A 60,948-nucleotide genomic window follows, 5' to 3' on the forward strand; every position below is an offset into this window, starting at 1 on the left:
AAATACAAAACCAGTATGGAGAATCAATTGAGCTAGCTGGTTATTTTTTGTCTACGTTGTTTTTTATAGAAGGAAAAAATAAAAGAAGCTAAGGATCAAGTTTAAGGATAGTGAATTTCACTACGTCAAAATGTAACTTAAGACTAAGAGAGGGGAAGAAGGAGAATCCACAATAGTTCAATCAAAACATCCACGGTATTTCAAGTTTTCTAGCAGATACACACAACAATTGACTTCTCCATGAATATGAGATAGTTCAATATTAGAGGTTGAGAGAATGAAGAATATCTTCTAAGATGGATTTGACGACAATATTGAACGTGGCACCATTTTTTACTAAGCTAACAACAGTCAAAGAGTCTATTTCAACGAGAAGTGAATGAATATATAAACTTCCAACGAACTTCGAGACAAGGTTGAGACCCCAAGCTCAGCAAAAATGGCAATAGAGGTTTCTATGCTATGAAGCTCGGAGACATAGTATAGGAACGATACATATATATGAATATACGAAATTTTTAAAATTTAGAAATGCTACAACAAAGATACATTAATAAAAAAAATTATAAGAAAACTTATATATATATAAAATACTTGAAAGAAATATGCATTGATTACTCATTTTTTATGTGTCATGTTGTTTCAGTTGAGAGCCCAGTAGTATAAAGACTAATGTGCTGAAACTTTGGTACTATTGACTTCCGGCCCTTCTGGTGCATTTCCTATACAAACACCGTTATAAAGCATGTATTGCTATATACACCACCTATATAAATCTGTTTTCCGGGTCCTAGGTCGTCGCGCACCCCTTTAACAAGACTGCATTCATATAGTTAAATTCGAACTCATAATCTCTGATGAATAATATAGTACCATTCATTCATTATTTGATGTGATTATCAAATCAAAAGTTCACAAATTTCAACAATAAATTTGCATAATATTCTATTTCTAATCATAATAAAGTAATAAAATGATCCCAGTTGACTACTGCAGCTTGTGGGGCAATGTTTGGTATTTGGTTAGCAAAGATTGTGTTCCACCGATGGATTGCGAGACTATAGTGCTTGCTGCTTAGCCTTCAAAGAAAGAAGCATGCATGGGTCGCAAGCGTTATCATATTTTTTAATGTTGCATCATACATAGGGGTAAAAACATTGAAAAAAAAAATATATATATATATATATTGAAAGAAAATTTATAAAATTAATTTTTATTTAAAAAAATATATTTGCTAATGTGTATCTTTCTGATTTGGACTCTATTAAGTTTAATATTTCTATATTAAATTCATTATTATTTAAAAATCAAATTAAAAGTACAAATGTTTTATTTAGTGTGGAAAATGATTTCCCTATTAAAATTTCAGGATAGAGTTTTATTCTTAACTAATTATAGTTCAATTTTGAATTAAAAATATAGTAATTAAAATAAAAATAACTGTTTGACCAAAAATAAAAATAACAGTACTACATGTTAGAATTTTATCCAAAATTTTAAGTCTAATTTTTGTGCGAGATTTTTCGGTGAATAGTTTGATTGATACCTCGCTGAAGGGTTGGAACAATGAGGTGATTCAACAAGTCTTTAGTCCTGATATAGCCAACATCATTCTTCGAACCCCTTGACTTGATCAGGTGGTGGAGGATAAATTGATTTGAAAAGTAGAAAAGAATAATTTGTGTTATGTAAAGAGTGTTTATAGGCTGTGTATGGAAGAGTTTGTAAGATACTTCTCATCTTCGGAGTCATGATTTTGAAGTGGTATTTGGATGTTGAAAGTGGTTAAGAGCTTAATTTGTCATATGTGTTGTGGGTGGCTCCCTACATGCGTTCGACTTAAGGATAAAAATGTGCAATGTCCTACAAACTATGTAAGTTGTGATGGTTCTAATAAGGACCTTGCCCGTATTTGCTTCAAATGTTCTTTTTACTGTGCAGGTTTGGCGTAGGAATGGACTTTGAGTCCATAAGGCGTTCATCGAAAAGAACTCAATGGTTGACACTATTTTTCGAATTGTTACATCAGCTATTACAAGAGCTTTCTCAACATTTTGTTGTTGTGCTATGGAGCATATTGAACTAGAAACCTCAAGCTCTGGCAAGATGTCTCATAATCTTGTGTTCAGGTCCTTGATCACACCTGTCACCTAATAGAGGATTGTGTTTCAGCTAATGCCACTATTTTGGCAGCTAGTCATGGTACCAACTCAACAAACTTCCTGCGATGATCAAACGATAGCTACAACAACATAAAGGCAAGGTGCATTAGGTATGCTTCGTAATCCCTATACTTCAATGATGGTTGTTACAACTCTAGTTAGGTGACAACGCCGGCAAAGAGTTTTCTTTAAATGTAATGTCGATACAACTTTCTCCAAACATTTGAATAAAACGAGCATTGTTATTTGTATCTGTGATGATGAAGGCACGTTTCTGTTGGCAAAAACTTTATCTATCACTCCTAAGTACGGTGGTCGTGGGAGAAGCACTTGGATTGTTTCATGCTTTACGATGGTTAAGTGACATGCAATTTGATAATGTTGGTCTTGCTTTGGATTCAAAGATTGCAACAAACACCTTCAATCATCATTGGGTTGATGTAACAGAATTAATCATGTGGTTTGAGTTTGCATGAGTCTTTTTTACCACTTATTTCACCAACTCTAAGGTCGAGTTCATAGAAGACACAAGCAAATGGTGAAGCTCACACCCTTGCAGAAATTGCCGCATTATCAGCTAGTTCCACTATTTATTATCATGTACCTCGTTATATAAACTCTTATTTTTAATGAAATGTTATAAACATGTTCTTTTAAAAAAAAAAATCTAATTCGCCATGATGAAGGTCGACTACGGTCTTCATTTGCAAAAAGCTGAAAAACAGGATGCTTGTATGCACGTTAGTAATTATTAAATGGGGTGATAGACATTTTGTTCCCTAAATGTGTAGCGAGTAGTCAGAATAGTCATTCAATATATCAAAATTCTAAAATAGTCCTTGTGCACTTTGTTAGTCAAAATAATCTTTCAATATCAACATTAACTCTTTTCATATAAGAACTGATATTACAATAAGTAAGTATACCGTGAGATAAATATGACAACATTAACAAAGCATTTTAACTTAAGAAACTGTTTTAGTTAACATAATGTAAAATCAAACATTATTTTAAAAATTTCATACATCACGGAACAATTGTAGCTATTCATTACATATTTAGAGATCAAAATGACTTTCGTCAACTTTCTTAGATTAGATTTTTCATTCATATTTTTTGACAAATAATTCCACAAAAGGGCATTTTATAACTTCACCAAGTTCTTCTATTGTTCCTTCAAAAACAAAAGTTCTTCTACCATTTTACACTTTCACTTTTACTACATGTACATGCACAAAGGGACCATGCAGTAAATGTCTTCAAAAAAATAAAAGTGGCTTTGGATTATAATTGATGCCAAAATTTGTAATCTGTCAGTGGGTCGGCAGTGTTTTAGAGGCTGGCCTGATTTCGGACTCAAAGCTCCCCCACCACCATGTGGCTATGTTGTATTGTATCTGGTCATTTTAATTCTTATCTTAGGACCCCATAATTACCATTAAAGCAAAAAAGGGAATAATTAGAAGAGGAAAACAGATTATTTTTTTTTAAAAGTAGCAATCAATTATATTGCAATTTGCAAATCCAAAGAGCAAAAAGTGCTAAAAAAAACTCTAAAGTAGAATATAAGAGCATCTTAATACATGGTATAATCATCACTCTTAAAGCTACTTTAGGCCCATTTCACCACATTTAATTTGGTTTACCTTCCCTACCCCATTCTCTCCCAATTTTTGCATAAAACTGCCCTACAATTCTTTCTTCTTACAGCAGCAGTAAAGCCATAATGTGCACAGCAGCATGAAATCCAACTAATCCAATCATCACCTGCAGTCAACCACAATAGAAATCAACTCCCAATCAGTAATTCATCAATCTCACTACTCATCAATATTTTTATTTTTTTTTGGAAAGTCAAATATGAGAGATTAACTAGTTATGTTAGTTTTTAAACCCTAGAAATCCTTCTTAAAACTCATTCAATGTCCAATTAGCTCACTACTCATCAAACTATTATTCATATAATCTTTGATTGTAAATCAATAAATCACATAATGATGCTTAGCACAATATATGAGATTTATTTTCTCTCTAAATGTGATTTTTACACTCAATTTTATTATTCAACTCACTTTCATATAAACCTATATAAACATAACCCTAAAGGGCCAAACAAACTACTAATCTCTAGAAAGTGCATGACAATTGACAACATAATCAATGCAGAAATGCTAAACATTAATGAGTGCATACTTTAGTAAAGCAAGAGTGAGAGAAGAGTATGGGAACCTGTCCTTGGTGACCAGAAGTAGCAAGGGGGTGTATAGTAGCAGAATCAACTTCACCAGTAGGCAGAGGAACTGCAGGGTTACTGTTAATGAAAGGCATGCCATCACCACTGCCTTTATATGGTACTAATGGAACTGTTATTGGTGAACTTGCTTCTGGTGTTGGTGCTGGACCTGGTGAAGAACCTTGGTGAGGATGAAATGGCCATGGAAATGAAGGAGAAGATTGTATATCTCCACCAGAAGAAGGACCTGGAGTAGTTGGCATTGGTGAAGAAGCTTCTGGTGCTGAAGCTTTTGTTGGAGTTACCTTTATGGCTAGCTTCTGAGAATCTTGACAGGCTTTGAGTGAGTCATTGGAGAAGGTGAAGTAGAAGAAACCAACACGAGAAGGGTGCCACTGAAAAAATGAAAGGAAATTGGTTTAAGAAAATTTGATAGTATATTTCTGAAGAACTCAAAATATGAAAAATAATTAATTTTTGAGCTGTTTTTAAAGAACCATGATGCAATTTGAAGGGTCTTACCGTATAGGAGCAGGAGGTAGTGCTAGGATCAGTGAGAAGATTGGCTTGAGTGAAATTGCAGAGATTGAAGGCTTTCTGGTTCTTGAAAATGTAGAGGTTGTAGTTTTGCTTGTGCTTGAAAGCTGAAACAGAGAAAAACAGAGTGAAAACAGAGAAGAAACAGAGTAATGTTAGCTAGCTGCAATTGTTTTATGGTGATAATACTTACTGATGGAATCACCAATGGAAACAGTAGGGTTCTTCCACTCTGAAGATCCATCAACAAGAATTGTGGTGGAGTGTGAAAGCTTGAAGAACAGTGAAAGTATAAGAAAGTAAAAGAAAATGGGAAGAGACATTGTGATGAATGTGCTTTGTTTTTTAGGGAAAATTTCAGAGAGAAAGACCAAATAAGAAGAGGTTTTGTAGCTTTTGTGTTATGTGAGTATTTATCTCTGGCCTATCACTCTGAGTAGTTATGGAATAGTACAAAAAAAATAAAAAAATAAAAGGAAAAGAATTTTGAAAACTGTGTTTTGTGTGGGGAAAAGAGAGAGAGAAAGTGGGGATGGAGACTGTTAAAGTGTCAGGAGTGTTTGGCTTTTGATAAGGAAGAGTTTGAATGGATGCCAGACATTGCTGTTGGGGATAGTGTGAAGATATTTTACTTTACACAGCAAAAGGTTGCATGATTTTGTTTCTTCAAACCTATCATCAAAAATATTACATAGCCTATATTTGATTTGGTATTTGATAAAATTGATTTTGGATAAATTGATTATGTGAAATCGATTCCAGTTATAAGTAAGTTGAAAGTAAAATTATCTATATTTAGATATATTTATGTAAAAGTGAATTAAACAATACTCAAGTGATTGAATTTAAGTGATTAATAATTTTTATCAAAAGAGGAATCATTTAGAAAAACCTAAGTTTAATTTTTAAGTGGAACAATTTTTAGTCAGACTATAGTTACCTCATGATGAACTCCGGTTAACCAAAGGGTTCTCTTCCCCTTTAACCAAAGAGTTAAAAAAAAGTTAACTGAACCATTAATTTTAGTGTTAAATCAAATTCTAAAATTAAAAACTTTAAATTTTTAGTTTTAAATAGAATCAATTCTACTTGAGAACAATGGATCTGATCTCTAAATATCTAGAATCAATTTTACATCTTCTAGAAATGAAGTCAAACATATACAAGAGAAAGAAAGTGAAGAAAAAAAATGTTAAGGAACATAATCACAAGGAAAATTTGGCCCACTGAATAATGATGATGGGATTACTATTATTCTAAAATGATTAGTCCATTGATTATATCATATGTAATGAGTAAATACACTGCTTTCATTTTTCAATTCAAAAACCTTTCTTGGTTTGTGAGAATGCCTTTCTTCTTTACCCCACTTATTTTTTAAAAAGGTTCTTGGTCATAACTTTGCACAATACAATGTTGCTCATATTTTGATGCACAAGGGAATGAACTTTTCAAGGTATCGTTTTTCTACTTGTAAGCTAACTAATGTAATTATTCAATGTGAGTCTACTAAGAAGAAAAGCATGCTGAGATGTGGGAACTCAACTACCTAGCTAGGCATTTTAATTTTAAATAAATTAGATCCTTTTCTTGGTTTAGATATAAATTAGTTATTGGATTATGTACTACATTTTTTCTTTTGTTTTCAAATTTAAATTGTCAGCACCAATTTCGTGTACGTCATGAACTTTAACTACGGATATGATGTTATGATATCCGTAGCACTTGTTGTCCATACATGGTTAGAAAGCAGTACAATGAAATAACTATAATGGCCAGAGGGAAAACCACATACGACAATTACTTGGAGAATGAAACGACAATATACAAAAAAATATTAAGATCTTGTAAAAATAATATGCTTCATTTTCATTTTAACCCTTCTTGATTGAATTTATTTTTTTTTCTTTTTTTGGGGTTAGAAGACTATATGATCCCCAGTATCTTTTCTTTTCTGCTAGCATATTGATACTCCCGGCACCCATTGTCCTTTTCACATTTCTTAAGAAATGTTGTCAGTGTAATTAATATGTTTATTTTATGTGTTAATATTACAAAATTATCCTTTGTTTGTATGTATATTAAATTTGATTTTTCATATTTCAAGACATGTTAATAGTATTAATTAGAGATATATTTAGAAAAAAAAAAATAATAAATGCATTTAATAATTTAAAAAGAGATTTATATTTAAGGATAAAAATAAAATCAAATGAAAACTTAAATATAGGGACAGATGGAGTGTCATATTTATCACCATCTTAAGATTCTTAACTATTTTTTTATAGTAATGTTAGTGCGGCATAAGTGGTAATTAGGTCATGCAAGGAGAGGCAAGCAATTAGACAAGTAGCTCGATGTCTTGACCTAAGGTAGCAGCTTTGTTAAACCCAACAACTGGTCCCACTAAATACAGATAACGAAACCACTAGGTAGAAAACGACGAGGAAGCATTACCCTTCGTCCTATGTCTATTGAATCTCAAGTGTACTTATTAACGATTGAATAATAAAAACAATGTTTAAATGTGTTATTGGTCCCTGCACTTTCATCAGATTTTGATATTGGTCCCTGCATTTTTTTTTGTTTGACATTGGTCCCTGCACTTTGTAAAAACATTGGTATTGGTATTGGTCCCTCTGTTAACTTTCTGTTACAAAAAAAACACAAAACCAACGGAGTGCCACGTGGCCCAATCATTTCACACAACATGACACCAATATTAATATTTTTACAAAGTGCAGGGACCAATACCAATATTTTTACAAAGTGCAGTGACCAATACCAATAGTTTTGTGTTTTTTTTTTAACAGAAAATTAATAGAGGGACTAATACCAATATTTTTACAAAAAAAAGTGTAGGGACCAATGCCAAAATCTGATGAAAGTGCAAGGACTAAAGACATATTTAAACCTAAAAACAATGAGTAAATAGGCAATTACCCCATGAAATTGTAAGTTTCATCAATTACCCCCCTGAAATTAACAAAACTTCAATTATCCCCTGAAATTTCACAACGTTAATCAGTTTACCCCCTCTGTCAAATTTTTCTGTTAGTGAACATGACGTTTTACAAATACCCCCTTGAAGTTTTGCACTTATGTGCAAAATGCCCCCAAACTAAAAAATTTATATTATTTTTTTCTTAAAGACAAACAATTAACGATTAATATTAAAGCTAACTATTAATTTTGAAGTTTGGGAAAACTACATGCATATATACATCAAAATAGGGAAAAATGTGTATTTTTAAAGTGACAATAATGGTTATTTCTAATAAACAAATTATTATTTTTAGGGGTTTATAGACAAATTAATAATCAGTTTTAAATTTATATTTTCTCCTTCACCATGTTAGTCTTTTAAATCCTCCAACTCCTTCAACAATTTGCTCAAACCATTTAAACTACACAACCCCCAATATTTTCATATGATTTGTTTTTGTTTACACACTTTATAGAAAACTTCATTCTAACTTCTTGTTTGTGCTTCAGGCACGGACAATCATTCATCGTATACAATCTAACTCACACCACAAAACTATTAAACCGACATATCATATATAGCATATATTAAGTAATATTCATATAAAAAAGACATAAATCATCAGCAAATGAAATATGTGATCGGTATGTATAGAGAAACACTTATTGAGAAATGTCAAACACTTAGACATATATTTCTTTAACTTTGAAATTAATCCACAAATCATCACATTATTGTCACTTTAAAAAATACACTTTTTCCCATTTTGAAGCCTATTTTGATGTATATATGCATGTAGTTTTTCCCAAACTCTAAAATTAATAGTTAGTTTTAATATTTAACTATTAATTGTTTGTTTTTAACAAAAAATAATATAAATTTTTAAGTTTGGAGGGCATTTTGCACATAAGTGCAAAACTTCAAGGGGGTATTTGCAAAACGTTATGTTCACTAACAGAAAAATTTGACGAAGGGGGTAAATTGATTAACGTTGTAAAATTTCAGAGGGGTAATTGAAGTTTTGTTAATTTCAGGGGGATAATTGACGAAACTTACAATTTCAGGGGGTAATTGACGAAACTTACAATTTCAGGGGGGTAATTGCTTATTTACTCTAAAAACAATTGTTAAATTTTACATAGAAAAAGTTGTTTTTTAACGTTTGAATGTTTTGATTACACAATTTTTAATATAAAATTTCCACTTTAATCTTTTTAACAAGTGATCTGGTTAACATTTCCCTTGGTATAACTAATCTCATCAACACTCTCTTTTTAACACTATTTTCAACATTCATTCTCTTAATTGACAAAATTAATATATGATTCACCACTTTAAATAGAAAACATTTCTAAAATATAGTGTAAAAAAAAAAAACATTTCTAAAATATAAAATCCACACAATAAAAAAGTAAGTGTTCGAGAAAACATGGAAAAGATAGTGTTGTTCACTACTCATTTATGATTTACGTTAGTGTAATAAGAAACCACACTCCCTCAAGATATATTAGGTTAAAAAATTACAGTAAATCTTTGAAAGTAGTGTGTTTTAAATTTTTATAGTTTTAGCATTCCTTGAATGCAAAAGTTAAATAGTTCAGCGCGAAAACAAAGTTGTATCTAATTATGCCTTTGGTCTGTCGAAATTTTGCTGCTAAGGCAATATATTTACTGCAGCATATAACATTTTGAACATTCTTTGTTTCTCTAACACCTATTCTACCTTCCTCATGCAAACTATTTCACAACCTTAACATCCTCAACAAGACTACAAGAGCACCACCAGTGGTCAAAGTAAGATAAATTCCTCAAAAAGACGAGGACTATTAGTAATAGTACAGCTAAATTTACCAAGGCATCTCCACATATCAGTGATGGTTAAGAAGTTATCTTTCACAAGCACAGAAGTTTCAAGACGGAATGCCACTGACAGATCAAATAAACAATTTCTGTATATACTTTTTTTTCCTAAATAATAGCATCTCTCTAAACCATGACTACATTATATAGTCGTCTACAATCCCCTTTGCTCTCTATTAGCACATTTGCAGTCTGCACAGGGGTGAGACCAGAATGCCTACTTTGTATCTAAACTAAATGGTCCAACTTCATAATTCTGCTTTTTATCTCCATAAAATGAGCAAAAGACATTTCTTACGTACTCCATTCAGGTACCGATTCCTTCTATCTCTTCTTATCATTAACCACAGTTACCCTTGAGACTAAATATTTTGATCTGATAAATAATGATTAATTTGCCCATTTTATTATTTCCCACAATCCTCAGTTCACATCTTGTACCACTAGCAAATATGATCTACCACTGCAAGGAGCGAACCCTACGGAGTAACCGTGGCGGCCGTCGCTGCTCCACAACAGGAATCACTTTTTCCATAAGCTACACACAAATAAGACAGGTCAGTTGTCATCCAATCACTATAGATGATAGCTAACATCTATTATACATTGACAACATTGTTTATAGTAATGATAGACTCTGGTAGCTAAAAATACAATACCAACAGCAAACAAGCTTCATGAGGTGATGAAACAAAACACACTTGAAAATCATACTTGCCAAACAATTCTTTTGTATCTCTTAAATCTTTGAATCGGTAAAAATTTCCCTATTCTTGATTTTCCATATCATATACAAGTAACCTTCAACCAATAAAACATGTGCATTCATGATTAACTACTTAGTACACGTATAGTACATTGTAGGGAAATTTTTTAAAATTTCAAATAATACGGAAAGAAAAAATATTTAAAGGGATGCTATATTCAATTACAAAAATAATATGTATAAATAACAGGCAAGATTTTACAAATCTTCAAGAAAAAATGTGAGTGAGTACACCATAATAGTGTCTCAAAAATTAATTGAGATTTCTAAATTCTTCGTAGTGTGTTTTAACATGGATGATTCAAAATTTATACAACCACCAAAATCTTTTCCCACTAGGTGGTATTGGCTCTTTTACATGGATCAACTAATGCCATAATGTTCTGTGATGATATCTACAGATAAACCATTTAATTCTATATTTCTCATGATAGTGTGACCTATAGTTTTCTGTAGTCTCTCTTTTCCTTAAACTATTTGACAGGATTATCAATTTTGGATAGCAGTGTACAGCCACCAGTCACATTAGCAAATTGCTCACGTAGGGATTCTAAAATATTTTATATAAATAAAAAAGTCAACACAACACAAATATAAATGCTCAAAATAACAAACAAATAACTCAAGATTCATAATTAACAATGGAAATACCCCAAATCTACCTTTAAAACCTAATAATTTTAAACTCATTTTGGGGTTTAAGATTGGATCCACTGTTGCAACCCAATAGTGACACTATAATAGTGTCACACAAAACTTAAAAAAACAATGGCAGCCATTGCGCCACCGCTGGCTACTAAAAAAAGAAGTCGCAGTTGTTTAGAGGAAGCAAATAGGATACTAAAGTTCTAGCATGCAGCAACAATGTGCACAAGCATAATCATATTTCAGATGTGCACTCATACAGCTCCTTAATGATTTCTGTCCACCAAAAAACTGCCGAGCAGCCCATAACTTTCGTCTTGCTGCATGAATGGATGCCTGAATGAACTTTGGTGGTTTGACAGTAATCCCTCTTCCCAAGCATACTAGTTGATAGTAATACCCTCTTCACCAGTAGGCAATGAAAGGTACATCAATGACACTTATGCAGTAGAGACATCTGGAAACAAATAACTTTAAATCTAGTGCAAGAGATAACCGGTTATCATCGCGGTGGTGTGGCCAAAGTGGGTTTTTCTGTGATTTATAAACACAATGTAATTGCAGGCAGATGCCCATGTGGACCCCATCATGTGATGCGGTCTGCAGTTTAAAATCCTGACATGTGCACCTAATTGACAGTTTTTTGTTGGACTGAAATCATTCAGGATATGAGTTACATCTTGGAATATGATTAGTCCTCTATACATTTGTTGCTGCATCTGCGTGTAAGAATTTTTTATACCCTGGTTGCTGCCACTACACATCAACTAGCGATTCAAATATTTTTTTTACTAAATGTAAGCAATACAATCTCCATTTCTTTTTAAGTGTTGGTTTAAAGTTTTTCACAAATACCAAGGAAATTCATTAAGAAAATTGATTAAATTGTCTTTTTTCTTGTGATGCTCTTGACAGTTTTTATCTCGTTCTAAGTATTTTTCTTTCTTCAATAAATAGTTAATATTACTTTCACTTTGATTATTTACATATTTACAGTACTCCCTCCATCCCTAATCATAAGACTCTCCAACGAAGTTCAAGGGTATTAAGAAAAGTAGTTGTGGTAATTAATTTGTCAAAGAGTTATTTTTACGTACTTATCCCTATAAATTATTGTTATCATGAGAGAGAGAGAGAGAGAGAGAGGAATTTATGTTTCTCAATTTTGTAAATAAATCATTAATGCATGTAGAATTTTGAAAAGGGTCTTATATTAAGGGACAATAAAAAGTGGAAAGGGGTCTTATAATTAGAGGCGGAGGAGGGAGTAACGTTAAGTTCTAAAAAAACACTTAAAAATGAACTGGGGAGTAGTCTTTAACAAATTTAAAAATGATACTATAGAAAAGTTGAGATGCTTGATGTAGAAGAAACCAATGACATATTGGAAGTAAAAGTAGATTAGTAAAAGTCCTCACATTTAAGAACGAAAACTCAAATTTAATTTGTAGAAGATGATTATCAGCCAAGACAACATATTCATCAGTAGCAACTAGCAAGCAATCTTCAGCTATGGTATCAAATGGGAAAGGATTTCGTTCAAAGAATAAGTGAATTATCAGTTATATTGTTTACCAAAAGGTCCAAAACAAACCAACAAACAATAGCATAAAATATAAATCAGTACCTGCTTGAACCTCTCCTTTTTCCTCTCAGCCTGCACAAGAATATTCTCTGTTAGATGTCAGGGGGAAAGCATAATCATTAATAAACTCTAAATCTGAAAATTCAAAGGGTTGGAGGAGCATGAGAGAGACAGAAGTTGTAACCAACAGTGCTCCAAGAAACATTCCAAATATATAAAAACAAGCACGGTAGCATGTGTTAGGAGAACAAAAAAGGAACTTCATGGCTCAGACAGAAATAGAATGAGATTTTAGGACTGAATTCTATGAGGCCGTTATGGAAATTACCCACGTAAAACTAATTGCACAGTCAAAGGCAAAAACATTGATTTCGTTGTTTAATAAAAAAAATAAAAAGCATTTCGATAATGGACATTGGTTCAGCACTTCTGTTAACAAACACAACTTGAGCGCACTGGTTATAATTTAGTCCCTTAATCAGCAGACGAATGGTTCAAATTCAGCACAGACCAAAAGAATTTTTTGCCTTGTAGCAATAACCGCAGCAAAAAGCAAGCAGCTGGTGAAAAAAGTGGATTGAATTAATCATCATTTTAGTCTTCAAAATCGTAAGCATCCGACAATATAGTCCCTAATTTATGAAATGTCAAAATTATCCCTTAAAATGAAACTGCCAAACAACTTTGTCCCTCTGTCATGAAAAATCATCACTTTCTAAACCATCATCAATAGAGGAATCCAAATTGATTGACAGCAATCTCTTCTTAGTTCATAATTGCACCCTAACCCTACTTTAAATCCTACCGACAACAAAGTTTAAATAGAGATATTCATTAAATCCACAGACCATCATCAATTCCAAAGACCATTTTACCATTTCGGAAATTTACTATAATAAATAGCACAATTTCTACAATTTTGATGATCAAAATCGCAATTCACTCATTGATAATTTATAGGGAAAATTGCGGAAAGTGCAAGTATACATCACCTTTTCCTTCATCAACTTGTCATTTTCCTCCTCTAGCTTCACCGCCAATGACTCCAATTCCACTTGATAAGCCTAAAATCACACAAAACCAAAACAAAAGTCAAAAACCCACATCACAAAAACAAAAGCACATATCATGTAGCACCAACACATATGAGCATATAGTGTCCTATATCCGACACATGTGATTGCAATCAAATAATTCAGTTTCTCAAATTATTACTCCTGTCAGTGTACGTGTCTGGTGTCATTGTGCAAGTGTATCATAGCATATCAGACACAAAAACAATCAATACCTGCTTGCGTTCCCTAGACCTAGCAGCAGATTCTCTATTCTTAATCATTCTCCTCTGCCTCTGCTGAGCAGCTTTATCCAACTGCTCCATAACAGGCCGTCCTCTCTTCCCCCTTCCTCCACCTTCAACCATTTCCACCCCATTCACATTCACATTCCCATTCCCAAACCCTATCACCGACCCATCAACGTTTTCAATTCCCTGAAAACTGGAATCCAAGGAAAACATACCACTACCACTAAGCGTCTCCGATAACGGAATCGTCATCTTAACATCCTCACCCTCCTCCTCATCCTCAACGGCACCAGCTTTCACAAGAAAATCCTCCAGCGTCATCATCTCATCGGAAATCTCTTCTTTACACTCCCTATCGCCGGAGATCGCATCACCGGCGACAATCTCTCGCCAGACATCGTCGACGGTTCGGGGAGTGGCGACGGCGTCAGCGAGGGAGATTTGATCGTCGAGGAAATTGGCGGTGGTGAAGTGAGGTTTGGAAGATGGAGAAGAAGGTGGATCGGAAGAAGGCATGAGCTTGGAAGAAGCCATGGATGGAATAGATCTAAGAATTTGAAGTTAGGGTTTTTGAAATTGGGATTGTGATTTTGGATTTGCTTTGAGTTTTGAGCTGATGATGATTCTGACAGTGTAGAAGCTGCGGACTGACAATCCCAACTACCTCTTTACACTCGCCACTTGTCTCAATTCGGTTTTTTCTCATAAGTACATTATTCCTCTCAAGTCTCAACAAAATCTTAATAGTACATTCATTATTAATTAACTTTCGGTAAACGGCAGTCTCTATGTGTGACACGAATCACACAAGGTTTTTTTTTTTTTTGTTCCGTGAGAAAAAGAGAAAAGAAAAATCCTTTAAAAAGAGAGAGAGAAAAGGAAAAGAAAAAAAAAAACTAGGTCATTGGAAAGGATACATCTAAGGCATCGGTCATTAAAACAAATGATAAATAGGAGGGAGGTTCATTAACCATGATAAGATGGTCTAAACTATTAGCTTCCCACTTAGCGAGAACGTCTGCACATGAATTTCGTTCTCGAAGATATGGTAAATAGTAATTTCCAATCCTTAGCAAGATAGTTTCGGATGAGTTTCAAGATATTTGCATGGTGATGGAAACCTGGAGTATCCTTTGACACCAATTACACCACATGAAGAGAGTCATAGTAGCACATAAGTTTTTTATAGTCTGCCTCCCAACACAATTTGATTCCAATCCAGAGAGCTAGAATCTCTGGCATGAAGGATATTAGAGATCCCCATATTTCGAAAAAACCAAGTTGAAAGTTGCCATCGTGCTTACTAATTAGACCACCATCACCCGCTTTTTCTGAATTTGTCAAAGCACTTCCATCAACATTGAGGATCATGGTGTCCTCATCTCCATGCTGCCAACTCACCATCCTTGGAGTAAGAATATGAGACACTCAAGGATCAGTCCCAAAAACTTGGTGGTTAAGTTGAAGTTGGAAATAAATAGTTGCAATCGTCGAGTGCATTGTTGGTTGTACATTATCAAAACTAGTTGTTTCTACACAAGGGTTTGTTTGATAAGTGTACTCCTAGTCGTTAATTATTTTTGAAGTTTATTGTAATTATTTATCTTACATTGTTCAGGTTTTTGGGTTGTTCATGTATAAATATGTTTGAGTGCCTTTATTATTTGAACTAATTTTTGAACGAGGTTCAAATTAATTTAACAATTATAAGGCATGATACTATATAATACATCTTTTTATTGTTATTTAAAAAAAGGCTAAAATGCACTTTTTCCCTCATAACTTTCAAAAACTAGCAATTTTAGCCCCCTAAGTACAAAAACTATAATTTTGGCCCCCTAAAATTTAGCCAATTTGCATCTTTGGTCATTTTGGTCAATTTTGACCGGTCAATGCCTACGTGGCACGCCACGTGTGTAATTATTAAATTAAAAAAACCATAAAATCATTTTTAAATTAAATAAATGAAAAATCTACTTACTATATTATAAAATTAAATGCCTATGATTTTACCATTTTGGCCCTAAGAGGGAACATTTTTGTAATTTCCTATTGATGGGGGTGTGGTTAGTGCCACCTCATCATTTTTAGGGTGCATTTCCCATTTTGCCCCTCACCATTTTTTTAATTATTTTATAATTTTTATATTTTTAATAACTTTTAACTATTTTTCAATTTTTTCACCCAAATTCAGTTGCTTCTACATTGTCGTTGTGGGAGATTAATGTATCGTTTGACCCGACTTTTTTTCCAACTTCTCTACATTTTTAAGAAGTTAGGTCAAACACACTATCAATTATTTTAATTTCAATATTGTTTAATCATCACAACCTCACAAATATTTTTATTCACGCAGTCATTTAATGATACCAAATACTTCTATTCCCTTTCTTAAACCTCGCGAATATATACACACACATTGACGTTTAGAGTAATATTTTATGTCCGTCTGTTTGTGTTTTTGTTACGCTGATGCATATAATTTTTTCAGTGTTGCTTGGTCGAGTGCTACCTCACCTATTTTTTTTTAACTATTTTCCAATTTTTTTATTTTTAACTATTTTTCAATTTTTCTCCCAATTCAGTTGCTTCTATACTGTCGTTGTGGGAGATTAAGATACCGTTTGACCCGACTTTTTTTTTTGCTTCTCTACATTTTTAAGGAGAAGTTAGGTCAAACACAATATCAATTAAGTACTTACTAGAAAGAGAACTTTTTTTAATGCATAAAATTGAATGGAATGAGCTTTGGCCAAAAGTTGTAGAATGCCACTTTAAAAAACTACTTCTCGACAATATATTTCACAAGCACCTCTTTTCAACTCACGTTGGGAACCTTTCCTTTTATTTTTTAATATTATATTTCAATATGTTTTCTTTTCATTTAACTTTATTTTATTTTTTTTGAACCGTTCCATTTAATTTTATTATCTTTTTTTAAAAAGAATTTTATTATCTTTTTATCACTTATATATTTAATTTCAATATTGCTTAATCATCACAACCTCACAAATATTTTTATTCACGCTGTCATTTAATGATATCAAATATTTTTATTTCCTTTCTTCAACCTCGTCAATATACACACACACATTAACGTTTAAAGTAATATTTTATGTCCGTCTGTCTGTTTTTTGTTACACTAATGCATATTTTTTTTTAGCATTGCTTGGTTGAGTGCTACTTCTCCGATTTTTATTTTTTTTAACTATTTTTCAATTTTCATATTTTTTAAAACTTTTGACTATTTTCCAATTTTTTTACTTTTAACTATTTTCTAATTTTTTTCTCCCAAATTCAGTTGCTTCTACACTGCCGTTGTAGGAGATTAAGATACCGTTTGACCCGGTTTTTTTTTTCAATTTCTCTACATTTTTAAGGAGAAGTTAGGCCAAGTACAATATCAATTAAGTACTTACTTAAAAAGGTATTTTTTTAATGCATAAAATTGAATGGAATGAGCTTTGGCCAAAAGTTGTTGAATGCTACTTCAAAAAACTACTTCTTGACAATTTATTTCACAAGCATCTCTCTTCAAATAACGAGTGATGGAAGAACGTGGTAAACTCATATTTGATCTCGAAAAGTCACAGAATAACTTGCAAATTCGAGTTGTTCCAAAGTAGATCTTTGTTGTTGAACTATTTGAACTTCTACTATTTTGACGTACCGCTTTGGACTGTAGTCGCAAACTATCTTGACTTTGGGATGTCATTTGTTCTTTTCATTTTGTCTAATGTAAATATTGGCAAAAATCCCTTTTTGGTTAGTCAATGAAACTTGCAATCTCTTTTATAAACCTAACTATTATGTAACGTTAATCTACACATTGGTTCCAATTAGTATCATGTTAATTGTAATGTTGTTTTCCTAATCTCTTGAACAAAATAAAACATGATCTTTTCCTACAGTAGATCTTTATAATGCTTTGGTAATTGTTTTAGAAATGTACATATATATAACTTCTAATTAACAATGCAATTTGTTTTGTACCTAGCACTTCTCAAATGAGATATCAATGTCATTTCTAAAAGGAACACGGGAAACAATCACACTCATCGACAAACAAGCTCAAAAAAGGTATAAGTTTCACTTGATAACGGCAAAGAGAGCAAGTTACAAAAAATACTTAGGCGGCCAATGGTTCAAATTTTGTCGAGAACATATGTTAGAGGTAGGTGATAAGTTAATTTTTGATCTAGAGAAGCCACCTAAAAATATGCACGTTCAAGTCGTTTCCAAATAAAGATTTGGTGTTCATGATTCGCACTTTCAACTAATCACCTTAACTCTAATCATAGACTATATTATCTTCACTCACCAATGTTACTTCTTTGTTTGATTTCATCTGATCTGAATATGGGTATCAATCATTTTTTGGTAACTCTATAACAACAACACTCTTTTTTATAATTTTGGATAATATGTAAATTCACACATCATTGATTCCTTTATTAGTTCCAATTGTTTTCATCCTAAATATTATGTCAATTTCTAATCTTATAAACTGATTATATGCTCTTTTAATCAGCCCATACATATTTTATGATGAATCACAATGTTCCGTCGTTTTAACATCTCTTCTTTCGAAGATTTTTTTTTATCGAATACGTTATTGAACCCGTGCGAAGCACGGGTTTGTAACTAGTTAAATTAAAAAAAAAATCAAATCGTAATCTTCATCTTCATTTTATCTTATCATTCCAAATCCAATCCAGATTCAACATAAAAATCCAAATAATCATTTTCTAAATTAAATAAACTACAAGAAATATGCTCATTTGCCAAGGATTTTGACAGGGACATGAAACCCCTGGCAAATTTCCCAAGGCCTAAGCCAAGGAAAATCCCTAGCAAAATGACATTGCTAAGTCTGGGACCACTTACCATTTGACAGGGGTGAGCCCCTCACAAATGTACACCTGCCCCTGGGTTGAGTTGACCACGAAATGAAATTTCAAATTGGCTGACATGGTTCAACTTTTGCACGCTTTACACAAGGACTGCCCCTCGCAAATGGTAATACAACAGAGAATCTCTGCTTTTGTCAGTTACTTGTCAAGTCAGCTTTTGCGAGGGTCTGCCCCTCGTTTTACTCGTGTCTTTTTTTCTGCCTATATATATCTGATCTGTGTGCATTCATTAGTGTTTGGCACTTAGAAAAAAATTCTACTCCTCCATTTTCTCTATACACTCTACTCTTCAACATTAATATTTTTACTCCTCTATCTTCTCTAACTTTGGTAAAACTCTCTTCACTTATTATATTTTTGTGTTTTTATTTTTTTACCACTTATTAACATAAATATTTTAATGCATCAATGTTCAAGAGTTTTTGCCTCCTCACGTGGTTCCTTGCTAAGCTTGCTCTCTGGATTTGTTCTTCTCATCAAGCTTCAACAAGTTAGTAATTTTTCTACTTTTAAATAATATTGATATAGATGATATTTTTGAATTTATTAGTAGCTAATATATGATGTTTGTTTTTATGGATATATATGATGTTATAAATTTTGCAAGATCTGTTTATAATTTGTTTTATATTTTCAATTTTTTTTAGAAGAAATAGAAAATAATATTGTTAAGGAAAATAATACTGTTTTTTTGAAAAGAGGAAAATAATATTGTTATGATTTTTTTTTCCAAATTGTTTTGTTAATAAAACTTTGAAGGAAAATAATTTATTAGAGAAAATGTTAATTAAAACTAGAGAAAAAAATTGTAAAATAATATTTTTATTTTTATTTATTTTAAAGAAAATTATTTTGAAAACTGTATGATTAGAGAAAACTTTTTTCTTTTTATTTTTTAATTTAAAATTTAAATGAATAAATGTTATATAGAATGATATTTTTTTTGAAGGAATATAGAATGATATTTGTTGATGATATATGTTGGATGTTATTTAGATGATATTTCAAATTATTTACGGATATATGCATGTTGTTGAATATTCATATTATTATGAAATGTATGAATGTTTGTTTTTTTGCTGTGACAAAATGGAATAGATGCATGTTGTTGAATATGTGCTTTTTAGGTAGATAAAATATTACACTAATCAAAACAGTTTTTTTAATAATTAATAACATGTTTATTTATGTAGAAAACAGTTTATTTACTAATTAAAACAGTATTTTTAGGTAGAAAACTGTTTACACACTAATTAAAATGATTTTTGAACCATTTAATTGTATTTGAAAAACAACTTTTAAAAAAACGAATTTTTAATTAATTTAAATTCATTTTATTAATTAAAATTATTTTAAAATTATTTAATTAATTAATAAAAAAATTCAAAATATATTTTATTAATTAAAATGATTTTTGAACCATTTAATTTTATTTGAAAAACAACTTTTTAAAAAAATTGAATTTTAAATTCATTTTATTAATTAAAATTATTTTTAAAATATTTAATTAATAAATTAAAAATTCGGTTTTAAAAAGAAAACATTTAAAAAAAATAATATATAGTTTGTCAGGGGTTAAATCCCTCCGAAGTCCCTGGTTTTTTGCTGACCTTCCATTAGTCAATCAGTGCGTCAGTCAGAGCAGACTGCACAACAGAAAAAAGTGAGGAAATATGTGAGGGGTTAAGACAGGGACAAAGCCAGGCTATATACCAAGGACTGAGCCCCTCGTTTTTTTCCCAGGGGTGTAACCCCTGACAAAATGTTTGCAACGAGCGCTTTTGCCAGCCCTTTCGCCCCTGGCAAATTCCCTCACAAACGTCCCTTTTCATAGGGATTCTGTCCTTTTCTCAGGGATTTTACCCCTGACAAAAGGTAATATTTCTTGTAGTGAAATTAGAAAAGAAATTGGAAAATTAAAAAAATCACAAAATTTGAAAAAAAAAATAGAGAAGGAAGTTAATTACTATCCGAGAAGGATCTGTTGGAATATTTTATTATATTCCAATATCATTATGTGGGCAAATATCGTAATAATAATTATATTAGCTATTTATCAATTGTGAGCCTTAATTGATTAGTGATTAAATTAGGTAATAAGGCTATTAGGTTTCTAATTGGATAATTAATTAAATATTTAATTAGTTAATATGGACTCAATGAGTGGATGTCCGGATGGCCCATTAACGGAATAATGAGAAACCCTAATGGCCATCCAATATAAAAGAGGTTATGGTCCCCAATACACTATACACGACAAAACTCTCTCTTCTCCCCATCTGAAGAGAACTTGAGGCATAAAGGTACTGGTTGAGGAAGAACCAAATCAGCCGCCGCTAACCGTTGATGAAGTTGATGTTTGTTTCAGATCACCTCCTCTCTCCTTATCGTTGTTGTTGTTGAGAGGGCTGCCATAAAAGCTTTATCCAGGTATTCCTAATACTAATTCTTGATATCCTTGATAAATCAAACATGTCGTAGATCCGTTCATATTTATGTTCAATGTTTTGTTTGCTTCCGCTATTGATTCATAATCGTTGAACATGTTTTATGAAATCTGTTTTTAGTAAGACCTAAATTTCCAACAGGATCTCACCGAAGAAAGCCACACCCTTATGCATTCTAATGGTTCAGCTTTCAAGCGGTAATTGCTAAATCCCTTTTTATTCTAATTTTTTCCTTTTCGTGTAGTTAAAAATTGTTGTACTCTTAGAGTGTATTTGGATGGGAGAATGTTTTGAGGGAATGTAATGTTTTAAGCGAATTCAACTATTTTGAGGTGAATTCTATTGTCTGAATCCACTCAAAAATAATTGAATTCCCTCAAAACTTTACATTACCTCAAAATATTCCCCAATCCAAACACACTCTTAGTGATGAGTTTGAAGAACTTCAGAACATGATAAGGATGAAGCTTGCAAGTGTATGAATTTTGTACTTGTGGTCTCTATGACTTCTCCGCTCTGTTGAATTCTGCACGCTTATCACTGAAACAGTGTTCCATTCATGCAGGTATACTAATAGGCAATTACAAGCGTCACGTGCAGTAGTAATTAACTTCTCTGATCAACAAAGAGAACAAAAAACAAATAATGACAACCATAACTCAGATCATAGTTTTAAAACTCGGTTCGGTCATCGACTCGGCAAGGGTACTGGGTCACTGGGTTAATGGTCGAACCACTGAGTCACTGGTTGAACCGCATGACTAAATCAGATTAAACCGAATAACTCGGCTAGATGACTCGGTTTTAAGATTAAATCTTTATAGGTAATTAACCCGATTAAATCGGATTGAACCAATGACTCGGCCACTTAAAAACAAAAAAATTGACATATAATATGTATAGCTATATTTTGATGTGTATATGTTTTCGAGCGGAGAAATGATAAGATATTAGATATTACTATTATTGTAATTTGTGTAAATAATATATCTAATAATGAAATACTAACTATATAAGAAAAATATTATCTACTTAAATATATATAATAGATTTCATTTGAAAATAAAAACAACTCATTGTTGTGGTGGTAAATTCCCACTTATTCCTTTTGATGTGTATGGTTCGATTCCCATAATCCCCAACATTTTCAAATTCTGATTTTTTCTACAAAGTTTAAAAGTCAAAAGCATTTATGGTTTCTGGTAATAAATACTCCATCCGTCCGTTTCAAAATATAAGCAAAATTCACGCAAAGCAGGACTTATTCTTTCTTATCTAGTTACAACTGATAGGGAAAGCTCTTGTGTGATTCATAATATGGACCACATACGTCATTTGTGAGTTTTGCTTATATTTTGAAACGGAGGTTGTAGCATTAAACTGAATCTTTCAACAAAAAAAAAAAGCATTAAATTGAAAAAAAAGTCTGACCATTTACAGTATAAAACAACATTATGGATCATTAATGGATTTAATTAATAAATAATTATGATAAAAAACAATTGAACCGGGTTGGCTCCGAAAACCGGCCGAGTTGCCGATTTAATCTGGTTTTTAACGAGTCTTACCGGTTTCTACCGGTTTATTTACATAACTGATCCAATGTATGGCTCGAACCGGCATAGGCACCGGGTCCAGGTCGGACCGGTTCGACCGGCCGATCTGAGCTGGTTTTTAAAACTATGACTCAGATAGTTCAATACCAAGTATGCAAAAAGAATCTGGATTGGATTTGGAATGATAAGATGAAATGAAGATCAAGATTTGAATTTGATTTTCTATTTTTTTATTTAATTTTTCATTTATTTAATTTAAAAATGATTTTATGGTTTTTTTAATTTTCTTAATTTAATAATTACACACGTGGCGTGCCACGTAGGCATTGACCGGTCAAAATTGGCAAAAAGGATCAAAGTTGCAAAGGGCCTAAATCTTAAAGGGGTAAAATTGTAGTTTTTGTACTTAGGGGACTAAAATTGCAAGTTAAGAAAAAACACAGCCAAACAAAAAACTAAAACATTCATGTTTAGAAAAGATTAAACCACACACCTTCATATGTTGAGGAAACATCTCCGACTTTCTTCATCAAACGCTAGGGTTGTGAAAATGGAATGGACTACCTGAGTCGTTATGACTATGGCTTCGAATTTTAATGGGCTAGCCTAAAAAATCCTATTTAAACAATCCAAAAATTGAAAAAATATATTAATTTTTTTTTTCTGGTAACAATTGAACATTTTTTTAAAAATAATAATGATATGAAAACGAAAAAATAGCATAAATTGTGTTTCGGTACACACAAGACTTGTAAATTTTGCACCTATTCTCACTCAATGACTCAAACAACAACAAGGGAATATCCAATATCCTATAAAATAAAGAATATCTTATTTCTTTAGAGTCCGTTTGAAGCATATGATATGATAAAAATATGACTAATAAAAAGTGAAATATAGATAGGATAAAATAGTGGTAGAATAAACAATTATTCTATCATATTTTTTGTGCGTAGATGGTAAGAAATATAATAGTGTTACTTTATCCAAATTATAAGATATATATGATATTCTTTAAAAAAAAGATATATATGATATGATTACATGATAAAACTAGTTTCAATTTTAAAACCAATCAAATCAGACAAATTGTTCCAAGATTATTCTTTTTGAATGACATATATAGTTTTAAGATTATTTTGTGAAGGAAAAAAATATATTATACGAGTTACATTCAAAAACCATCGGCAAGTAATTGAATATTTCACTTAATTAAATCAAACAGGGTTGTATTGATTTCGGACATACTAGTTGAAATTTATTATCGTAAACTTAGTTCAGTTGTTAAAGACAATGCATAAAATATTTAAAGTTGGGGTTCTACCCCGACCACCGCAAAAAAATACTCGTTGAAACTTGAAATTGAGAGACACCGAAGGAAAATCCTTTTTTCAACTTGACGTTTTTTTTTTCTTTTCTTTTCTTCTTTCAACAATGAAATTGGGTGTCTTGTTTCAATATGACATGTGTTTTTTTTCAACAAGTTGTTTAATTTGTGGAGATGTAGTGCGTGGTATGATGAAGATGAAGCACGAGGCACACGAGAGAAGGAATTTTGGCGAGGGGGGAGGATAGAGAGAGGAGGATGCACGTCACATGATATCCTATCAAGTTGCCAATCCAAAAAAAAAACTAAGAATTATAAAAACAATTGATGAATAAGATAAATTAGAAATATGTTTAATTTATAGTATTTTTTATTAGTGTATTATACGGTGGATTGAATCAGGATATGATAATTTCATGATATATTCTTATTATGTGGACGAAACGGATACTTAATATATCTACGCAATTATTGTGTCATGTATACATGCCCTATTTTAAATAAAAGTATAAGCAAAAATAATAGTTAAAAAGTTGATATATCTTGATTAAATTCAGAACGACATACATTGGCTATTCAACTATATTTTTTTATTTTTTTTATAAAAAAACTATCATTTTTGTTTCATTTAAAAACAATGATTTTTATTTATATTTCATTCTAAAGAGAATATATCAAAATAAATTATTTATGATACATTATCTAATTTTAGTTAATTAGTATCAAGATATTGGAGATCGTGGATCACCTCCTCTTCAGCTGCAACACCTTTGACAACGTATGATCTGCGGTTTTGCAGTGACTTCACTTATCATTCGTAGCTCCGGTTGGAAGTAAGAATCATTATTTACAGTTCAGTCAGAAGGCGGAGTTTTCGCATTCTTCATATACTTTCTTTTGGATAATCTGGTTGGCTTGTGTCTGGATTATCTGGAAGGAAAGGAATGACAAAGTTTTTTAGCAGACAAGGTTAAATTGTTGTCTTTCCAATGGTTAAAGACAAATATGTTTCGTTTTATTTTTAGCTATAATGATCGGTGGCAACACCCTTGTCTTGTATGAGTATCAGGCCGTAACTTTTTGGTTTTTTTCTGTTTCCTTTCTTCGGTGTGGTTATTATTGCACAAGTTATTGTTTGTACTCTTTTTTAGTGAATTTCTTTTGCACGCCTTGTGCGAGATGAATTAACAATGATAATTTTAATTCCATTTTGTCTTTGTTAAAAAAAATTAATATTTTCATATGATTAGTGTAATATTACGTGCCTCGTGTGAATTAACATGTTTTTTTACTAGTTGCATTTATGACATTAAATAGGGTGAAGACACTCTTAAGAGCTGTGGGTCCCTTCATTTTTGTTGACAAAAATCATATACTCGCTTGACGTTGCAATTTCAGCCAACGAGGCTGGCTGTCTCTCATGGCTCATGTGATGTCACGTTCCATCCCGCAATCGTTTAATAAAAACTTGATTCAAATAAAAAAAACCAGATATTGTTGCTTATAATTAAAAAAAGCTGACATTTCAAAATTAATTTTTGCTTATAATTAACAGCATTTTATTGTTGGCATACTAACACATATAAAATATTTATTATAATAAATGTAATATAAAATTATTAGTTTCCCATCATTTTTTTATTAGTTTTCTTAACCCATCTTTATAAATGTTAAGCTTATTATTTCCTTATCTTATGTTTTTTACGCTTTCTACAAATCTCTGCAAGCGAGATTTATTTATTTTGGTGTTAACTTTCTTGTTTGAAGGTAAGTAAAGCAAATTGTTTTAACTAAAAACTGAACTCAATTGCTCCGTTTATATGCGGAGCTTGTTAACTATTCGACCCAATCAAGACAATATTTTCCTTAGCTATATGTACAAATATGATGAATACATGTATTTTTACAAAAAAATAAATAATATAATTGACAATTTAAAAGAAGTTTTATAAAAATGAAACTGATAAATACAAAAAAAAAATAGTTTTATAAAAAAAATGTTTCAGATGCTTGGGTGTGGCTTTTAGACCATGTGGGAGGTTACTCTGTTCGAGGTGCTTATGATCTCTTAACTTCTGCCGACACCAATCATATGGATAGCGCTTTGGATCTTGTTTGGCATCACCAGGTTCCGCTGAAGGTTTCGATCTTTGCGTGGAGGCTTGTGCGGAACCACTTACATACGAAAGCAAATCTGACAGCTAGAGGCGTCCTTCAGACAGAGGCGACCCTTTGTGTAGCAGGTTGTGATCAGACAGAAACGTCAGATCACTTGTTCACTTCATGCTCTTTCTGTGTTTCCTTATGGCAGCATGTGCGACGCTGGATAGGCTTTGTGGGGGCGGATGCTAATAATGTTGCTGATCATCTGGTACAATTTACTTATATAACAGGTGTTGGTAAAGCTAAGCGTTCGTTTCTACAATTAATCTGGCTCCTATGTACTTGGGTTTTGTGGAACGAACGCAATAACCACCTGTTCAATAATGTTATAACGAATGTCTACAGGTTGCTTGATAAGATTAAATATTTGTCTTTAGCATGGCTTATGGCTAAAAAAGCTATGTTTGTTTGTGGTGCTCAGAGGTGGTGGTCAAACCCTTTGGCGTGTTTAGGCATTGACTAACAACCTAGTTGTTTTTTCTTTGTTGCTACTAAGACTCTTTGTATTGTTGTAGTGGGTTTCTAGGCACACCTTGTGCTTGGGAGCTACTACTTTTGTTGTATATAATTTCATTTTGGCTTGTTAAAAAAAATAGTTTTATATTTAGAAATAGAGGGAGTAATAATAAAGTACCTTAGAGCATCCACAGTGGGAGAGTCTTAAACATTTAAGACCTGATACCTAATAGGTACCCGTACCCCCGTTGTGGAAAAAAAATTGAGGGTCTTAAAAGATGCAAAGTATAAATTAAGACCTCATTCTTAAATGAATCCACATCACATTTTTATTAAAATAATAATTAAAAGTGTATTAAAATAGATAGTGTATTAAATAAATAATATTGGTGGGACCCAATTAGACATTTTGTTAGAGGGTCTTCGTTGGAGTGGTTTAGTATCCATTAGACACTATTATTAAAAATGATTAAAAAGTGATGTGTCAATGTAGAACCTATTTAAGACCTCAAAGATGAGAGTCTCCATTGTGAGACTGTTATTAACTCATGAATTCTTACATGACAGCAAATAATTTATGTTTGACAATTTTATTTATTTATTTGAAAGAATTTATTTATTTATTGATTTATCAAGTTGATGTTAAGTTGGGGGATAATTTTTATTAGAATCCATTCAAGCTAACATCAACTTAATTTACACATTATTTTATTAATTAATTAATGCATTAGCATTTTAATATAAATTTCTTAAAATAATAATGATTAAGAGTCATTTTTTTTTTTGCAATTACAAATATTTTCTTAAAATTATATAAAAATGGTGGAAGTTATTGCAGCTTTTTTCAGCCATTAATTTGAACAACCACTACTACTACATCACCTTGACCTTGATACTTGAATTGGGTTGTGAGGTTATAGTTGGAAATTTAAAAAGGTTTGAACTTTCAGTTCACCGAACGTTCTTTGTGTTTCAATGACTGTTGGGTAGTTGTGGATCACTAAATTCATTGTCTTGTTACTGTTTTCAGAATCAGATTCCAAGGAACTTGTGTTTTGTTCTTTCTGAGGTTGTTGGCAAATTGAGCTGTCAGCTTTTTACTCCTTTTGTGTCTGAAATTCTCAACTTTTTTATATTCGCTGAATTTTTTCTGCTTGCAAATGATTCTGCTGCTGAGAGTTGAAAATAGTGATTATTGCGATGGGTTGTAATGGGATTGAACATTTGTGCACAGAAGTAGTAGAAGATGAAAAGGGTCTAAGAAAAATGGATGATGATAAGTTGGTTAGTGTGAGAGGTGAAATTATGTCTCAAGAAGATGACGGTTCACCTTCATCTAAGGAAAGGGGAAGCCAATCATCCGAAGTTACTTCTTTGCCACACAGAGGTTTGTGCTCATTTGCTCTATCTAAATCAGATTTGTTTAGTGTCCAACACATGTTAGTGTTTGTGTCATATCCTGTGTTTGTGTCGTTGTTTCATAGGTGAAATATGCTTTTCTGTTTTGCATGTATATAATGAAGAACTAAAACCTTATTGTACATAATAGCATAATTCATACTATTAAGTAGTCAATATTAAGTTTTTTTTTTGTTGTTGAAAGAAGTAGTCAATATTAAGTGTGAAGCACTTTATAGCTCTATCGAATCTTGTGGATTTATTTATCTTATCCTCTGAATTTATGAAGGAAGAAATGAAGAATCGTATGTATAACTGCATAGCTGATAGATATGTCATAAGTATATAGGATCAATGTAAAGATTTAGGGGGAAACAATCTGTGCTTTATTTTTTGTTTTTGAAAACTCGGTATCCAGCAAAAAGACCGACTAGTCTGAGAGGTCCAATCACACTGTCCATTTGCGGGGCCCATTCAAAGCCAAGATTTAGCCTACTGAAATTGGCACCGGGGGAATCAAACCTGAGACCTTGAGAGCAGCACACTCCAAGGTCCCAAGCCAGCACCATTAGACCAAACCAAATGGGTTACAAATTGTGCTTTATTGTAACTCTTCTTCAAAAGCCTTTATGCTTTATCGTTGCGTTTGGGTTTAAATTACTTTCCTTCTGTGAAATGCCTTTTCTTTTTCTTAAAGTATATTATACTCTGGATTGCTTTTTAGATTCACAAGTATAAACCTAAAAAGCCAAATTTTATTGAAGTTTTTGTCAACATAAACAGATTTGGTTCTTTGTAAAAATAATTAGGTGCATGGGTGTTGGCAAATAATGGCTATAGCGTAGTAGAATTTGAACAAACCGTTATTGTTTTGGGATATGTTATTTAGTGCAAAGTGTTGTCAAATAGTGACTATTGCGGCAGTGTAGCCCTGTAATGTAGTGGAATTTGAAGAAACTACTATTTTCCGCGATCCGCAGTTGACAATACCGGGGGTGCGTGCTTACATCCTTTCTTGGTTGAATGCTTTTGGTCTTGTTCCTGTGGACAATAGTTTCTAACTTGCCTTTGTTAAGAGATTGATTTCTTATAATTGGTTTCTTAAATTCTGTTCATAAAGGTTTGGAACATTGCATCACAGCTCCTATTGGAACCGAGAGAAACCCACTAATAGCCGAAGATGAGATTATGATTTCTAGATCAATGACAGAAAAGAGAGGGCTTCGAAGGCATGACCTACTATTGGACAGACTGTCAGAGGATGAGAAGGTATATGCAAGTTTCACTGTATGTGGATGGCCTAAAATTTCAAGGTTGTGCTTGTGTATATTTGAAAAATGTAGTTACAGCGTGTTTTTGTAGTTTTGTTATTGAAATTTTGTTCTGTATTGTGATCTATGCATTCTAATTATTTGATCTGTTTGCATGTTCATAACACTTAATTGTTTTGCTTACCAGCAAAAACTGATTGCTAACCTAGTGAAGATACAAAAAGATGGGACTGTTCAAGTTGATATAGAAACGAGTGCTTCAGTTGCTTCAGAGTTGTTAGAGTTCCAATCTTTTGAAGAGTCGGTAGCGAGTGGAAATTTTATTATTTCTGATTCAAATAAATCAGTTCCACGGTTACAAATTGTCATACTTGTGGTTGGAACGAGAGGCGACGTACAACCTTTTGTGGCCATTGCGAAGAGACTTCAGGCATGTTTGAGTATTGCATCTTAAACTAATTGTGATTTTTTGCTTACTTTCATGTGCAAGATTTATGTGAGTTTTGAGTTAATACATTTTGTTATATTCAATGGAAATATTCATTCTGTATTGCTGATCACTAATTTGCCTTTTGTTCCTTGAATTAACACGGGTTTCAGCTTCTTTCTACTGATATAGCTATAAGACACCAAGCTTGTAAATTAAACTGAATGAAATAGTCGGTTGTATTCTGATTTAATACGAGGCTTCAATGAGAACTTTGTATTACTTTTCCCGGATATCACGTAACATTATGCATACATTTCATTTTGTTTACTAAGTTTAGGAAATGTTTTATGCTGTTTGTGATGTATTGGCTTATGTCATGTTTGCAATGGTAATAAGAACTTGTGCTTCAAGACCTTAATAGGGTTTCTAAATTTTAGGGAAGACATATTATGGTGTTCTGTAGTTTTAGATAGCTTTATTTTAGTAAGTTGGGGATCCCTAGGCTTTTCCTTATTGACCTGATTGGTGATTGCACTTTGCAGTCACAAGATTTGAACCGAACTATTTGAAGAGATGCAAAATATTGATTTTCAACTACTGTTTATGAATTTTACATTTTGGCAGTCAATTTTGTTGAATTTCTACTTCCATACTTTCATACTTGAACTAATACCAATGTTTACTTGCAGGAGTATGGTCATCGCGTTAGGCTAGCAGCTCATGCCAATTTTAAGACATTTGTAAGGTCAGCTGGTGTAAATTTCTATCCTCTGGGTGGTGATCCTCGAGTATTGGCAGGATGTAAGAGGTTCCTTTTAATAATTTATTTATATTTCGGCCTACTTGTACTTTGTTTAACTTGACTGTAGCCAGCCCTCTTTTAGCTGCTTTATATCGGTTCACCTGTTAAATTTGGTGTTCAGGTTAGAAAATAAGCTAGAATGCAGTGATATACCATGGTGTTTAATATTACCTAATTTCTCTTGGAGTTTTCTAAAAAGGATGACTAAATGATTTTAAAATTACTTTTCAAGATATATATAATATCTTGTTTTTTATACCTCAAGCTATTACTATAAAATGAATTGTCCAAATTTTCAAGTGTTAATCATAGGCTCAACCGTATAAATAGATACTTCAACATATCTTGCCAGCCTAGAATTGCATATGGACTTGCGACAAATTTGAATTGGATATGAAATATGGATGCATAATATACTAATTACCAAGCAAAAACAATTAGCTCTTGGAGAATTTGAAATACAATCAAAGGTTCTTAAATAATCAATTGTAGTGTGGGGTGAAGAAACGAGAGATAATAGAAATGAATAAAACTCAAACCTAAACATAATGATCCCTTATAAAAACTTCCAAATAACAATAACAAAAGCTTAGGTGGAGTTGGTTAAATGAGTCTAACGTTTTCATAGTGTCTCATGTGTTCAATCATCTATCATAGCATTCTCATCTCTTGAGCATTTACAAAACAAGCGCATGATCCTTGCATTGAAGATTAAGCTAACTCAGTTTCTCCTATTTTTGTTTTTAAGTATGTCAAAACGATAACATATTTTTGTTTGAAGTTTTAACCATATTCCATTTTCTATCCAACTCATTATATATGCTTAAACTGATAGACTAAATAGTTATTTAACTAATAGATATGGCAAGGAATAAAGGTCTGATCCCATCTGGACCGACTGAAATATCTATCCAAAGAAAGCAGCTGAAGGTCATAATCGATTCTCTTCTTCCAGCCTGCACAGCACCTGATTTGGAAACTGGTATTCCCTTCACAGCTCAGGCTATTATTGCAAACCCTCCTGCATATGGTGAGTGATTAGAAGATTATTGTACTATGTATTTGTATTTCTCCATCCCATCTTACCTGATCAAATAAAAATTTATTATTATATATATACAAAAAATTACACGTGGGTGGAAGGCAAGCGAGCAACAAACTGCGCCGCTAAGCCTTTTTGGATGGCAATAGTTCTTTTATAGTTGATTTGTCTTTCAAGGATTAATTTCCAATAGTTCTTTTATTGCAACATGATAATCATATTGTCATGCTTTGCAAGTATGACATTTGATGATTCTCGTCATAAATTTTTCTTTTCATTTGAGCATTATAGTTTTATTTTTCTTTTGTGTAATGTTTGCAAGTTTTCCTAGGCTCCTAGCACGTAATTTTTAATTATATATATATTTTATTTTTTTTTCTTGTTCAATTTTTTTTTTTTAATTATATTTTTGATTCCGGCTTGCAGGGCATGTACATCTTGCTGAAGCCCTAGGGGTGCCTATTCATATCTTCTTCACAATGCCATGGACGTGAGTTTAATTTGTTATAATAATTTATTCACATTTTTTTATGTTAGCAAGAGAAATTTTCATAACAAGATATAAGTTGCTTTCAGAGTCTTGAATAATATGCATGCAGTACAACAAAAATGTTTTATTTAAAACTAGTAACAATTGCATGTTCAGATATTCAGAATGCAACATATTTTTTACCATCCCCTTTTTCAGTGCTTTTTAAAAAAAATCATTTTTTCTCTTACATTTTTTAAAAATATGCAGGCCAACCTATGCATTTCCCCACCCTTTGGCGCGCGTTTCTCAAGGTGCTGGTTATTGGGTATGTCCCTTTACTGAAACAATATTTCGTAATCTGATTTTGATATTTTTATGAATAATTTCTGGACTTCCTTATTGGCAAACCTGTTTCAATATTTCCTTGCCATTTGCAGCTGTCTTATATAATTGTGGATCTACTGATATGGTGGGGAATGCGAGGAATTATTAATGACTTCAGGAAAAGAACATTGAAACTTGCTCCTATTGCATACTTCAGCATGTATCGTGGATCAATATCTCATTTACCAACTGCCTATATGTGGAGTCCTCATCTTGTTCCGAAACCAAGTGGTATGGACAAGGATGCAATTATTAATTGCATATTCTGATACCCTAATTATACTTTTTTAAATGAGTAATCATTTTATCATTCAAGTATTTGAAACAGGAGATAAATTCAATAAATGTTGACTTGAATGGTGAGAATATAAAGTTTTTGGCTGAATCAAATAACTAATGAATTTTATTAAGAAATATTTTGTAATTGATATGATTCAAATTAGATTCCACTAAACTATATAGTGTAGTGTTACCTGTTTAATCTTCAAAGTTATTTCATATGTATATTTTATGAAGCGCCGTAAGATATAAAATCAAGCACAGGCTTGCATTAAACAACTTAAGCTTAGAAGAATTGGTCCTTAAGGATAATGACATTTAACTAATTTGCAGACTGGGGCTCTTTAGTTGATGTTGTTGGTTACTGTTTCTTGAGGCATGAGTCAAACTATCAACCACGGGAGGATTTTCTCCACTGGATTAAAAAAGGACCACCTCCTTTATATTTTGGATTTGGGAGCATGGTATTGTAATTTTTCACACTTGTACTACTACGAGTCTTTGTTATGAATTTATCTCCTATTAATGCCTTTTTTTTCTGTAAATTTTTCTGTTTGGATTCTGTAGAGTTCACCACCATTATAGGGTCAGTATTTGTTACTTTCTTGAAGAATCAACCCTATATTTAAGCTAGTGAATCACGGTGGGATTTCTCATGCAAAGAGTTGGTTGTTACTTATGCCTTCAGAGACATGACAAATACAATACCTCTGTTGGCATAGTGTATTTTTTGCCCATTACATGTTTGGATTGTAATACAAGTTTAATTTCACTTTTACATCTAAATGGCTTCTTAATTATTCATCAGATAACCTGCAATCAATCACCCCTTCTCTAGAACAAGAAAACATACTTAGTTTGAAGCTCAGATAATAGTTCAAATAAGATAATCTGCCTTGTACATCTGTATTATTTATCTATATCAAAGTTGTTATTATAATACAAATAGGCCCTGTTTGGGTTAACAACTTAATTAAGCGCTTATAGAAAATGCGTTTATCATACAAGGACTCATGTATAAGCTATTTTTATAACATGATAAAATAATCTCAAACTGTTTTCATATAAGCTATAAGCTATTTTTATAAGCTATCCTGGAGAGCTTATGAAAATAAGCTGTAGTCAGCTTATGGACATGTCATAAGCTATTTTCATAAGCTCTCCCAGACAGTCTCAAAAGTGTTTATCCCAGTAGATAAGCTTGAGTAATCTGTTTCGGGTATACTCATAAGATAGTGAGCATGCATTTGTTACCATGAGGGGATTAGAAATATTCTAAAATGATTTTTTTAAGTCATCTTAAAGAATTTGTGTTTTGCTTTGTCAGCCTCTTGAAGATCCTAAAATAACAACAGATGTTATATTGAAAGCGCTAAAAGAGACAGAACAGCGGGGAATTATCGACCGAGGTTGGGGCAATCTAGGGAATTGTAAGTATTTTATTTTGATTTTGTTTTGTACCCATGTTTCACTTTTTTCAGATGCTGTTGGGGAAGTTATATTTAATTTTTTTGTTTCCTATTTGTTAATTAAATAAATGTCAATGATTGAATGGAATATATTTTCTATTATTAGGTTAAATCTCATGATATCATTATTGTTTTTGCCATTAACTGATATTTATCATCGAGTTGAACTGAGTTGTTTGTGAACTTGAAATGACTTGATCTCGAGCTGAAAAAAAGGTTCATGACGAACTCGAGTTGAATTTCAAATACTAATTTTTATCTAGTCGGACTGATTCAAGTTTGAATCGGCTTTACTCATTTCCAGCCCTAATTTTGACCATATTAAGTTTAAGAATTGATAAACTTATTTCATAATTTGACTTATGAAATGCATTGAGATAATTATATATGTTGTTGTGTGCATTTTAGGTGATTGACGTTAGTTCATTTGCACATGTTTTTCATTATGCAGTGACAGAAGTTTCTGACAACGTTTTCCTTCTTGAGGAATGCCCTCATGATTGGCTGTTTCCTCAATGTTCTGCTGTGGTTAGTTTCAATTTATGCCTTCTTGTGGGATTATTTCGTAAAGAAGAAAGACAGATTGGAGGGGTCACAGGGGTTCTGGTTCTCTTATTCTTCCTTTCACTCAAACCTAGGCATGAATTTGCAGGTGCATCATGGTGGAGCGGGAACCACGGCTACGGGATTAAAATCTGGGGTAATCATTATTTAATAGCATCTTCACTGAGATATTTTCTTATCCATATATACTAGGATTTGTATGATTGTCTTAGGATTTTATTGACATTTTTTTGGTTCTATAAAAACAAAAATGAAAATCAGAACAGTGAGTTTATTGATTTCCCCCCTGATTTGAATACCTTAATTTGCAGTGTCCAACAACAATAGTCCCATTTTTTGGAGATCAATTCTTTTGGGGAGATAGAATACATCAGAAAGAGTTGGGACCTGCTCCAATTCCAATATCCGAGCTCAATGTTGAGAATTTATCAAATGCTATAAAATTCATGCTCCAGCCAGAGGTAAATGTACAGTCATCAGAGACCTTTATCATTGCAAACAGTTTCATGGCTAGTCCAATAATATTCACTCTTAGTGTATTTCAGGTGAAATCTCGGACAATGGAAGTTGCTAAGTTGATTGAGAGTGAAGATGGCGTTGCTGCAGCAGTTGACGCGTTTCATCGCCACCTGCCCGATGAGCTACCGCTGCCAACTCCATCTCATGTGGAAGACGAGGACCACTTAAGTCCTCTTAATTGGTTTTTTGACCAACTTGCAAAGTGGTGTTGTTTGCCTTGTGGTGGTGTGTAGATTTTTTAAATTCATATTATTATTTATTCTTTTTACTGATTTTATTCATTACTAATTAGGTTTTGATAGAAACTTTCTGTTATTACAGAATGGTAGCATAATGTTTTGGTTTGGTATTTCATTCATGTATATTAGATAATAGATATTAGATTTCACCCCTCCCCCTCAAACATTTTGTATAGGAGGTTATGTCAATTGTTGTAGATTAAGAGTTGAGAGTTCTACTTACATAAAGAACTCTGCTAGGTGTTTTTGTTTGATAGTTGATGATGATGTCATGCAATAATTGTGTAGTCTGAGGTTCAAATAAAATTGCTTGTGTTTTTACTTACCCACCTGGTCTTATCTCTCATATATATATATGAAGTTAACATTAATGATTTTGTATCTTGGAATTATAAGAGAAGTGAATGGTTCATTTATAGAAGTGACAAAAAAATACATCCATGCAAATTAAGAAAGTGATACAGCAAATCAAACAGAAAATCCTGACAACACTTGATCAATCAAACATTTAAAATGAAAAAAATAAATAAATACTATGTTAAATGCAGCAAGTAATACTTAAGTGCTTGATTTGAATAAAGGGAAATGCTTGATATTACGAATACCGATCAAACGAAGCCTAACGAATGAATCTGGTCTGTGGAATTCTATTTTCCAACACTCCGGGGTTTTTAACAAATGAATCTGGTCCGTTGAATTCTATTTTCCAACACTCTAGGGTTTTTATTTTTTCTCCTTTTTAAAGACAAATTCCTACGAAGGATGTATCCACGAAAACAAGGAATAAGAGCAACCTCTAGCATGATTTCTACCAAATCTAAAATCGTATTATTTCAAAACTCAGATATAACATCTAAACTATGCAGTTTATTTCTTCTCAGGATTTCGTGTTGTAATGCTTCATGGTATTTAGCAAAACTCAAATATAACACCTAAACTATGTAGTTTATTGAAATTATTCTTTGTAAAACAAACAAAAAATATTTTTGGTGTATAATTTGTTTTTATCTGTCAAAAAAGAAAGATTTTGTATTACACCATAAATATTATTTATTACTTATTTTTAAAAATAGAAAGAATGGCATTAATATCGGACATATTATGAGTAAAATTATTACTAAAATGGAAAAGACTCCCGCATGAAGGAATGGTGACTATAAATATCAAAGTGGGTCCCACAAAAAAAAAAAAAAAACACCAGAATTCTCCTAAACTGCCGGCACCATCCCGTCTTTACTTCAATTCAACTCACTCACTCACTCTCTCAGATTTTCCAAATGCGGTTGCCGGATAACGCCGGGCTAGGCGTCGCCGCCATGTCCTACATCGCCGTTGACTACCTTCGCCACCTCTCACCTACATGGCACTCGCGGCTTCAACCAGCGCTGTGGACTCTCCTCGCCCTCGCTGCCGTTGTTCGTGTCCCCTCTTACCGCCACTGGTCCGCCGAGTTCCGGTCAGCTATTCCGTTCATCGCTTCTATGCTCTTCATGCTTGCTTGTCTCCTCTACGAAGCTCTTTCTGTTCGCTCCGTCACCGCTGTCCTTGGCCTCGACTGGCACCGGTAACTACTGTTCTTTCTATTTCTGAAATTTTTGTTGTAGATCTAATCTATTATTATATTCTATATGTTAGTAGTTGCATTGAATTCTTTTGAAATAAATTTCTGTAGTAGATCTAATCTATTATATACATGATATGATATGTAGCCTAGTTAAGATGAAGGACATATAAAGAAGTTGAGAATGCATTGAAGATGTACATTATTCGCTCTAGACTTCTTGAATCAATAGAGTTGTCTTTTGATGATCTACTTATAAATGATGTCTTTTATGGATTAATGGGAGAGAAGAGACTTAATCCGTCAATATTAGACAAAACTTGTTTTGAGTTCTTTTAATATGTTTTAGTGGATAACCTAAGATATGAATGAAAATATAGTATGCTTTTGTAATGGTTCCTTAAATCAATGGTAGAATCGATAGATGAGAACCCGATTAGAGTTGGTGTTCTTGGCACATCAAAGAGAAAGGGAAATATAAAAGGAGACTAAGTCTAAGACTTAAAGTCTTAAACCTTTACTTTACTAGAGAGTATCAAAAGGGGAGAGGAGAAACATCATCGATTTTCTTCATACCCTTCCTTCCTCCCTTTATAGAAGGTTAAGAGAATATTTTCTTGTTAGTTTTATTTCCATCAAGTGACACATGTCCCATGTGCTATTTTGGATCATAACAAGTTTATACGAAAACTCAACCCTTTGTGTTTTGATCACTAATACTCCCTCCGAAGTGTCTCTTTAGGGTTATGAGCGGTCCTTAAGGAAAAATAATTAGTTGAGTTGATTTCAATGGTAAAATTTGTAGTATCATTTACTAAAACATCTTTATTAATTGTAATTAGTGGAGCAATTAAGTGGGAAAAAAATAATAAATGTTGTATTTATATTCTAAAGTGACAATAATTTTGAGACAGAGAAAAAGTGCTAAAGTGACAATAAAAATGAGACGGAGGGAGTATTTTTTTTTTGCAAATTGTGATCTTAATATTAATGAAAATGATCAATGCATGAACTTTTTATTAACGAATCCTAACCGAATTGTATTCTGAATTTCAAAAATTTTGTGCATCAGTATTGTATCGCATCTGCACCCATACTACATGTTTGGGCTTCATAGGAAGTAATTGAGAGTAACCATACATATAGGCGTCATATCGGAGTCAAACATTAAATACACTTTCAATCTGAATTAAATATTTGAAAAACATTAAATACACAATTTGTGCTACATAGCCAGTATTTGAAATATTTTCCTGGAACTAGGGTTGTTTTGTATTGATTTAATAGACTGACATAAACCTAACTTCAATTTGCTGACTTGCATTATCTATTTGAAAAGAAAAAAAAAATTATATACTTAGTTTGTTCTTATAGGAATACAGCCCCTCTTCCAGACACTGGTCAGTGGTTTCTCCTGGCATTAAATGAGAAACTTCCTGCTCCAATTGTTGAGATATTAAGAGCTCGTATTATTGGATTGCATCATTTCTTGATGTTGTTTATGATGCTGGCATTTTCTGTGCTTTTTGGCTCTGTAAAAGCTCCTGGCCTTGGACTAGGTGCTAGATACATGTTTACGATGGCCATTGGCCGACTTCTTCGTGCCATAACTTTTGCATCAACAATTCTTCCATCGGCTCGCCCTTGGTGCGCTAGTTCTCGGTTCAGAGTTCCCGGATATCCTCATCGATGGGCTCAGAAATATTACGCGCCCTATGCTTCGGATCATAATGCTATCAGCCATTTGCTAAGGGTTGACCAAGCTTATGGTATGTGGACTTTATTTCACTATATGCTAGTCATTGCTCTTATTAAGTTTTGTTTTCAAACATTTTTACTGATTTGCTCCAGAGTTTTATATCGTTGTCCATAACATTATTATCAACACATTTGCTTGACTTGCAATGTTCACTAAGAATTTTTATTTCTGTACATTTCTTCTCCTGTAAAGAGTAACATTCATTTGAAGCTGAAAAAAATTAGATTTTGGACTCTGGAACTATTTTCAAGCCAGAAAAGATTTTTTGATGAGATTTTATTTTACAATACAAATTTAGTTTTGGTTATTTAAGTATCATTCGCAAATACCATGTTGAAAGTTTTTAAAATCTGGATGATAATTGATAACTATGTATATAATCTATAGTTTCCTTTACATCTATATGAACCCTGTCCACTTTTGCAGATAATTTGCTTCTGTTAGGAAGTCCTTAAAATTAACATGCTCTTCTTTCTTAGCTGACATCGGAGAATCAATTGGTGACTACCAGCCAGAATGGGGTTCAATGAGCTTTCTGAGTGATTTTCTACGACCAACTGCTTCAGAAGGACCTTCATGGTTTGGTCTGTTAAAAAAAGCTGGAGGTGGCTGCAATGACCTGCTATACAGTGGGCACATGCTTGTTGCTGTACTCACAGCTATGGCTTGGACAGTAAGATTTGAAGTCCTCTGCAAGACTGCATTATCTTATCTTCTTGAGGTTATTTGCATTTGATATAAAGTTGCTGCATGATTTGTGACTTCTATTTGTTAAAAATGGTTGCAGGAAGCGTATGGAGGTTTCAGTTCAGCTCTTGTATGGCTTCTTGTATTGCATAGTGCCCAAAGAGAAGTACGAGAACGCCATCACTACTCTGTAGACTGCATTGTAGCCATCTATGTGGGGATCCTTCTGTGGAAGATGACAGGTTTTATCTGGTCACGAGAAGTTAGATCTGGAAATAGGAGTCTGATTAAGTTTGAGAAGATTAAAAGTAGACTCATCCAAGCTTCAAAGGACTCAGATATTGATAAAGTGAGAGAACTACTCAAAGAGATTGACATAAGCAGTGAAGAGAGCAGGAGTCAGACTACACTTAAGTATGCACGGTTATTTCGTTGTGCCACGATCGTCTTTGCACTCACAATCGTTGTTCTGGCTTTCACACTAACAACTGATGGATGATCTTCTCATGGACCTGAAATATTATTGTGCCACGTGTTTTTTTTAGTGAATTTGTTACACACAATTTTGAACTTTTTGCATAGTTGTGAATTCTAGTATTTTCGGCAGTAGTTTTTGAGCCCATTTAGCTGCAAGGATAAACAAAAAGCCCCCAAGGTGAGGATTTCTAGTGTTTAGTACTGTCACTGTTGTTTCATCTTGTATCACTACCCATGTAAGTTATTATATATCAATGGAAAACTTATCATTGGTTTGGTACATCGAAGAAACATAAAAGAGAGAGAGAAATATTTGAGCAAGTATAAGCTCTAATGATCGTATTATAGTTGTTCCTCTTGTGGTTTATTTGTTGGTTGTAAGCTTGGACTCATGGCGTTTGATGTAAAACTTCGGAAGAGCTGGATAATTTAGAAAAAAAGTAGTCTTTAGAGTCAAAGGTGGATATGTAACTTACCTTGATATACTATCACTCTATCAGATTGTTTTTTTTATTTTTTTTTATTTTTTTTATACATCACTCTATCAGATTTAATTTGTACGCTTGTGGAAAATCATTTCTATTTAATTTGTACGTGCTTGTGGAAAATCGTTTCTGTACATGCATAATATCAAATTCGCTATATATGTAATTTTGGAGATCATGTAAGAGCTGATACAACAAATTGAGATGAAGGTTAGAATTTATTCTGTATGCATGAATAGTATACATACACTTCATCCAAGCATATCACACCAATTTATTAAATTAGTTGCTAAAATGTCTCTACAAATATGAGTTTAATGTATGGAAATGGATATAGGTTGATTCAGCGGCGAAGCTAGCAATAATTCTATGAGGTGGTCATATATAAATTTGAAGTTCGACCGGAAGTTAAATAAAGATAGTAAAAATTATTTCACTTAAAATTAAATTTGGGGTAGCCAAATAAATATTATTAGGGGTAGCTAAATATAAAAATATACCTACTCGTTCAAAAAATTTTTTTTTTTTGGGGTAGCAAGGGCTACCCCTGCCTACTACTACCATCCGCCCCTGGGTTGAATAAAGATGATATCCATGCTCTATTTATATCCGTGTATATATTTATTAATCGGATAATTCACGTATTTTGAAGTATCTACGTATATATACAATATATATATATATATATATATATATATATATATATATATATATATATATATACATACATCATTTTAAAAAATATTCCTTAAAAAAAAAATCATTTTAAAAAAATCATTTTTTTGTTAATTTTTTTATAATTACCTAAAATTTAACAACAAAAGTAATCATATTCAATTTTTTTTTTGAAACGGCGCTAATTTTTCTTCTTTTCACCAAAATATAATAATATCCATATATTACTAAATTTTTTCAAAAATATAATATCCGAAAAAGTAAAATAGAAATAAATAGTGTATAAAGATGTGAGGTTATTTCTATCATTTGAGTTAAAAGCTGTGAAACTTTTTTTTTTTTTTAATAAAAATATAGTTTAAGTGAAAATTGGACCAAAGAGCTAATTGCAAATTTTTTAAACAACACAAACTTTGATTCACTCATCCAGCAAGGTCCATGCCTCAATTGGACATCTATATATTTAGATCTGTCTTAAAAGAAATGATATTTGTATAAATAATTTTTAAACAACCTTTTACTCTTACACTATATTTTGTTTATTTCATATCTATTATTTTTTACCAATAAAAAATAAATAAAGTTGTGACAAAAAACAAAATTGTACAAATATCAATCTTCAAAACTAAAATAAAGATCCATAAAAAAATAAAAAAAAAATAAAAAAGACGTGCTGAAAATGCGCATAGATTGATTTATTTTAAATATTAGAAAGGAGAGAGAAGGGAAAGGAGTGAAAGTGAGAGAGAGCAAAGGTATCAGCATCAGAAAAGTCCTTGGAATAGTTATTTATTGAGTAAATAGTCAATTTTTCCTTTGAAATTATAAATTTCGTCAATTACTTTCCGAAATTAACAAAACTTCAATTACTCCCCTAAAATTGTATAACGTTAATCAATTTATCTCTCCGTCAAATACCCCACTAAAATTTTGCACTTATGTGCAAAATGCTCTCTAAATTTAAAAATTTAGATTTTTTTTCTTACAAAAAATCATACATTTAGTTCTTCAAGTAGTATATTATACCTATTATCATAAAAATTCTATTCACAAGAAAATGAATGAATATATGCCAAAGAAATCATGGTTTTGTCATGTGGAGCCTTTTCATTCGAGTAAATAGTCAATTACCCCCCTGAAATTGTAAGTTTCGTCAATTACCCCCCCTGGAATTAACAAAACTTCAATTACCCCCCTGAAAATTACACAACGTTGATCAATTTACCCCCCATGTCAAATTTTTCTGTTATTTAACATGACGTTTTGCAAATACTCCCTGAAGTTTTGTACTTATGTGCAAAATACCCCATGAACTTGAAAATTTATATTTTTTTTTTCTTATCTTTAAAAGTGACTGCATTATCACTGAATTGTGGAGCATATTAGCTAAGTTTTGACGGTATACAACCATATATGTTCTTTTAAACGATCAAACATTAACCATGTATTAGAGTCTAATGATATGAAAGTCAACATAGTAAAGTACAACCGCACTTGTTAGATGGAAAACTAATACATGTCATACATAATGAAGCACATAAATAATACATGATTGGCATAACCAAGAATTACCAAGATGTCAAAGTATATGGCTTTGCTATTGCTAATTTTAACCACACCAAAAAATTTCACTTCCTTTATATTGTGAGCGGTGCACACCATCAACACACTTCTCTCACTTTCAAGAAAAAAATACATAAACTTGTTACTTCTCTCACTTTATAAAGGATCTTGAAAGAATCATGGTCTTCTTCCCCCGTTACGATTCAAAGGAATGGTAATAATATTATATTATGTATATTTCATTATATTTTTTTAAGAGAATAAAAAAACATGATAGCCACCATCCTTTTGATCTCTAATGGGGTTAAGGACAACTTGAAAAAGAAAAAATAACATCTGATGTTGGAACAAAGAAATACTTTTATGTTTGTTTTGTAAATATTCTTGAATTTTGAATATTATTGTAGGATTTACCAAATACTGCCAATTTGTTCTACAATACTATCAATATATGGTTGTATATCGTCAAAACTTAGCTAATATGCTCCACAATTCAGTGATAATGCAATCACTTTTAAGGAGAAGAAAACAAAATATAAATTTTCAAGTTTAGGGGGCATTTTTCACATAAGTGCAAAACTTTATGGGGTATTTGCAAAACGTTATGTTGACTAACAGAAATATTTGACGTAGGGGGTAAATTGATTAACGTTGTGCAATTTCAGGGGGGTAATTAAAGTTTTGTTAATTTCAGGGGGTAATTGACGAAACTTACAATTTCAGGGGGTAATTGACTATTTACTCCTTTTCATTCATATTTCATATTTATCAACAAACCTTGTTTCTTCTTCCTTCTGCAGGTATTAACATATGGACACACAATTATCAAAGACTTATGTACTTTATGACTGCATACTTTAACATAATTACCAACTTGTGTAAAAAAAAGTCTTATATATATGTATATATTTAAAACACATGAGAGTAACATACCTTCTATAACGATTTATATGACCAATAGTTGCATAAACATACATTCCATACATATTTATATGATCAATAATTGTTAATTTGTTTGCCTTTAATATCTTTTGAGTCAAGGATAAAAAAATATATATAAATTTTCAAGTTTATGGAGCATTTTGGACATAAGTGCAAAATTTCAGGGGGTATTTGATCATAACCGTAAACAATTAACAGAAAAATTTGACGAAGGGGGTAAATTGATCAACGTTATGCAATTTCAAGGGAGTAATTGAAGTTTTGTTAATTTCAGGAGGTAATTGATGAAATCTACAATTTCAGGGAGGAAATTGACTGTTTATTTGTTGTTTATTTATTAATTTCTCCGTCAATTCCCAAACAAATAAATATTACCACTTTTTTCCTGATTATCCAATCCGTTCGCATTTTGACTACCATGGCCGCTTCCATCTCAGCAGCGTCTTCCTCTGTAATCCTTCATTCTTTGAACTCTTCTTCCACACGTGTGGGACCTTCATCATCATCATCTTCACAGCTTCAATTTCCTGTTCGCCTTCTTCCAATTGGTACTCGCCGTCTTTCCTCTTCCTCCCGCTCTCGTTTCCTTCCTCTGGTAACTATTTATCTGCTTTCCTTTCTGTTAATAACCAACTATTCTTATTTTATACTTGTTGATTTCATTACATAAATTATTGAACATGAATACCATTTCTTTGCATCTGAAATTATTTAATTTGCTGATACTACACTTTCCCTCGTATTTGTGGCATTATGCTGAATATCACAATAACATGCTCATTATCAAGTCAAGTTTTCTGAATCATATTACTCTTCCAACACTATAGATATGATATGACCTCTGCAAGAGTTTATTTCATGGACTATGCTTTTGTTTCGGTGTTTACCATCCACCCTAAATCTTTTTCTTTAGGGTCTGGTTGGTTCAACAGAGGGGCTGGGATGGATTTTTAAATCTTTTGTGTTTGGTTTGACGAGTGGAGTGTAGAGATTTTAATGTACTTTTTACGCCATTAACTAACAATTGCGATCCTTGATACTGTGGAGAATCATGGTCAAATGCGACTGCAATTGCAATCATGTTATGGTTTTGAGTTTTGACAACATCAACAAAACATTATGTCGCGTCAAAATTGTGGTCGCAGACCTTTATTGAATCCCTGCTTCTATGTCATAAATTCTCATGTGATCGAATAGACATTCAATTTAGCTGTTTATCCAATTTTTTCATATATTTGGATTGTGGCCCCCTTGATTGCCAGAATTTACGCTAATTTTTTTGGAATACAAAAGGGCCAAAAGGACAAACTACAAATTTACTAAATGCGGAGTCAGAACTCCAGCAGCGTCAACATCGAAATATCGCCTGATTTGATCAGGGCAATCATCATAAATGGTCAACTTGTTTTCTGCACCAATCCCCATCATGGCAAAGACCATCCGCACAAAATCTGCTTCATGATAAACATGACTCATTTTAATTTCCCAGTCTAGCTGCCGAATCGTGTCAACAGGCCAACATCCCATAACAGTACCACCGCCTCTACTCCTGATACTCTAGATAATTGTTAAACTGATAAACTACGGCTTTAAGGATGCTGACACATGTCCATTCATGCTTGCACTCAAACCTGTTGAACTTTTCTGCTTCTGAAATAATTAATTGCGAACTGACCAGCATTTTTGGATACTGTGTTCTGCAGGTTCAAGCAAAGAAACAAACCTTTTCCTCTTTTGATGATTTGCTTGCAAACTCCGACAAACCTGTATTTGTTGACTTCTATGCAACCTGGTAACTTTCTCCCCGCGTGTTTTCCATTGTCTTCTCCTCTCATCATGTTGGGTTTGAAGCATTTTTGCTTTAACTGGTTATATTTCATGTTTAAACTATTTTAACTTGACTATTTATAAATTATATAATATAATTACATCTAATCAGTATCCCAATGCTGGTTTATAGGTGCGGTCCTTGTCAATTCATGGTTCCTGTACTTGAGGAAGTGAGCGCTCGGCTTCAAGATCAGATACAAATCGTTAAGATTGATACTGAGAAGTATCCTAGCATTGCCAACAAATACAACATTGAGGCATTGCCAACTTTCATCATCTTTAAGGATGGAAAACCCTTTGATCGCTTTGTAAGTTTGATTATATTTTCTTTCTGCTTCTTCTACAACGACTTAAAATTATATGACATCGCATTCAATTTAAATCATTAAATCGAATTTGATGTTTTCTATATAAACTGTATTTGCATTAGCAGTGTTACAAACTTGCAATGCTCTCCGATATTCTTTTAACTTACTGAACTTTTTAGTCTTCACTTTTCTTGAAATGTCAAGTATCATTTATAGATAGTTAGTTTCAATGGAAAGCTCGATAATACATGAAAAATTGCGATGTCAAGGTCACAAACCATAATGATACTGCATTTGATTGCTAACCCGTCATAGAAAATATGTAGAAATTTTTTCGGCCTCTTGTTGGGAACTGTTTCAACTTAGTTCTTGTTGACAACATTTTGTAGAAGACTTGTATGTAGAGGAATCATCTAGTTCCTAATTTTGGTTAAGACATGATATTGGAACGTTCACCTTTACAGACACTACTAAGGCTTGTTGACTTCAACATAATGAAAATGAGGTTGCTTTGATTAGAATGTAAAGAACCTAAAAGATGTTTTTAAGTAGAGATACTTTTGTCTGTGGTCTATAACATATGGTTGTATCATTTAGTTATAAATGCTTTCTTTCATCGTCATATTTGAAAAAAGTGAAGGAATATAGCTTGACATAGTCTGGTGTTTGGCTGTTTACTACCTTTCTTATTCTTGTAAATTGTCATTCATCTTAAATCTCGTCAGTCATTTGGCATATAAATATATTTTCAAAATTAATACGCATATAATTAATTGGTAGGCAGATTCTTGTGTGCTTGATATGTTATTTATTTATGTATAAAAAATCTGTGTGTGTACTGTTTAGTGTTTACCAAACATTGTGAGCGTACATTGATGTTTTGTGTATTTGACAAGACAAACGAAAACTAGGATGTTGGCTACTATTTTAGCAACCATCTTCCCCAAGTAAGATAAAATTTTGTTCTTCATGATTTTCAGGAGGGAGCGTTAACAGCAGATAAGCTAATTGAACGCATAGAAACCACTCTCAACGTAAAGCAATAACTCTGGTAAGTTATTGTAATGCCATCGATTAAGTACCATTTTATTTAAATGATACTTGCTTCAGGACATCTTTACGAGACTTGTCCATCTCTCCAAAAATCCCTGCCCTCTAAATACATTGCTACTTTTTTCAGTTAAATGAAGACACAAAAGTTTGTCTATCGGATGTTGGGATCACATACATGGTTGGATAGGAGGATCAAATTGTTGCTTCAACTTCATTCAGACTTTTTTCTGTAGTTATCCCATTATTTTTGGCAAGATCCAGCCAATAAAAAATTTGATTGTTTAAAAAGCAGTAGCAATTTTAAAAAATTGACAAGTAAACTCTGTCATGTTTGCGAGATCTTCAGTATTGAGTTCACCAATATCAAAATTCTTGTACATGATATATAACTTAGTTTTGATTTGGGGGTTTTAAAAACAAATTGCAACTGTACGAAAGTTGGATTTGGTTTCTTGTTTGCAAACCATAAATTGAACCCGATCACAGGTGCATATGTCTGGCAACAATGTGCAAGTCACATTAGGACCCATATACAGATGCTGACTATAATCATAGTCATCACATAAGTAGCACTTGTTACAGATTCCAAACAAACAAACAAAAAAAGTAGCACCTGTTACTAGTCAATAATAATTGACTGCTTTCGTGGTTAGAGGCACGTGGAAGTGCTAGTCCAATGTCGAATACATGTGCCTTCCAATGTCAAACAATCAAGTGTAAAATTAGAAACGCACTTACAACCACTGTATCACATATCATGATATTTACATTTTGAGTTCCGGGAAGCGACTAGTTAAAACAATGTCAACATCCTCACGAGCATACTTCAATTGATAAAGACAATGTATTATAATATGCAAAGATTAGACTTCAAACCACAAACATGTGTAAAATAACTTTCGGCATACGGTTAAGCATCACAAAGACCATGGTGGTGATAATATTATACACTTGAGCAAATTATAATAACTTTTATGAAGGATTTCAATTGTTATTCATTTTAGGTTTAATAGCAGTTTTAGCTCCCTAACTTTCTCAAATTTTGACCCCCAAGAAAAAAACTACAAAACTGTCCCCTAAGTTTTGCACTTGTGACAGTTTTGCCCCCAAGGTCAATTTTGACTCGATCTACGCTTACGTCGCACCCTAAGTGAGGTGCCACGTGTTATTATTTTTTTTTCTTTGAGGGGCTAAAACTGCTACAGTTGCAAAACTTAAGGGCGGTTTTGCAAAACTTGTACAATTCAAGTTGTATTTGCCTTCCAACAAAAATGGAGAAATGAAAATAAGTAAAATTGAAAAGTATAACAACTTAGCAATAAGTTCAACATTTTGTAAAGTTTTTGCTATTAAAAGCATTTAATATTCTCTGTAAAAAGCAACCAACCTATTAGTGCCTTTATGTCACACTTTACTCAGACTGTTACATTTTTTACGAGTGAGAATTTTACAGCTACATTTTTTTTTTTTGTTGACGAAAACTACTAATTTGTTTAATACACTATAATTTGTATTTAAGCAAACACTTCTACTTATTAGTAGTTTTTTTCTTTATAAGCAAACACTCCTATAAGTGTATTCCTCTTAAAAAAAAGTGTATTTAAAGAAAGACTCACCTAGCTATTCCCCATATTGGACTTACTCCACTTAACAAAGCTATTACAATTAGAATTAAACTAAACACAAACAAAACTAAAAAGACTCTAAGGTCTTAACTTTAATTTTTCCTTGTTTTTATGGTAAATAGCTCAATTTAGGTCCTTTTCAGCAACTTTTTTTAGCTCAATATTAGTGAAACTCATACATATCATGTGTTGAGATATATATGGGAAACAACACATTTAAACTCACGTCTCAATGTATTAAATATTCTTGCAACTTTTACAATTTGAGTTGTCCTTATGAAATTCACCATTCATTTTTAACTGGTCTATTAACAAATTACAGTATAATTAAAGTTTTCTCAAATAAACATAAGGACCTAAAATCTAATCAAGCCTTTAAAGAAATTTGAAATAAATTATAAGTTTATAACTGGTATCTTAATTTTGTTTTGAAGAACATACTAAATTTATTTGAATAAGGTTAAGTGATAATAAATATAATTTCTTAATGTGTACAAAAACTGTGGGGTATTAGAGGAGCCATAAGACAACTGAGGGGCCTAAGGTCGTTATGAGCTCCATGACTATGCATAATAATGACATATACCGCAAACAGTGTATCAATCATCATTAATCACACATAGAGCATTGGCCTGAAGGTAATCTTATAGGAGATCTCATCTAGTAGGATCATATCCACCAAGATGGGATTGAATCATGGATCCCATTTCAATGATTTTAGGACAGAAGATCACTGTGACTTTGTGTATATCTCTCTTATAGTAGAGTACTCTCTCATTTTAGTTATTATTTAATTTTCATCTCCATCTTTCTTTTTCATAAAACATAAAAAATTACATTAAAATTATAGTGATTTTTCCATCCTAAAATCATCCAAGTGGAATCCATCAACCATGAGGTGTATATGGTTGCTTTTGCGTCCACATTAATTTTCTCTCTTTTAACGTTATGTGAAAACATACTCTTTATAACTTTAGTTTTATTTTTTTTTGTCCCATGAGGAAAGTAGATTTGATAATTTAGATTTTAGATCAGAAGGTACATAAAGCATACAAATATCATATAAATTTTGATTAACTCAAACAATTCAACCTTAACCGGAATTTACTAACACATGAGTAAGATTATTTGCTTATTTTTTACTTTTTTTTTTTTGTTAAATTTTTTTTAAGGCGAGGGGATGGTACCCCAGTTCAAGGCAGGGAAGACCTTCGAATTTAAAGAACACTTACAAAAGTAATTACATTTACCTCCCTCCAAAGGCATTAGCGGAGCTCGAACCCAAATTCTCTTAAATTCAAGACCTGCTTATTTTTTACTTTGGTTGAATGCAATAGTTATATATATTTTTTATTTGTGTGACGAAATTGAATGCAATAGTTGTTTCACTCATAAGAGAGGGAAAAAAAAGTGAGAGTTAACTCTCAAATCCTTAATAATTTGTAGAAGTGCCAACACATTACTCAGGTCACATTAGTGTTGAATGTAAAACAAACACTTCAATGTCTATAGGTATAGGCAAAGAATTGTATCCAATAGAATTCAATGTAGTTTCAATATTAACGCAATACGCAAGTAACGCGTTGCAGGAGCATTGTCTTACGCTGAACTTACACCATCAATCCACATTAACGGAACAAACTAACAGTTTACTGATAGTGCTACCAGTTTACTGTGATTGGTCAATTCATATACGTGGCGTCACGACGTGGTTCCATTACAGCCATATCTACATCTTGCCAACCCAAACACCCTATCTATCTATTAATTCAACTCTCACAATCAACATAAATATCCATAACTCACAGTTTCAAATACTCTAAAATAAACACACAAATTATTATTTTTTTAAGAAATTAAAATGAGATTATATTAAACACAAGATAGATTCATCTTGCACAAGGTGTATAAAGAGAACTTCTCGATAAAGTTACAAAGTTAAGTGTCTAATGTCAATGGAAAGCACAACAAAAGAAACATATGTGAGGAAAGCTAATCTCTAGCACCCATACATAGAAGAGGGTCCCGCCACCGGTCAGTGTAACTGAAAGCGGAAGTAAGCTTGTTAGCTTTCAACCATAAAAAAGATGTTAACTTAACACTATCCAACAAAAGACCAACTTCCTTGGTTTTGTGATTAAAAATCCTGCTATTTGTTTCCTTCCAAATGAGCCAAACACAAGCATGCCAAATAACCTGAAGAAATGTGTGAGTAGAACGCGGTGCTCCCGCTAAATTACCAAACCGATGGAGGTTGTCACGAACCATATCTAGAGGTATGAACAAAATGTCGAGCCACTGGTAGACATGAAGCCACAAGCGGCCAAAAGTATCACAACGAAAGAAGAGATGATGTGATGTCTCAGGACAGCCACACCCTCCCACGCAAAAAATGTCATCATGGTGAAGAGCTCTCCTGCGAAGGAGGTTATCTTTAGTCGGGAGCCTGTTGCAGAGAAGACGCCAAACGAACACAGAAACCTTTAACGAAACTTGTTTTAGCCAAGCTGCATCATAAAGACCGGTCTCCACATGTGTAGTAGGAAGCGTAAGGTACTTATATGTCCCTTTGACAGAGTACCCGCCAATAGGATCAAACACCCACCACCATCTGTCAAGAGTAGATACCTGCAAAACAATATCACACAACAAGGACAAACACTCCGACACTGACTCCTCTTCCCAGGCTAAAAGACGCCTTCTCCACACCCTGGCACCACTGCCAACATCCCACCCTCTCTCAACTATCTCCTTCACTGTTGCACCTTTGTTTTCAGACAACTCAAAAAAGCGGGGAAATTGCACTCGCAAATCATATATTTATACTCCCTGTTTTATTTATATGAGAACAAAATAAGTCAACAAATGTTGATGTATATAGTTTAAAACTCGACTCAGATACATTAATTTTTGTCGATCAAACTTTCTTTTATAAATAGAACCGGATGAAATACTATATAAAGAAAATATATGGTTTTGAGCTGATTTTTTCACTTCTCATTATAACTTTAAACAAATTTGATGATAATAATATTTTTTTTAGTTTCATTCAAAAAGATAAAAATTTATATTATATTTTTTTTATATTGTTTGTATCATTGAAAAAATAAGTATAATTTGTTATGTTATAAAAATACAAAATATCTATAATCTAATTTTAATCAAAATCAAAGTAATTTTAATCATCTCCCGTTAACTTAGCTCAGTTGGTGGGGATATTACATGTTATATGCAAGGGCAGGGGTTCGAACTCCGGACACCCCACTTCTCTACATTATAATGTGTAAGTTCTAGCCACTACGCTACTTAACAAAAAAAAAAATTAATCAAAATTTCATAAAAATTAGTATTGTTTATTATTTATACGCATCAACTCAATAAAAAAAGTGGACAATCGGGTAAGGAGTACTTGTCTAAACGCTAGTCTGAATAATTATTTTGAAGAAAAAAAATTATTTCGTATTTTCATTATGTTCTTACTCTTTTTCACTTTCTCGTTTTTCCGATGTGTTTATCACAAAAAAAAAAAAAGAGAATACAATATTCTCTTAATTTTTTTTTACAAATATCATTTCAAAATTGAACAATTCACTTCAAAATATAAATAAATATTATCATTTACCGACAAACTAAAGAAGAAGAAGCATATACTTTGTTTTCAATCCTTTTAACTTTTACTTTACATTTTATTGACTTTAAAAAAATTAAATTTCAACCCACACATAAGCTTCTTTCTGTTAAGTATATCCCTCCATTTTCAACTCTAACCTTCATAGTCAGTTAGTTACTTTCTCTATATTTTTTTTTTGGTCAGTACTTCCTCTATATTTTATTATAAGACGTTTTGATATTTTTACATATATTAAAAAATATAATTAATATTATATTAGAAAGATAAATTATATGTGATTTTAGATAATTATCCCTTGTAACAAAAAAAAAAAGATAATTAACCCTAATTAATGATATAGAAAAAAAAATTAAAAAAATAGAAAGATGTAAGAGTAATAATTAAATGGTAAAATATATATATGATAGGAAACATTTTTTCCAAAGTGAGTTTAAAATACGGAGAAGTACGAATTTTATTATTAAAATCAACTTAACTAATCATCTACTTGTGAATTACGCACAACTCTAAAACAACTATTAAAATAAAATTAAGAAAATAATTATTTTTCAAAAAATTATATTTATACAATTACATTGTAACAAATCTTGCATACTTACATTACGTTCTTATTGTCTCTCTTTTGTTTTGAATCAATAAAAATAGAGAAAAAATAAATTATCATCAAATTATCCAAATAATTTCTCAAATATCACTTCTGTTGTTGTTCACTTGAATGGAATATTCTTCGGTGCCGACACTTACAAACGGATCAATTAGCAACTGCCATTTAAATGGGACCCAACTACCAATCACCGTCCATATTATCCGCTTCCTTTTTTATTTCAAATTTGTTTTCATAACTCTTTCAAAAAGAAATCTCCATTGACATTACTATTACTACTGGTACATGTGATTATGCACGAGAATTTCATTCAGATGTTACATCCTTAATTTTGATTCCTCAACTCTAGAATATCAGACATGCTTGAGCTAACATACACACACAATAAATTAAGAATCAAAATAAAATATTAATTTTATAGAATTTTGTCAATTTTTTTTTTTTTATAGAATCAAAATGTTAAAAAAATAAATTACGTTAAAGGTAATTTCAATAACAAAAGACATACAATAAATCAAAGGTTGAAGCTTTAGAAGTCTCTTTTCAATTCACATGCAATCTAACTTATAAAGACTAAAGAACGTATATAATTGAAGAGTTTTGTTAATCAGTGTCCCGGACACTTTTTAAGTATTTTAAATTAGGAAATTATTCTTTAAAAAAGTCAAATATTTCAATTTTCAATACATTAAATACACATATTTTTATAAAAAGTTACTATTTAAGACCATTAACAAGTGTCCGGGACACTTGTTAACATTTTCTATAACTAAATAATGTGTAATTTAGCTAGTCTCACGTCTAATATGTGAGCATTTTAATGCATGAAAGCAACCCTTAATAACATAACTAACATAGATAGAAGATTGTTAATGCTCGTTTTACATTGGAACGTTTGAACAATATGTCTGTTATAAGATCCAAAAAAGAAATATCTTGTAAATTTGAAGCAATTCCCCATAGCCAAAACTTATGGAACCTATGCATATGGTAATAATGAAATTAGAGTACCTTTATTTGAAGGATGATAATGAAGATATACAATAGAAAGTAATAACATATACTATATTGCAATAGATTTTGTAGTTTTTTTTTTTTTTTTTTGTAGAAACATTAATATAAGTAAAATAATGCAGTGGATACTCGACATGTAACCAACCAACGGAAGAATTTGTGGGTCTATTCTAATAGACTTTATATGCATCTATCATTCACCTCTAAAGCTTCGGTCTTTAGGGACAAAAAACTTACCATTTTTTCTTTTGAAAGGCTGTCCATTCTTATTAGTCGTCAATAGTAGTTAATGCAAAACTAAAATGATATAGGAAAAATAATCATTTAACCGAGTAAGGTCTATATGTATATAATTTTTTTTTTTACAATCAAGATATTTGACCCTTAACAAAGTATTTTCAAAGATCTACTTCTTTTGAACTTGTTATGAGGTTAATTTTCGAATTGACAATCATGCATGTGATTTTGTTTTCTACGATTAACTACCTTTTGAATAGATAACTCCTTCAATCAAACCCAAGTTCTTTTTTCTAAAAGAAAGAGTCATGTTGTCAACTCTCCAACACTATGTTGGTCATATGTACCTTTTTTTGTTGCTGAAAACTAAAATCATTCTTCGTATAAATTATACATGCATGTACATATTTATTTTTATTTTGAATAAAAAGAAGTTATTTATTCAAATCAGTAGATTGTATGAAATCTCACACAAATTAATTATTCGTTATAATTGAAATGATGATTTTGAAAACAAACTCTCAACAATTAGATTAATAGCATAAAACAGTAAAATACCTATAAAAATGAGAAAATTAAAATAACCAAAATACCCATACTTTCAAACGTGTAACTTTAAGTGAGAGTAGGGTGTACCCAAAAATAAATAAAGAAAAAAAGAATAGGGTGGGTCAAGAAGGCCATAAGTAGTGGAGGTGAAATAGATAATGTCATTAGTGTGTGGTACACACTTGTTTTGTTGACAAAAATGTGGCACACGCTTTTGCAAAAATATTAAATTATCAAATGAAAATTAAAGATAAAATAAGTATTTTGTTTTAATAAAAGGGTGACATCTAGGTCAAATTACAAATGAACATTATAACTAAAATATTAACAACAATTTAAAGATCAACGCAATTTATAAAAACTAAATAAATATTAACAACATCATGCGATAAAGATCAACGCAATTTAAAGAAGGATGAATGGAGTCCCTGTGAGCTCAAGATTGAGTTCGAATTTCAGACACCTCACTTTTATGCATTTAAAATATGTGAGTCCTAGGTTACTTGATAAAAGATTAGTGGAGTCCTTGTGAGCTTAAAATTGAGTTCGAATCTTAAACACCTCACTTTTCTGCATTTAAAATATGTGAGCTCTAAGTTACTTGACAAAAAAAAAAGACGAGTGGATGACCAAGAAATATAATATTTATACATAGATGAAAAACATAATCTGCAAGCCAATTTACCACACGGTTTTCCTGTCAACATAAGCTATAAACACCTCCCAATCTCGCACCTTAAGGCAACCGGTGAGGTTGATGATAAATGCACAAGGAAGGACATCCCTTTTCAACCAGAGATACAACCACCACTAAATCATACTCAAGAAAAATTAGTTTTCAATTTTAACATCTTTAATTCTTAACCACATAAGTATAAGAACTTTTGTAAAAAAAAAAAGTATAAGAACTTCATAATTTTGAGCTATAATTTCCAGTCTCTAATTTCACTTTTTTATATACTTTAATTTTTTTTTTCTTTCTGTTATTGCTATAAGAGAAGGTGGAATAAGGTTTTCTAATTTGAATATCTGAACATGCCAGTCTTGATAAGAGTTTATAATGTTATATTTCTACTCCTTTATTTTAGTGTTTGTTTGATTTATTTTTTTCGACAAGGTGTTTGTTTGAGTCTAAACCCGCAATTTTCTTTTTCTAAAATTTAGTACTATGGTTTTCAAAATTAAACAAGTACTATCCATGTGTTAATTTAAAATACATAATTTGAAAATAATTGAAAAAGGAAAAAATATTATTAATTAAAATGACACTATAATAATAATGGAGAATTTTCTAAAAAAAAACTAATAATAATAATAGAGAATTAAAAATTTAAGAAAAAAAATGACACCAATAAACATTTTAGAGTATTTTCAAGAGAGTTCGAATTACACCTCTTGAAATTACAATGGTTAAACTTCTACCACTAAGTTATGATCTCATGAAATGTTGAATAAGAAAGTGGTAATTTTGTTATAAAAAAAAAAAAAAAAAAAGCTAATGGAAGTGATAATGTCGAGCACATGGATCTAGTTGAAATTGGACGGTTAATTTTTTTTTTGACACAAGAAATTGTTAAAATTATTAATCATTACAAAAAAAAAAAATAGTTGCACCTTTTCGCCACAATTTAATTGTGTATTTTTTTTATACCGTTTCATAAAGATAAATATATTTTTAGTATAAAAAAAGAGACAGAGTATATACAAACTCTTTCAAAAAAGAGTATATACAAACTCGTACTTGTCCTTGTGCTTCTTAGACATTCTTGGTTAACCATGGTTGATGAAATCGGTAATAATTTAGCTAATATATTTCTGTCCAATTTATTTTAGCTCATATCCAACAAGAATGCAAGTTCAAATTATATTACCAATTAATGCAATGCAGTTTGAAATCTAGTTTGTGGATATACAATATGTAAAAGTATTTTTGCAAGTATTCATTGAGTCTATAACTTTCTCTACTTTACATTACATTCAAGGAAAAATAACATGTCCTTTAATTCACAAGAAAAATTGTACAAGCTTCAAGCACAAGCAACCTTAAAAAAATAACGAAAAAGACAATATCGAGAAACTCTATCTATTTTTCAAAATAGATAAAGTTTTTTGTTTTTGTTTCAACCTTTAATAGAGAGTTTTATTAGTATAGGTTTATATATAAAAAGTCTAATCATGTCACAAGATTTTGAAATGTGTATTTTTTTTTCTATGATTTTTGTTTTGACGAGTTGTTTTATATGATGAAATGTATATCTTTTACATGTTTAGATAAATAAGGAGGATTCTTACCGCCAAAAAAAGACATTATTATGAGGACCAAAGAGATTGAACTCAAATATTGTGACCCCAAAAACAAGTTTAGTAAATTTCATTTTGCATCTTTAAGTGAAAAAATATCTTAAAGCATAGGAGGGCCAATATTTTCCTATATTCCACAAGATCATTAATTATGGCCTACCAAGAAATAAAGAACTTCACCAGCAAGTATTACATGATCATCACTTTATAAATAGGGAACTAATCCTTTCCAAACAACATATCAATCCATTTCCATAATCACTTCTCATTCACCATTAATTTGATCCATTTATCTTTTGAAACCACACTATGTCTGAAGAAGAGAACCGTAGCCGTGGCCTCTTCCACCACAAGAAGCATGATGATGATGATAATAGGCCAATAGACACTGACAGTGGTTACAACAAAACATCATCATACTCTACAGGTGATGATGACTATAACAAAAAAACATCATATGGTAATGACAATTCTGGTGGTGACTATGAAACTGGTTACAATAAGAACACCGATAATTACTCTAATAATGAAACATCTGGCGGCTATGGTAGTGGTGGTGCTAAAACAACCACCGGTGGCGGCTACGGTGGTGGTTATGGTGACTCTGACACCAAAACAACCACCGGTGGCGGATATGGTGGTGGTTATGGTGACTCCGACACTAAAACAACCACTGGTGGCGGCTACGGTGGTGGTTATGGTGACTCTGACACTAAAACAACCACTGGAGGCGGCTACGGTGGTGGATATGGTGACTCTGACACCAAAACCACTACCGGTGGTGGTTATGGTGATGATCGTCGTGAAGACGTTGATTATGAGAAGGAGGAGAAACGCCACAGCAAACATGAGCATCTTGGTGAGTTAGGTGCTGCAGCTGCCGGTGGTTTTGCTTTGGTAATTTTTTTTAATCACTATTACTCCTAATTGCTATTTAATCTCTCCCATATTTTTGTTATTTGTTTCTTTTCTTTTGTTCTTTTTTATTTTGTTTTAATCAATAAATTTTCTCTGATTGTTAAAAAAATTCTATTTAATTTCGCCCTACAAAACATTTGAATAAATTAATAATATTTGAATATTTCTATTTTAAAAAAATGTGAAAGAGAAATTATTATTAACTAAAGAGATTTGTACGAAGTCATTTGTTGTTACAAGATCAAAATTCTAGTACCACTAAACCAACATCTAGTGAATTATATAACTACTCTACTTTTTGAGAGTTCTGTACTTAGGAAAACCATTTTACAATTTTATTTTTAATTTTCCTTACTTAATTTTTGACATTTTTTCTTTAATAGAGACACATGCATGATTGAATGACTAAAATCTTGTTGCAGAATATCCAATTTAACACAGTTGCATAACCTAATCTTGTTTAGCATAACTCATATTCATTGATAAGTGGACATACTCTTGAGCTGCTCCACGATGTTAGAGAGAATCATTAGTAAATTTGAATCTGGATAATACTATTTAAACATTGCATTGTGTTATGTGGCCCTACGATTTGCATAATCGGAAAATTACATCAAACAGTTTGTTGTTGGAGATTACACAAAATTAGCCAAACTTTGTAATTAATTGTTTTAGTTCTTGCATGTTTTATTTACATGTTTTTGTAGAGTCGGGTATGATGCTCTAAGCCTCTAACAAATATAGTAAACAAAAAAAAAAAAGCCTCTTAACAAATATGGACGGTGAGATCATATCATAAGACCGGACAATTTACATTTAATTATTGTGAATTAAATCCAAAATAAAAAATAAAAATGTAAAATTTCGATCTTGATTGGACCGTTGAGATTTGCTTGGATGTTGGTGGGACAAATAATGTTGTATGTTACACTATAAATAGACATAGAGTGTTCAGTATTCATCTTTTGAAACCAAAATTGAAAATTTGAAAGTAATTGATTTTGTGATTTTTTTTTTTTTTTTTTTTTAAATTTGTTTGATATAGTATGAGAAACACAAGTCGGAGAAAGACCCAGAGAACGCTCACAGGCACAAGATAGAAGAAGAAGTTGCAGCAGTAGCTGCAGTGGGATCTGGCGGGTTCGCCTTCCATGAGCATCATGAGAAAAAGGAAACAAAGGAGGAAGAAGAAGAAGCTCATGGAAAGAAGAAACACCATTTCTTTGGCTGAACATATGTGTATAATATAATTATATAATAAGCACACAAGCATATTATGGAGATATTCATTCTGCTTAGCTTTGTCTTATAATTAATTATGCTTTTGGCTTATTTATGTGTATTAGTATTAAGTTAATCTTCCAGTTTGCTTTGAGTGAGTGGTTTGGAGAATGTTTCCAGCTTGGTGTCATATGTATGAATCTATGTTGTGTCAACTGATATGTACACAATATACGGTTGTAAAAGAATGTGAGATGATTTCAATAAAATTACTTGTTCTGTAGTGAAGCATTTGTCTCAATAAAATTCTTTGGACACTTCTTATTTTTCTTTAACATTAACCCCCTTTCAGTTTATAATCTATAATAATCTATACATTCAGAATTGATAGTTAAAGTTACTGTTCTTTGCTTGAGTGGTAAAATTGTGGCAAATAAAATTTGATTGTATGGACAGAATTTATCATGGTGGTAGAGTGCGACTGCTATTGTAAATGGTATTTTTTATAAAAGAAAATAGGAAATAGGGATAACAACCATGCAAAACCTATGCCAAATAGTGTATATAAAGTAGGTAAGTTTTGGATTTCATTTGGGTGACCTAGTTTTTTTGGTGACATTGTTAATATTAGTGTATTTTAGATGGGAGAGAATGATATATGAATGATTAAAATAAATTATTTAAATGAGATAAAATGATTGATTAGGAGAGATAGAAACAATGTCACCAATGTCACCTAAATGTTATCCGTAAGTCTTTTATCATCATAAGATTTAGTCGCAACTTACATACACATACATTAAAGAGAAAAAATTAAATAATGAAGAATACTAAATGATATACAATTTTATGCATGCTCAAATAATTATTATTTAGAGTAGTGGCCAATCAAGTAATTCTCTCTAAAGTAACATTATTTATTTAATCTCTCCTAAAGAAATATTTGCTTGATTATAAACTCAAATAAAAAATGTTTAATACCAAATAGAAAAAAATTAGAAAATTCATAATTGAATGATGTGTGTTAAACATTGTATTGTTGACATTTTTTATACAATTGAGCCTAAAGATATTTAGACATCTATTTTTTTTAACGTACACATGCAACATTTGATCAATCACATTAAAAAATATAGAAAAAATATGGTTAATTCAGTTCAGTAGATAATTAATTTAATTCATGATCAAAATTCTAGCTAGTTCAACTATATATATAATCAAAATTTTCAATTCTCAACATGATAAAAACTAACCATATACTCAATTAAATTAATCATAATTTTGCATGTGATTATCCATGTTTCGATAAATGTTAGAAAAATCGGGTGAGTTCATCTTTTGATTCTTATAAATAAAGACTTATGAGAGAGTCTCACAAGTACCGGTCAAAGATGTAAAAATTCAAATGCGAGTAATTAAATTTCACATCAATAGAAAGGAGAAAAACTTGAGTATACAAGAAATGTGATATATGTGATGCTTAAAGGATTTTAGTAAATGATATGATGTAGGTTTTTAATGTTTTTTTTTTTTTTTTGTGGACATGTGTCGTGCAACTAATAAGCATCCCGTGGATAAGGGATGGATCGATATACCATTAATGAAAAAAGTTGAAAGCAACATGAAGCTTAGACATAGAAGAACCCCCACACTATAGAGGCCAGTTGAGAGTCTCACGTTACCAATTGATAGGGATTGAT

At 31.9% G+C, this 60,948-nt stretch overlaps 7 protein-coding genes across 10 annotated transcripts; 4 read left to right on the forward strand and 3 right to left on the reverse strand.

Annotated features, from left to right (window-relative positions):
* Positions 1–3,621: 3,621 nt before the first annotated feature.
* Positions 3,622–5,352, reverse strand: LOC11422433 (early nodulin-20-like). Its single transcript, XM_003592040.4, has 4 exons — positions 5,126–5,352; positions 4,918–5,039; positions 4,392–4,790; positions 3,622–3,929 (listed from the first exon to the last, which is right to left on the reverse strand). Exons 1-4 carry the CDS (start codon positions 5,253–5,255, stop codon positions 3,867–3,869), a joined length of 714 nt encoding a protein of 237 aa, XP_003592088.1. The 5' UTR covers positions 5,256–5,352; the 3' UTR covers positions 3,622–3,866.
* Positions 5,353–9,704: 4,352 nt separating this feature from the next.
* Positions 9,705–14,815, reverse strand: LOC11415254 (G-box-binding factor 4). 2 transcript variants are annotated; one of them, XR_003013241.2, is made up of 5 exons: positions 14,063–14,815; positions 13,767–13,838; positions 12,817–12,846; positions 12,608–12,699; positions 9,705–10,316 (listed from the first exon to the last, which is right to left on the reverse strand). XR_003013241.2 is itself a non-coding variant. In XM_003592041.4 (4 exons), exons 1-4 carry the CDS (start codon positions 14,609–14,611, stop codon positions 10,236–10,238), a joined length of 732 nt encoding a protein of 243 aa, XP_003592089.1. In that variant the 5' UTR covers positions 14,612–14,813; the 3' UTR covers positions 9,705–10,235. The 2 variants fall into 2 exon arrangements, 1 of the variants encoding a protein (XP_003592089.1); XM_003592041.4 differs by lacking the exon at positions 12,608–12,699 and having other exon boundaries at positions 14,063–14,813.
* A 12,935-nt stretch (positions 14,816–27,750) lies between these two features.
* LOC11405419 (sterol 3-beta-glucosyltransferase UGT80B1) lies at positions 27,751–36,133 on the forward strand. 3 transcript variants are annotated; one of them, XM_003592045.4, is made up of 15 exons: positions 27,751–27,875; positions 27,970–28,326; positions 29,458–29,606; positions 29,796–30,038; positions 30,728–30,839; positions 31,700–31,870; positions 32,309–32,372; positions 32,622–32,679; positions 32,792–32,969; positions 33,351–33,481; positions 34,345–34,447; positions 34,938–35,014; positions 35,139–35,186; positions 35,362–35,511; positions 35,596–36,133. In XM_003592045.4, the coding sequence occupies exons 2-15, from the start codon at positions 28,140–28,142 to the stop codon at positions 35,800–35,802; spliced, it is 1,878 nt and encodes a 625-aa protein (XP_003592093.2). In that variant the 5' UTR covers positions 27,751–27,875; positions 27,970–28,139; the 3' UTR covers positions 35,803–36,133. The 3 variants fall into 3 exon arrangements, with proteins under 3 accessions (XP_003592093.2, XP_024642025.1, XP_039685844.1); XM_024786257.2 differs by having other exon boundaries at positions 27,781–28,326; XM_039829910.1 differs by lacking the exons at positions 27,751–27,875; positions 27,970–28,326 and adding an exon at positions 29,090–29,332.
* An 878-nt stretch (positions 36,134–37,011) lies between these two features.
* LOC11405420 (uncharacterized) lies at positions 37,012–40,773 on the forward strand. Its single transcript, XM_003592048.4, has 4 exons — positions 37,012–37,372; positions 38,744–39,138; positions 39,608–39,801; positions 39,916–40,773. Exons 1-4 carry the CDS (start codon positions 37,086–37,088, stop codon positions 40,312–40,314), a joined length of 1,275 nt encoding a protein of 424 aa, XP_003592096.1. The 5' UTR covers positions 37,012–37,085; the 3' UTR covers positions 40,315–40,773.
* A 3,559-nt stretch (positions 40,774–44,332) lies between these two features.
* Positions 44,333–47,569, forward strand: LOC11408544 (thioredoxin Y1, chloroplastic). The gene is made up of 5 exons (XM_003592049.4): positions 44,333–44,552; positions 45,661–45,749; positions 45,918–46,095; positions 47,076–47,146; positions 47,276–47,569. Exons 1-4 carry the CDS (start codon positions 44,376–44,378, stop codon positions 47,139–47,141), a joined length of 510 nt encoding a protein of 169 aa, XP_003592097.1. The 5' UTR covers positions 44,333–44,375; the 3' UTR covers positions 47,142–47,146; positions 47,276–47,569.
* A 3,196-nt stretch (positions 47,570–50,765) lies between these two features.
* Positions 50,766–54,569, reverse strand: LOC112418654 (uncharacterized). The gene is made up of 2 exons (XM_024775107.1): positions 54,509–54,569; positions 50,766–51,538 (listed from the first exon to the last, which is right to left on the reverse strand). The coding sequence occupies exons 1-2, from the start codon at positions 54,567–54,569 to the stop codon at positions 50,766–50,768; spliced, it is 834 nt and encodes a 277-aa protein (XP_024630875.1).
* Positions 54,570–57,213: 2,644 nt separating this feature from the next.
* LOC11407015 (glycine-rich cell wall structural protein 1.8) lies at positions 57,214–59,536 on the forward strand. Its single transcript, XM_003592050.3, has 2 exons — positions 57,214–58,006; positions 59,073–59,536. The coding sequence occupies exons 1-2, from the start codon at positions 57,419–57,421 to the stop codon at positions 59,256–59,258; spliced, it is 774 nt and encodes a 257-aa protein (XP_003592098.1). The 5' UTR covers positions 57,214–57,418; the 3' UTR covers positions 59,259–59,536.
* Positions 59,537–60,948: the final 1,412 nt, after the last annotated feature.

Source organism: Medicago truncatula, chromosome 1, assembly GCF_003473485.1.
Source record: "Medicago truncatula cultivar Jemalong A17 chromosome 1, MtrunA17r5.0-ANR, whole genome shotgun sequence".
Classification (NCBI taxonomy): domain Eukaryota; kingdom Viridiplantae; phylum Streptophyta; class Magnoliopsida; order Fabales; family Fabaceae; genus Medicago; species Medicago truncatula.

What these genes read in the sequence shown, in the direction of transcription:
- LOC11422433 (XM_003592040.4), bottom strand. Translation starts at nt 5,255, where the DNA reads ATGTCTCTTCCCATTTTCTTTTACTTTCTTATACTTTCACTGTTCTTC. An exon ending in CTACCTCCTGCTCCTATACG is followed by an intron (nt 4,791 to 4,917) that starts GTAAGACCCTTC and finishes TCATTTTTTCAG; the next exon opens with TGGCACCCTTCTCGTGTTGG. An exon ending in CTTCTGGTCACCAAGGACAG is followed by an intron (nt 3,930 to 4,391) that starts GTTCCCATACTC and finishes GGTTGACTGCAG; the next exon opens with GTGATGATTGGATTAGTTGG.
- LOC11415254 (XM_003592041.4), bottom strand. Translation starts at nt 14,611, where the DNA reads ATGGCTTCTTCCAAGCTCATGCCTTCTTCCGATCCACCTTCTTCTCCA. An exon ending in GGTCTAGGGAACGCAAGCAG is followed by an intron (nt 13,839 to 14,062) that starts GTATTGATTGTT and finishes GTGTGATTTTAG; the next exon opens with GCTTATCAAGTGGAATTGGA. An exon ending in ACAAGTTGATGAAGGAAAAG is followed by an intron (nt 12,847 to 13,766) that starts GTGATGTATACT and finishes ATTCTTGTGCAG; the next exon opens with GCTGAGAGGAAAAAGGAGAG.
- LOC11405419 (XM_003592045.4), top strand. Translation starts at nt 28,140, where the DNA reads ATGGGTTGTAATGGGATTGAACATTTGTGCACAGAAGTAGTAGAAGAT. An exon ending in GACTGTCAGAGGATGAGAAG is followed by an intron (nt 29,607 to 29,795) that starts GTATATGCAAGT and finishes TTTGCTTACCAG; the next exon opens with CAAAAACTGATTGCTAACCT. An exon ending in CTCAAGGTGCTGGTTATTGG is followed by an intron (nt 32,680 to 32,791) that starts GTATGTCCCTTT and finishes TGCCATTTGCAG; the next exon opens with CTGTCTTATATAATTGTGGA.
- LOC11405420 (XM_003592048.4), top strand. Translation starts at nt 37,086, where the DNA reads ATGCGGTTGCCGGATAACGCCGGGCTAGGCGTCGCCGCCATGTCCTAC. An exon ending in AAGGGTTGACCAAGCTTATG is followed by an intron (nt 39,139 to 39,607) that starts GTATGTGGACTT and finishes CTTCTTTCTTAG; the next exon opens with CTGACATCGGAGAATCAATT. An exon ending in TCACAGCTATGGCTTGGACA is followed by an intron (nt 39,802 to 39,915) that starts GTAAGATTTGAA and finishes AAATGGTTGCAG; the next exon opens with GAAGCGTATGGAGGTTTCAG.
- LOC11408544 (XM_003592049.4), top strand. Translation starts at nt 44,376, where the DNA reads ATGGCCGCTTCCATCTCAGCAGCGTCTTCCTCTGTAATCCTTCATTCT. An exon ending in GCTCTCGTTTCCTTCCTCTG is followed by an intron (nt 44,553 to 45,660) that starts GTAACTATTTAT and finishes TGTGTTCTGCAG; the next exon opens with GTTCAAGCAAAGAAACAAAC. An exon ending in GAAAACCCTTTGATCGCTTT is followed by an intron (nt 46,096 to 47,075) that starts GTAAGTTTGATT and finishes CATGATTTTCAG; the next exon opens with GAGGGAGCGTTAACAGCAGA.
- LOC112418654 (XM_024775107.1), bottom strand. Translation starts at nt 54,569, where the DNA reads ATGACTCTTTCTTTTAGAAAAAAGAACTTGGGTTTGATTGAAGGAGTT. An exon ending in AGGAGTTATCTATTCAAAAG is followed by an intron (nt 51,539 to 54,508) that starts GTAGTTAATCGT and finishes CTGAAAACAAAG; the next exon opens with GTGCAACAGTGAAGGAGATA.
- LOC11407015 (XM_003592050.3), top strand. Translation starts at nt 57,419, where the DNA reads ATGTCTGAAGAAGAGAACCGTAGCCGTGGCCTCTTCCACCACAAGAAG. An exon ending in CTGCCGGTGGTTTTGCTTTG is followed by an intron (nt 58,007 to 59,072) that starts GTAATTTTTTTT and finishes TGTTTGATATAG; the next exon opens with TATGAGAAACACAAGTCGGA.